Source organism: Oncorhynchus tshawytscha, unplaced genomic scaffold, assembly GCF_018296145.1.
Source record: "Oncorhynchus tshawytscha isolate Ot180627B unplaced genomic scaffold, Otsh_v2.0 Un_contig_5596_pilon_pilon, whole genome shotgun sequence".
Lineage (NCBI taxonomy): Eukaryota > Metazoa > Chordata > Actinopteri > Salmoniformes > Salmonidae > Oncorhynchus > Oncorhynchus tshawytscha.
Genome location: NW_024608933.1, coordinates 30,531 through 91,503, shown reverse-complemented (window position 1 = coordinate 91,503; position 60,973 = coordinate 30,531). Strand labels below are relative to the sequence as shown.

The window sequence follows — 60,973 nt, the reverse complement described above, 5'->3', positions numbered from 1 at the left end:
ACTGATACAGACCACCTAACACTGTCCCACTACATCCACCACTAGACAGACAGTCTACTGATACAGACCACCTAACACTGTCCCACTACTCTGAATTATGTTGTGGTTTTGCCGTACAGGCTATAATAGTGAAATATTGTATTGTCAATGCATGGTAAATAGTAACGACGGCATCTATTGGCTAGGCATACTAAGTATCGTGCTGGTATGGACATTATGGACCAATGAGAGGAGAGACACTCACCCTGAGGCTTTGTGAATGGTGGGTGACGTGGAGGCCGAGCTGGCAGAGTTCCGCTTGGAGAGGTCGAGCACACTGTCCGCTACGGGAGAAGGAATCAGACAACTAGTCAGAGGTCAGACAACTAGTCAGAGGTCAGACAACTAGTCAGACAACTAGTCAGAGGTCAGACAACTAGTCAGAGGTCAGACAACTAGTCAGACAACTAGTCAGGTCCTGTTGGGTTCTCCAGGTCAGTGGTGTGGTTCTAGGTCACCTGTTGTCAGAGGTCAGGCAGGTCCTGTTGGGTTCTCTACGTGGTGTGGTTCTAGGTCTGGGGTCAGAGGGTTCAGGCAACTGGTCAGTGGTGTGGTTCTAGGTCAGGCAGGTCCTGTTGGGTTCTAGTCAAAGGTCAGGCAGGTCCTGTTGGGTTCTCTACTGGTGGGCTCTAGGTCCTGTTGGGTTCTCTATGGTGTGGTTTTAGGTCCTGTTGGGTTCTCGAGGTCCTGTTGGGTTCTCTACCTGTGTGTGGCTCTAGTCCTGTTGGGTTCTCTAGAGGTCACGGCAGGTCCTGTTGGGTTCTCTACTAGGTCCTGTTGGGTTCTCTAAACGTGGTGTGGTTCTAGGTCCTGTTGGGTTCTCTACGGGTGGCTCTAGGTCCTGTTGGGTTCTCTACGTGGTGTGGCTCTAGGTCCTGTTGGGTTCTCTACGTGGTGGGTTCTAGGTCCTGTTGGGTTCTCTACGTGGTGTGGCTCTAGGTCCTGTTGGGTTCTCTGGTGTGGTTCTACCTGTTGGGTGGTGTGGCTCTAGGTCCTGTTGGGTTCTCTACCTGGTGGTCCTGGGGTTCTCTAGGTCCTGTTGGGTTCTCTACGTGGTGTGGTTCTAGGTCCTGTGGTTCTAGGTCCTGTTGGGTTCTCCTACGTGGTGTGGTTCTCCTGTTGGGTTCTCTAGGTCCTGTCCTGGGTTCTCCTACGTGGTGTGGTCCTCTAGGTCCTGTTGGGTTCTCTACCTGTTGGGTTCTGGGTGTGGTTCTAGGTCCTGTTGGGTTCTCTACGTGGTGTGGTTCTAGGTCCTGTTGGGTTCTCTACGTGGTGTGGTTTTAGGTCTGTTGGGTTCTCTAGGTCCTGTCCTGGGTTCTCTACCTGTGGGTTCTCTACGTGGTTCTAGGTCCTGTTGGGTTCTCTACGTGGTGTGGCTCTAGGTCCTGTTGGGTTCTCTACGTGGTGTGGCTCTATGTCCTGTTGGGTTCTCTACGTGGTGTTGGTTCTAGGTCCTGTTGGGTTCTCTACGTGGTGTGGTTCTAGGTCCTGTTGGGTTCTCTACGTGGTGTTGGTTCTAAGTCCTGGTATTGGTTTTAGGTCCTGTTGGGTTCTCTACGTGGTGTGGTTCTAGGTCCTGTTGGGTTCTCTACGTGGTGTGGTTCTAGGTCCTGTTGGGTTCTCTACGTGGTGTGGTTCTAGGTCCTGTTGGGTTTTCTACGTGGTGCATAGGTCCTGTTGGGTTCTCTAGGTGTGGTTCTAGGTCCTGAATTCTAAGTGGTGTGGCTCTAGGTCCTGTTGGGTTCCAGCAATGCTAGTTGTTGCATGAGATATTAGGGTTCTCAATGGTGTGGTTCTAGGTCCTAGCATGAGATATTAGAATCAATGCTAGTTAGCATGAGATATTAGAATCAATGCTAGTTAGCATGAGGGTATTAGTGAATCTGTGTGCCCAAAGCTAGTTATCCTGACCTGGTGTGGTCCTGGTCCCAACCGAGGTGCTGGTTCAACGTCCTGACCTGGGTTCCTCAAAGTTATCCTGACCTGGGTAATCCTCAAAAAGCAACGTTATCCTGACCTGGTGTAATCCTGACCTCCTCAGGTGCTACAACGTTAGGTGCTACAACGTTATCCTGACCTGGGTAATCCTCAACCTAGGTGCTACAACGTTATCCTGACCTGGGTAATCCTCAACCGAGGTGCTACAACGTTATCCTGACCTGGGTAATCCTCAACCTAGGTGCTACAACGTTATCCTGACCTGGGTAATCCTCAACCTAGGTGCTACAACGTTATCCTGACCTGGGTAATCCTCAACCTAGGTGCTACAACGTTATCCTGACCTGGGTAATCCTCAACCGAGGTGCTACGTTATCCTGACCTGGGTAATCCTCAACAACGTTATCCTGACCTGGGTAATCCTCAACCTAGGTGCTACAACGTTATCCTGACCTGGTGCTACAACGTAATCCTCCTGGGTAACCTCAGGTGCTACAACGTTATCCTGACCTGGGTAATCCTCAACCTAGGTGCTACAACGTTATCCTGACCTGGGTAATCCTCAACCTGAGGTGCTACAACGTTATCCTGACCTGGGTAATCCTCAACCTAGGTGCTACAACGTTATCCTGACCTGGGTAATCCTCAAGGTGCCAACGTTATCCTGACCTGCCTCACAACGTTATCCTGACCTGGGTAATCCTCAACCGAGGTGCTACCTCAACCTAGGTGCTATCCTGACCTGGGTAATCCTCAACCTAGGTGCTACAACGTTATCCTGACCTGGGTAATCCTCAACCTAGGTGCTACAACGTTATCCTGACCTGGGTAATCCTCAACCTAGGTGCTACAACGTTACGTTATCCTGACCTGGGTAATCCTCAACCTAGGTGCTACAACGTTATCCTGACCTGAATCCTGGTGCTACAACGTAATCCTCAACCTAGGTGCTACAACGTTATCCTGACCTGGGTAATCCTGACCTGGGTAATCCTCAACCTAGGTGCTACAACGTTATCCTGACCTGGGTAATCCTCAACCTAGGTGCTACAACGTTATCCTGACCTGGGTAATCCTCAACCTAGGTGCTACAACGTTATCCTGACCTGGGTAATCCTCAACCTAGGTGCTACGTTATCCTGACCTGGGTGCTAATCCTGACCTGGGTAACCTCAGGTGCTACAACGTTATCCTGACCTGGGTAATCCTCAACCTAGGTGCTACAACGTTATCCTGACCTGGGTAATCCTCAACCTAGGTGCTAGAACGTTATCCTGACCTGGTAATCCTCAACTGAGGTGCTACAACGTTATCCTGACCTGGGTAATCCTCAACCGTAGGTGCTGGGTAATCCTCAACCTAGGTTATCCTGACCTGGGTAATCCTCCTCAACCTAGGTGCTACCTCAACCTAACAACGTTATCCTGACCTGGACGTTATCCTCAACCTAGGTGCTATCCTCAACCTAGGTGCTCCTCAACCTAGGTGCTACAACGTTATCCTGACCTGGGTAATCCTCAACCTAGGTGCTACAACGTTATCCTGACCTGGGTAATCCTCAACCTAGGTGCTACAACATTATCCTGACCTGGGTATCCTCAACCTAGGTGCTACAACGTTATCCTGACCTGGGTATCCTCAACCTAGGTGTGGGTTCTCTCCCAGAGCAGCCTACTACAAAGCAGGATCAAATAGTTAGCCAGGTATCGTTGATAAGCACGGATGATACTTATAGATATGATACTTATAGATACTTATAGATATGATACTTATAGATACTTATAGATACTTATAGATATGATACTTATAGATATTATAGATATGATACTCTTATAGATACTTATAGATATGATAGATATGATACTTATAGATATGATACTTATAGATACTTATAGATATGATACTTATAGATATGATACTTATAGATACTTATAGATATGATACTTATAGATACTTATAGATATGATACTTATAGATACTTATAGATATGATACTTATAGATACTTATAGATATGCGTTTTCGGGTGTTGAATCCATCGACCCTTCGCTAAAACCCTCTGGCTCCCTTGGATACTGATGCAACCTCCCTTGGATACTGATGCAACCTCTGGCTCCCTTGGATACTGATGCAACCTCTGGTTCCCTTGGATACTGATGCAACCTCTGGCTCCCTTGGATACTGATGCAACCTCTGGCTCCCTTGGATACTGATGCAACCTCTGGTTCCCTTGGATACTGATGCAACCTCTGGTTCCCTTGGATACTGATGCAACCTCTGGTTTGGATACCCTTGGATACTGATGCAACCTCTGGCTCCCTTGGATACTGATGCAACCTCTGGCTCTGGCCTTGGATACTGATGCAACCTCTGGCTGATGCAACCTCTGGATACTGATGCAACCTCTGGCTCCCTTGGATACTGATGCAACCTCTGGTTCCCTTGGATACTGATGCAACCTCTGGCTCCCTTGGATACTGATGCAACCTCTGGCTCCCTTGGATACTGATGCAACCTCTGGCTCCCTTGGATACTGATGCAACCTCTGGCTCCCTTGGATACTGATGCAACCTCTGGCTCCCTTGGATACTGATGCAACCTCTGGTTCCCTTGGATACTGATGCAACCTCTGGTTCCCTTGGATACTGATGCAACCTCTGGTTCCCTTGGATACTGATGCAACCTCTGGCTCCCTTGGATACTGATGCAACCTCTGGCTCCCTTGGATACTGATGCAACCTCTGGTTCCCTTGGATACTGATGCAACCTCTGGCTCCCTTGGATACTGATGCAACCTCTGATGCTCTGGCTCCTTGGATACTGATGCATGCAACTGATGCAACCTCTGGCTCCCTTGGATACTGATGCAACCTCTGGCTCCCTTGGATACTGATGCAACCTCTGGCTCCCTTGGATACTGATGCAACCTCTGGCTCCCTTGGATACTGATGCAACCTCTGGCTCCCTTGGATGCTGATGCAACCTCTGGCTCCCTTGGATACTGATGCAACCCCTGGCTCCCTTGGATGCTGATGCAACCTCTGGCTCCCTTGGATACTGATGCAACCTCTGGCTCCCTTGGATACTGATGCAACCTCTGGCTCCCTTGGATACTGATGCAACCCTGGCTCCCTTGGATACTGATGCAACCTCTGGTTCCCTTGGATACTGATGCAACCTCCGACAGCGTTTTCCCCCGGAAGCCCATTTTCCCCCTTCTAACCATTGGAGAAATCTCCTCACAATGATCACAAACTATGTTTTTAATAAACGCAATGAAAATAAACACTGCTAAATCAGGAAACTCTTGGGTATGTTGTGGTGGATTGTCGCTACAATGTCTTCACGGGAAACCTGGTCAAGTTGTTTCGTAGTGTGGCTAGCCACTGAATACACCCTGTATAGTACGAGTTGCTAACCCATTTGGGGATTATAAAAGTGCTTTCAGATCGTTTGCTGATGTCGACAGCAAGGTGAGTTAAAATTCCTAATATAGCCAACTTCGCTAGCTAGCATCCATTTAGAGAAAACAAGTTCTAGCAAGTGGCTAGCTAGCGTTAACAACGTTTGGTGGTCAATAAGAAAGAGCTGAGCTAAGCTAACCAGCTGAGCTAAGCTAACCAGCTGAGCTAGCTAACCAGTTGAGCTAAGCTAACCAGCTGAGCTAGCAAACACTAACAAAAATATAGTTTTGGGATTCTAATAATACTCCCAACAGGCTCTGCATTTCAGGAATCAGTACCTGGTTCGCTGTTTAATTATTTAACCATTTAAACTCCGATTTTTCCCACTGCCCTTCATGCATTTTGGGCTCGACTACAGTTGCTATCACTTGGAGCGTTGCAATTGGTTGCCCAAAATTCCAGGGCGGGGCTTAGCGAAAGAGCCAATTAGACCTTGCCCATTTTAAGCTCATCTTTAAAAAAAACAATGTAAAGATAGTTAGGCAAGTTAGCTGGCTAACTCATTGTTCCCGCTTTGTAGTATACCCCACCTGGTGTGGGTTCTAAACCCTGGTGCGCTCTCTACCCGGTGTGGGTTCTAAGCCCTGGTGCGCTCTCTACCCGGTGTGGGTTCTAAACCCTGGTGCGCTCTCTACCCGGTGTGGGTTCTAAGCCCTGGTGCGCTCTCTACCCAATGTGGGTTCTAAGCCCTGGTGCGCTCTCTACCCAATGTGGGTTCTAAGCCCTGTTGGGCTCTCTGCCCGGTGTGGGTTCTAAGCCCCAGTGTGGGTTCTAAGCCCTGGTGCGCTCTCTACCCGGTGTGGGTTCTAAGCACTGGTGCGCTCTCTACCCAGTGTGGGTTCTAAGCTCTGTTGCGCTCTCTACCCGGTGTGGGTTCTATGTTCTGTTGGGTTCTCTACCCGGTGTGGGTTCTAAGCCCTGTTGGGCTCTCTGCCCGGTGTGGGTTTTAAGCCCTCTTGGGCTCTTTGCCCGGTGTGGGTTCTATGCCATGTTGGACTCTCTACCCGGTGTGGGTTCTAAGCCCTGGTGCGCTCTCTACCCGGTGTGGGTTCTAAGCCCTGGTGCGCTCTCTACCCGGTGTGGGTTCTAAGCCCTGTTGGGCTCTCTGCCCGGTGTGGGTTCTAAGCCCTGGTGCGCTCTCTACCCGGTGTGGGTTCTAAGCCCTGGTGCGCTCTCTACCCGGTGTGGGTTCTAAGCCCTGGTGCACTCTCTACCCAGTGTGGGTTCTAAGCTCTGTTGCGCTCTCTACCCGGTGTGGGTTCTATGTTCTGTTGGGTTCTCTACCCGGTGTGGGTTCTAAGCCCTGTTGGGCTCTCTGCCCGGTGTGGGTTTTAAGCCCTCTTGGGCTCTTTGCCCGGTGTGGGTTCTAAGCCATGTTGGGCTCTCTACCCGGTGTGGGTTCTAAGCCCTGTTGGGCTCTCTACCCGGTGTGGGTTCTAAGCCCTGTTGAGCTCTCTACCTGGTGTGGGTTCTAAGCCCTGTTGGTTCTCTTCCTGGTGTGGGTTCCAAGTCCTGTTGGGTCCTCTACCTGGTGTGGGTTCTATGTCCTGTTGGGTTCTCTATCTGGTATTGGTTCTATGTCCTGTTGGGTTCTCTATCTGGTGTTGGTTCTCTACCTGGTATGGATTCTAAGTCCTGTCGGGTTCTCTACCTGGTGTGGGTTCCCCCTCCTGGTTCCGTGTCACAGTGAGGTCTAGAGGTGAGTCGAGGTCAGAACGCTGGGAGCCTGTGGTGGTGGTAAGGCGTGTCTTGGAGGCGTACTCCATGGCAAACTGCCTCACCATCCTCTTCATCAGTTCCTGGGCCACCAGAGGGACGTTAGGGTCTCCACTGGACGCCAGCTCTGGACAGACAGCCAATCACAGGTAAGCACACTGCCTACGTACATGTATCTCAGCCAATCACAGGTAAACACACTGCCTACGTACATGTATCTCAGCCAATCACAGGTAAGCACACTGTCTACGTACATGTATCTCAGCCAATCACAGGTAAGCACACTGTCTACGTACATGTATCTCAGCCAATCACAGGTAAGCACACTGTCTACGTACATGTATCTTAGCGCGTATAAACCAGGTAGCCAACGATGCTACGTAGCGCTGTTAGCATTAAGAGTGTAAACGCTGTCGTCTCTGTTCTAGTCGGACGGGGACTCACCTTTCTTATGGAACACAGCGTTAGCATTAAGAGTGTAAACGCTGTCGTCTCTGTTCTGGTCGGACGGGGACTCACCTTTCTTATGGAACACAGCGTGGAGGAACCTGTGAGCTGATAGACTGCTGTCCGAGAGGGAAGGGGCTTGGGAGGGCGTGTCGTCTGAGGGGGAGGCGGCCACTGGGACATGGTCCTATTAGAGGAGGAAGAGACAATGACATCACCGACGCGACGTAACAACACATACAAAACCGCAACAACGCCGTAGGGGGCGTTCCTCTGCCCAGACGCCTGCCAGATCTTACAACGTCTGGATCCATATTTTATATATCAGCTAACCGCATCATAAGTCCATGACGCAGTCCATGACGTGGCACGCAACCATTGGTTGATTCACCGCAACGTCTGGATCCATATTTTATATATCAGCTAACCGCATCATAAGTCCATGACGCAGTCCATGACGTGGCGCGCAACCATTGGTTGATTCACCGCAACGTCTGGATCCATATTTTATATATCAGCTAACCACATCATAAGTCCATGACGCAGTCCATGACGTGGCGCGCAACCATTGGTTGATTCACCGAACGTTTCTGGATCCATATTTTATATATCAGGAACTAACCACATCATAAGTCCATGACGCAGTCCATGACGTGGCGCGCAACCATTGGTTGATTCACCGCAACGTCTGAGCAGCGGAACACAACCAACGTCACCTGAACGACAACAGAAGATATAGTCGACAACAGCTCCAGTCAGCGACTGACAGAGAAACCCAGTAAATCTGATATAGTTGAACTAAACTGAAGCGTTTCCCTGAGAGAGCTGGAACTAAACTGAAGCGTTTCCCTGAGAGAGCTGGAACTAACTGAAGCGTTTCCGTCAGAGAGCTGGAACTAAACTGAAGCGTTTCCCTGAGAGAGCTGGAACTAACTGAAGCGTTTCTGTCAGAGAGCTGGAACTAAACTGAAGCGTTTCCGTGAGAGAGCTGGAACTAGACTGAAGCGTTTCCGTCAGAGAGCTGGAACTAGACTGAAGTGTTTCCGTCAGAGAGCTGGAACTAGACTGAAGTGTTTCCGTCAGAGAGCTGGAACTAACTGAAGCGTTTCCGTCAGAGAGCTGGAACTAAATCAAGACAGAAAATAGCAGTCCGTTTGTATCACGGAGCTGAACTTACATTGATCAGCAGGCTGCAGAAGGAACAACTGGCCTTCACTGCCCAGTCCTCTAGCTCCTCGGGTTCACAGTCTGGAAACACACACACACACACACACACACACAGACACACAGTCAATAAAGTCTCAGTGGCACCAACTGGGAGCGAACACGTGTACACACACACACACACACACACACACACACACACACACACACACACACACACACACACACACACACACACACACACACACACACACACACACACACACACACACACACACACACACACACACACACACACACACACACACACACACACACACACACAGACAGACAGACAGACAGACAGACAGACAGACAGACAGACAGACAGACACAGACACACACACACACACTGACACTCACCATCAAAAATATTGAGGTCTCTGAGCAGCAACGGGCCATAGATTCCCTCCAGAATGCTCTCGAACCCTGGAATAGACACATACATATCAACTAGTGGTTAGAGTGTAGAGGAGGTAGGTAGCCTAGTGGTTAGAGTGTAGAGGAGGCAGGTAGTCTAGTGGTTAGAGTGGAGAGGAGGCAGGTAGACTAGTGGTTAGAGTGTAGAGGAGGTAGGTAGTCTAGTGGTTAGAGTGTAGAGGAGGTAGGTAGACTAGTGGTTAGAGTAAAGAGGAGGCAGGTAGACTAGTGGTTAGAGTAAAGAGGAGGCAGGTAGTCTAGTGGTTAGAGGAGGTAGAGGAGGCAGGTAGCCTAGTGGTTAGAGTGTAGAGGAGGCAGGTAGTCTAGTGGTTAGAGTGTAGAGGAGGTAGGTAGTCTAGTGGTTAGAGTGTAGAGGAGGTAGGTAGCCTAGTGGTTAGAGTGTAGAGGAGGCAGGTAGACTAGTGGTTAGAGTAAAGAGGAGGCAGGTAGTCTAGTGGTTAGAGGAGGTAGAGGAGGCAGGTAGCCTAGTGGTTAGAGTGTAGAGGAGGCAGGTAGTCTAGTGGTTAGAGTGTAGAGGAGGCAGGTAGTCTAGTGGTTAGAGTGTAGAGGAGGCAGGTAGTCTAGTGGTTAGAGTGTAGAGGAGGCAGGTAGTCTAGTGGTTAGAGTGTAGAGGAGGCAGGTAGCCTAGTGGTTAGAGTGTAGAGGAGGTAGGTAGCCTAGTGGTTAGAGTGTAGAGGAGGTAGGTAGCCTAGTGGTTAGAGTGTAGAGGAGGTAGGTAGACTAGTGGTTAGAGTGTAGAGGAGGCAGGTAGTCTAGTGGTTAGAGGAGGCAGGTAGCCTAGTGGTTAGAGTGTAGAGGAGGCAGGTAGCCTAGTGGTTAGAGTGTAGAGGAGGCAGGTAGCCTAGTGGTTAGAGTGTAGAGGAGGTAGGTAGCCTAGTGGTTAGAGTGTAGAGGAGGTAGGTAGACTAGTGGTTAGAGTGTAGAGGAGGCAGGTAGTCTAGTGGTTAGAGGAGGCAGGTAGCCTAGTGGTTAGAGTGTAGAGGAGGCAGGTAGCCTAGTGGTTAGAGTGTAGAGGAGGCAGGTAGACTAGTGGTTAGAGTGTAGAGGAGGCAGGTAGACTAGTGGTTAGAGGAGGCAGGTAGACTAGTGGTTAGAGTGTGGAGGAGGCAGGTAGTCTAGTGGTTAGAGTGTGGAGGAGGCAGGTAGTCTAGTGGTTAGAGTGTGGAGGAGGTAGGTAGTCTAGTGGTTAGAGTGTGGAGGAGGCAGGTAGTCTAGTGGTTAGAGTGTAGAGGAGGCAGGTAGTCTAGTGGTTAGAGTGTAGAGGAGGCAGGTAGACTAGTGGTTAGAGTGTAGAGGAGGCAGGTAGACTAGTGGTTAGAGGAGGCAGGTAGACTAGTGGTTAGAGTGTGGAGGAGGCAGGTAGTCTAGTGGTTAGAGTGTGGAGGAGGCAGGTAGTCTAGTGGTTAGAGTGTGGAGGAGGCAGGTAGTCTAGTGGTTAGAGTGTAGAGGAGGCAGGTAGACTAGTGGTTAGAGTGTAGAGGAGGCAGGTAGACTAGTGGTTAGAGGAGGCAGGTAGACTAGTGGTTAGAGTGTGGAGGAGGCAGGTAGTCTAGTGGTTAGAGTGTAGAGGAGGCAGGTAGTCTAGTGGTTAGAGTGTAGAGGGGGCAGGGTGGCCTAGTGGTTAGAGTGTAGAGGAGGCAGGTAGTCTAGTGGTTAGAGTGTAGAGGAGGCAGGTAGCCTAGTGGTTAGAGTGTAGAGGAGTAGTAGAATAGCAGTAGAATAGCTATGACAGCAGTCTTCAACTCCAGCCTGGTCTCAGAGCAAAATGTAGTAGAATAGCTATGACAGCAGTCTTCAACTCCAGCCTGGTCTCAGAGCAAAACGTAGTAGAATAGCTATGACAGCAGTCTTCAACTCCAGCCTGGTCTCAGAGCAAAACGTAGTAGAATAGCTATGACAGCAGTCTTCAACTCCAGCCTGGTCTCAGAGCAAAACGTAGTAGAATAGCCATGACAGCAGTATTCAACTCCAGCCTGGTCTCAGAGCAAAACGTAGTAGAATAGCTATGACAGCAGTCTTCAACTCCAGCCTGGTCTCAGAGCAAAACGTAGTAGAATAGCTATGACAGCAGTCTTCAACTCCAGCCTGGTCTCAGAGCAAAACGTAGTAGAATAGCTTTGACAGCAGTCTTCAACTCCAGCCTGGTCTCAGAGCAAAACGTAGTAGACTAGCTATGACAGCAGTCTTCAACTCCAGCCTGGTCTCAGAGCAAAACGTAGTAGAATAGCTATGACAGCGGTCTTCAACTCCGACCTGGTCTCAGAGCAAAACGTTTCTCCTCAGTCTAGACGCAAATCAAGCTCCCGGAAGCGCATACGGTGGACAACGTCATCAGTCTCCAGAAAACTTGTTAGATAGCTAATATTTAGAAAAAAACACTTATAGGGGTAGAATTATGCTAACCCGTTTTGCAATCCCTTTGTCTTTTCTTGCTAGCTTGCTGATTAGCTTCCGAGGTTAGCTGGCTAGTTAGCGACAGGCAGTAGTTATTGGAGACGGAGGCAGCGTTTCTTAGCCAGTCGATATCATGAATCAGCCGGCATCATTTTTATGGATATATATACAAATAAAATGTCAACTGAACAAAAAAAAGTTTAAATTAAGTGCAGCTGTGCATAGATACAGAACAAAAAGACTGAACGACTGGGTCGCGTCCATAGATACAGAACAAAAAGACTGAACGACTGGGTCGCGTCCATAGATACAGAACAAAAAGACTGAACGACTGGGTCGCGTCCATAGATACAGAACAAAAAGACTGAATGACTGGGTCGGGTCCGTAGATACAGAACAAAAAGACTGAACGACTGGGCCGCGTCTCTGGCAACCGAACCAATAGAACGAAGGACCAGCCGGCTTGGGGAGCAACCCAAGATCTGTAGACTACATCCAGTTTGCTGAGTGTTGGGGGCTATTTTGTAAATGACAACGCCGAAGGATCGAGGATCGGTAGGATAGTCCGTTTTACGAGGGTATGTTTGGCAGCATGAGTGAAGGAGGCTTTGTTTGCAAAATAGGAAGCCGAATTTAGATTTGATTTTGGATTGCAGATGCTTAATGTGAGTCTGGAAGGAGAGTTTACAGTCTAACCAGACACCTAGGTATTTGTAGTTGTCCATGTATTCTAAGTCAGAACAGTCCAGAGTAGTGATGCTGGACGGGCAGGCGGGTGCGGGCAGCAATCGGTTGAAGAGCATGCATTTAGTTTTACTGACATTTAAGAGCAGTTGGAGGCCACGGAAGGAGAGTTGTATGGCATTGAAACTCGTCTGGAGGTTTGATAGCACAGTGTCCAAAGAAGGGCCAGATGTATACAGAATGGTGTCGCCTGAGTAGAGGTGGATCAGAGAATCACCAGCAGCAAGAGCGACATCATTGATATATGCAGAGAAAAGAGTCGGCCCGAGAACTGAACCGTGTGGTACCCCCATAGAGACTGCCAGAGGTCCGGACAACATGCCCTCCGATTAGACACACGGAACTCTATCTGACAAGTAGTTGATGAACCAGGTGAGGCAGTCATTTGAGAAACCAAGGCTGTTGAGTCTGCTGATAAGAAATGGTGATTGACAGAGTCGAAAGCCTTGGCCAGGTTGATGAATACGGCTTCACAGTACTGTCTTTTATCGATGGCGGTTATGATATCATTTAGAACCTTGAGCGTGGCTGAGGTGCACCCATGACCAGATCTGAAACTAGATTGCATAGTGGAGAAGGTACGGTGGGATTCGAAATGGTCAGTGATCTGTTTGTTAACTTGGCTTTCGAAGACCTTAGAAAGGCAGGGCAGGATGGATATAGGTCTGTAACAGTTTGGGTCTAGAGGCAGGGCAGGATGGATATAGGTCTGTAACAGTTTGGGTCTAGAGGCAGGGCAGGATGGATATAGGTCTGTAACAGTTTGGGTCTAGAGGCAGGGCAGGATGGGTATAGGTCTGTAACAGTTTGGGTCTAGAGGCAGGGCAGGATGGATATAGGTCTGTAACAGTCTAGAGGCAGGGCAGGATGGGTATAGGTCTGTAACAGTCTAGAGGCAGGGCAGGATGGGTATAGGTCTGTAACAGTCTAGAGGCAGGGCAGGATGGGTATAGGTCTGTAACAGTTTGGGTCTAGAGGCAGGGCAGGATGGGTATAGGTCTGTAACAGTTTGGGTCTAGAGGCAGGGCAGGATGGGTATAGGTCTGTAACAGTTTGGAGTCTAGAGGCAGGGCAGGATGGGTATAGGTCTGTAACAGTTTGGAGTCTAGAGGCAGGGCAGGATGGATATAGGTCTGTAACAGTTTGGGTCTAGAGGCAGGGCAGGATGGATATAGGTCTGTAACAGTTTGGGTCTAGAGGCAGGGCAGGATGGATATAGGTCTGTAACAGTCTAGAGGCAGGGCAGGATGGGTATAGGTCTGTAACAGTCTAGAGGCAGGGCAGGATGGGTATAGGTCTGTAACAGTCTAGAGGCAGGGCAGGATGGGTATAGGTCTGTAACAGTTTGGGTCTAGAGGCAGGGCAGGATGGGTATAGGTCTGTAACAGTTTGGGTCTAGAGGCAGGGCAGGATGGGTATAGGTCTGTAACAGTTTGGAGTCTAGAGGCAGGGCAGGATGGGTATAGGTCTGTAACAGTTTGGAGTCTAGAGGCAGGGCAGGATGGATATAGGTCTGTAACAGTTTGGGTCTAGAGGCAGGGCAGGATGGATATAGGTCTGTAACAGTTTGGGTCTAGAGGCAGGGCAGGATGGGTATAGGTCTGTAACAGTTTGGGTCTAGAGGCAGGGCAGGATGGGTATAGGTCTGTAACAGTTTGGGTCTAGAGGCAGGGCAGGATGGGTATAGGTCTGTAACAGTTTGGGTCTAGAGGCAGGGCAGGATGGGTATAGGTCTGTAACAGTTTGGGTCTAGAGGCAGGGCAGGATGGATATAGGTCTGTAACAGTTTGGGTCTAGAGGCAGGGCAGGATGGGTATAGGTCTGTAACAGTTTGGGTCTAGAGGCAGGGCAGGATGGGTATAGGTCTGTAACAGTTTGGGTCTAGAGGCAGGGCAGGATGGGTATAGGTCTGTAACAGTTTGGGTCTAGAGGCAGGGCAGGATGGGTATGGGTCTGTAACAGTTTGGAGTCTAGAGGCAGGGCAGGATGGGTATAGGTCTGTAACAGTTTGGAGTCTAGAGGCAGGGCAGGATGGGTATAGGTCTGTAACAGTTTGGAGTCTAGAGGCAGGGCAGGATGGGTATAGGTATGTAACAGTTTGGGTCTAGAGGCAGGGCAGGATGGATATAGGTCTGTAACAGTTTGGGTCTAGAGGCAGGGCAGGATGGATATAGGTCTGTAACAGTTTGGAGTCTAGAGGCAGGGCAGGATGGGTATAGGTCTGTAACAGTTTGGGTCTAGAGGCAGGGCAGGATGGGTATAGGTCTGTAACAGTTTGGGTCTAGAGGCAGGGCAGGATGGATATAGGTCTGTAACAGTTTGGAGTCTAGAGGCAGGGCAGGATGGGTATAGGTCTGTAACAGTTTGGGTCTAGAGGCAGGGCAGGATGGATATAGGTCTGTAACAGTTTGGGTCTAGAGGCAGGGCAGGATGGGTATAGGTCTGTAACAGTTTGGGTCTAGAGGCAGGGCAGGATGGATATAGGTCTGTAACAGTTTGGAGTCTAGAGGCAGGGCAGGATGGGTATAGGTCTGTAACAGTTTGGAGTCTAGAGGCAGGGCAGGATGGGTATAGGTCTGTAACAGTTTGGGTCTAGAGGCAGGGCAGGATGGGTATAGGTCTGTAACAGTTTGGAGTCTAGAGGCAGGGCAGGATGGGTATAGGTCTGTAACAGTTTGGAGTCTAGAGGCAGGGCAGGATGGGTATAGGTCTGTAACAGTTTGGAGTCTAGAGGCAGGGCAGGATGGGTATAGGTCTGTAACAGTTTGGAGTCTAGAGGCAGGGCAGGATGGGTATAGGTCTGTAACAGTTTGGAGTCTAGAGGCAGGGCAGGATGGATATAGGTCTGTAAAAGTTTGGAGTCTAGAGGCAGGGCAGGATGGGTATAGGTCTGTAACAGTTTGGAGTCTAGAGGCAGGGCAGGATGGGTATAGGTCTGTAACAGTTTGGAGTCTAGAGGCAGGGCAGGATGGGTATAGGTCTGTAACAGTTTGGAGTCTAGAGGCAGGGCAGGATGGGTATAGGTCTGTAACAGTTTGGAGTCTAGAGGCAGGGCAGGATGGATATAGGTCTGTAACAGTTTGGAGTCTAGAGGCAGGGCAGGATGGGTATAGGTCTGTAACAGTTTGGAGTCTAGAGGCAGGGCAGGATGGGTATAGGTCTGTAACAGTCTAGAGGCAGGGCAGGATGGGTATAGGTCTGTAACAGTTTGGAGTCTAGAGGCAGGGCAGGATGGGTATAGGTCTGTAACAGTTTGGGTCTAGAGGCAGGGCAGGATGGATAGGTCTGTAACAGTTTGGGTCTAGTGGATATAGGTCTGTAACAGTTTGGGTCTAGAGGCAGGGCAGGATGGGTATAGGTCTGTAACAGTTTGGAGTCTAGAGGCAGGGCAGGATGGGTATAGGTCTGTAACAGTTTGGAGTCTAGAGGCAGGGCAGGATGGATATGGGTCTGTAACAGTTTGGAGTCTAGAGGCAGGGCAGGATGGGTATAGGTCTGTAACAGTTTGGAGTCTAGAGGCAGGGCAGGATGGGTATAGGTCTGTAACAGTTTGGGTCTAGAGGCAGGGCAGGATGGATATAGGTCTGTAGCAGTTTGGAGTCTAGAGGCAGGGCAGGATGGGTATAGGTCTGTAACAGTTTGGAGTCTAGAGGCAGGGCAGGATGGATATAGGTCTGTAACAGTTTGGGTCTAGAGGCAGGGCAGGATGGGTATAGGTCTGTAACAGTTTGGAGTCTAGAGGCAGGGCAGGATGGGTATAGGTCTGTAACAGTTTGGAGTCTAGAGGCAGGGCAGGATGGGTATAGGTCTGTAACAGTTTGGAGTCTAGAGGCAGGGCAGGATGGATATAGGTCTGTAACAGTTTGGAGTCTAGAGGCAGGGCAGGATGGGTATAGGTCTGTAACAGTTTGGGTCTAGAGGCAGGGCAGGATGGATATAGGTCTGTAACAGTTTGGAGTCTAGAGGCAGGGCAGGATGGGTATAGGTCTGTAACAGTTTGGAGTCTAGAGGCAGGGCAGGATGGGTATAGGTATGTAACAGTTTGGAGTCTAGAGGCAGGGCAGGATGGGTATAGGTCTGTAACAGTTTGGAGTCTAGAGGCAGGGCAGGATGGATATAGGTCTGTAACAGTTTGGAGTCTAGAGGCAGGGCAGGATGGGTATAGGTCTGTAACAGTTTGGAGTCTAGAGGCAGGGCAGGATGGGTATAGGTCTGTAACAGTTTGGAGTCTAGAGGCAGGGCAGGATGGGTATAGGTCTGTAACAGTTTGGGTCTAGAGGCAGGGCAGGATGGATATAGGTCTGTAACAGTTTGGAGTCTAGAGGCAGGGCAGGATGGGTATAGGTCTGTAACAGTTTGGAGTCTAGAGGCAGGGCAGGATGGGTATAGGTCTGTAACAGTTTGGAGTCTAGAGGCAGGATGGGTAGGGCAGGATGGGTATAGGTCTGTAACAGTTTGGAGTCTAGAGGCAGGGCAGGATGGGTATAGGTCTGTAACAGTTTGGAGTCTAGAGGCAGGGCAGGATGGGTATAGGTCTGTAACAGTTTGGAGTCTAGAGGCAGGGCAGGATGGGTATAGGTCTGTAACAGTTTGGAGTCTAGAGGGCAGCAGGGCAGGATGGGTATAGGTCTGTAACAGTTTGGAGTCTAGAAGCAGGGCAGGATGGGTATAGGTCTGTAACAGTTTGGAGTCTAGAAGCAGGGCAGGATGGGTATAGGTCTGTAACAGTTTGGAGTCTAGAAGCAGGGCAGGATGGGTATAGGTCTGTAACAGTTTGGAGTCTAGAGAGGGCAGGATGGGTATAGGTCTGTAACAGTTTGGAGTCTAGAGGCAGGGCAGGATGGGTATAGGTCTGTAACAGTTTGGAGTCTGGAGGCAGGGCAGGATGGGTATAGGTCTGGAACAGTTTGGAGTCTGGAGGCAGGGCAGGATGGGTATAGGTCTGTAACAGTTTGGAGTCTGGAGGCAGGGCAGGATGGGTATAGGTCTGGAACAGTTTGGAGTCTGGAGGCAGGGCAGGATGGGTATAGGTATGTAACAGTTTGGAGTCTAGAGGCAGGGCAGGATGGGTATAGGTCTGTAACAGTTTGGAGTCTGGAGGCAGGGCAGGATGGGTATAGGTAGAGTGTCTCCCCCTTTGAAGAGAACTTCAGTTTGTTGTTGTCACCTTGTGTAATTATGAAATTATTAAATGGACATGTCTAGTTAATTGGCAGTTATCAAAACACATTATATTATTATCAAAACGCATTATATTGACGTGAACAGTTGTGAGATTAGGCTACAGGTTAAACATAAAATAAACAAATAGACAAACAAACAGCGGCTGTTGTTGACAAGCACCCTCAGTTCATATTATTTCCTATTTAATGAAGTGATTGAAATGATCTTCATCCTCAATAGTCTATTCCAGCAGACTACCGGAGGGAAAACAAGCATCTCAACAACACCAACAACAACACCACCTCGCTACTCATGTTCGCTACAACAACAACAACACCACCTCGCTACTCATGTTCGCTACAACAACAACAACACCACCTCGCTACTCATGTTCGCTACAACAACACCAACACCAACACCTCGCTACTCATGTTCGCTACAACAACAACACCAACAACAACACCACCTCGCTACTCATGTTCATGTTCTACAACAACAACAACACCAACACCTTGCTACTCATGTTCGCTACAACAACAACACCAACAACACCAACACCTCGCTACTCATGTTCGCTACAACAACAACAACAACACGAACACCTCACTACTCATGTTCGCTACAACAACAACACCTCGCTACTCATGTTCGCTACAACAACACCAACAACACCAACACCTCACTACTCATGTTTGCTACAACAACAACAACAACACCAACACCTCGCTACTCATGTTCGCTACAACAACACCAACACCAACACCTCGCTACTCATGTTCGCTACAACAACAACACCAACACCACCACCTCGCTACTCATGTTCGCTACAACAACAACAACACCTCGCTACTCATGTTCGCCACAACAACAACAACACCAACACCTCGCTACTCATGTTCGCTACAACAACACCAACAACACCTCGCTACTCATGTTCGCTACAACAACAACAACAACACCTCGCTACTCATGTTCGCTACAACAACAACAACACCAACACCTCACTACTCATGTTCGCTACAACAACACCAACACCAACACCTCGCTACTCATGTTCGCTACAACAACAACAACAACAACACCTCGCTACTCATGTTCGCTACAACAACAACAACACCAACACCTCGCTACTCATGTTCGCTACAACAACACCAACACCTCGCTACTCATGTTCGCTACACCAACACCTCGCTACTCATGTTCGCAACAACACCAACAACACCACCACCACCAAATGGGTGTGTGTGTGTGTGTGTGTTAGCCTGTTGCAAACGTAGCAGCTACTCTTCCTGGTTTTTTTTGTGTAATGTTTACTGTTCATTTCTATGTTTTTGTTCATGTTGTGTCTTTTTTGGTTTATGTCACTTGTTTTTGGCCAATGTAAACATGTTTCCCCATGACAATAAAGACCCTTGACTCGAACAGCAGCTAGTTATAGTAACCATAACAAACACATTATAGCTAGTTATAGTAACCATAACAAACACGTTATAGCTAGTTATAGTAACCATAACAAACACGGTATAGCTAGTTATAGTAACCATAACAAACACGGTATAGCTAGTTATAGTAACCATAACAAACATGTTATAGCTAGTTATAGTAACCATAACAAACATGTTATAGCTAGTTATAGTAACCATAACAAACACGACAGCTAGTTATAGTAACCATAACAAACACGTTATAGCTAGTTATAGTAACCATAACAAACACGTTATAGCTAGTTACAGTAACCATAACAAACACGTTATAGCTAGTTATAGTAACCATAACAAACACGTTATAGCTAGTTATAGTAACCATAACAAACACGTTATAGCTAGTTATAGTAACCATAACAAACACGGTATAGCTAGTTATAGTAACCATAACAAACACGACAGCTAGTTATAGTAACCATAACAAACACGTTATAGCTAGTTATAGTAACCATAACAAACACGTTATAGCTAGTTATAGTAACCATAACAAACACGTTATAGCTAATTATAGTAACCATAACAAACACGACAGCTAGTTATAGTAACCATAACAAACATGTTATAGCTAGTTATAGTAACCATAACAAACACGACAGCTAGTTATAGTAACCATAACAAACACGTTATAGCTAGTTATAGTAACCATAACAAACACGTTATAGCTAGTTATAGTAACCATATCAAACATGACAGCTAGTTATAGTAACCATATCAAACACGGTAGCTAGTTATAGTAACCATAACAAACACGTTATAGCTAGTTATAGTAACCATATCAAACATGACAGCTAGTTATAGTAACCATAACAAACACGTTATAGCTAGTTATAGTAACCATAACAAACACGTTATAGCTAGTTATAGTAACCATAACAAACATGTTATAGCTAGTTATAGTAACCATAACAAACACGTTATAGCTAGTTATAGTAACCATAACAAACACGTTATAGCTAGTTATAGTAACCATAACAAACATGTTATAGCTAGTTATAGTAACCATAACAAACACGTTATAGCTAGTTATAGTAACCATAACAAACACGGTATAGCTAGTTATAGTAACCATAACAAACACGTTATAGCTAGTTATAGTAACCATAACAAACACGTTATAGCTAGTTATAGTAACCATAACAAACACGTTATAGCTAGTTATAGTAACCATAGCAAACACGACAGCTAGTTATAGTAACCATAACAAACACGTTATAGCTAGTTACAGTAACCATAACAAACACGTTATAGCTAGTTATAGTAACCATAACAAACACGTTATAGCTAGTTATAGTAACCATAACAAACACGTTATAGCTAGTTATAGTAACCATAACAAACACGGTATAGCTAGTTATAGTAACCATAACAAACACGACAGCTAGTTATAGTAACCATAACAAACACGGTATAGCTAGTTATAGTAACCATAACAAACACGGTATAGCTAGTTATAGTAACCATAACAAACACGTTATAGCTAGTTATAGTAACCATAACAAACACGTTATAGCTAGTTATAGTAACCATAACAAACACGACAGCTAGTTATAGTAACCATAACAAACACGGTATAGCTAGTTATAGTAACCATAACAAACACGTTATAGCTAGTTATAGTAACCATAACAAACATGTTATAGCTAGTTATAGTAACCATAACAAACACATTATAGCTAGTTATAGTAACCATAACAAACACGTTATAGCTAGTTATAGTAACCATAACAAACACGGTATAGCTAGTTATAGTAACCATAACAAACATGTTATAGCTAGTTATAGTAACCATAACAAACACATTATAGCTAGTTATAGTAACCATAACAAACACATTATAGCTAGTTATAGTAACCATAACAAACACGTTATAGCTAGTTATAGTAACCATAACAAACACGTTATAGCTAGTTATAGTAACCATAACAAACACGACAGCTAGTTATAGTAACCATAACAAACACGGTAGCTAGTTATAGTAACCATAACAAACACGGTAGCTAGTTATAGTAACCATAACAAACACGACAGCTAGTTATAGTAACCATAACAAACACGACAGCTAGTTATAGTAACCATAACAAACACGTTATAGTTAGTTATAGTAACCATATCAAACACGACAGCTAGTTATAGTAACCATAACAAACATGTTATAGCTAGTTATAGTAACCATAACAAACACGTTATAGCTAGTTATAGTAACCATAACAAACACGTTATAGCTAGTTACAGTAACCATAACAAACACGTTATAGCTAGTTATAGTAACCATAACAAACACGTTATAGCTAGTTATAGTAACCATAACAAACACGGTAGCTAGTTATAGTAACCATAACAAACATGTTATAGCTAGTTATAGTAACCATAACAAACACGGTATAGCTAGTTATAGTAACCATAACAAACATGTTATAGCTAGTTATAGTAACCATAACAAACACATTATAGCTAGTTATAGTAACCATAACAAACACATTATAGCTAGTTATAGTAACCATAACAAACACGTTATAGCTAGTTATAGTAACCATAACAAACATGTTATAGCTAGTTATAGTAACCATAACAAACACATTATAGCTAGTTATAGTAACCATAACAAACACGTTATAGCTAGTTATAGTAACCATAACAAACACGGTATAGCTAGTTATAGTAACCATAACAAACATGTTATAGCTAGTTATAGTAACCATAACAAACACATTATAGCTAGTTATAGTAACCATAACAAACACATTATAGCTAGTTATAGTAACCATAACAAACACGTTATAGCTAGTTATAGTAACCATAACAAACACGTTATAGCTAGTTATAGTAACCATAACAAACATGACAGCTAGTTATAGTAACCATAACAAACACGGTAGCTAGTTATAGTAACCATAACAAACACGGTAGCTAGTTATAGTAACCATAACAAACACGACAGCTAGTTATAGTAACCATAACAAACACGACAGCTAGTTATAGTAACCATAACAAACACGTTATAGTTAGTTATAGTAACCATATCAAACACGACAGCTAGTTATAGTAACCATAACAAACATGTTATAGCTAGTTATAGTAACCATAACAAACACGTTATAGCTAGTTATAGTAACCATAACAAACACGTTATAGCTAGTTACAGTAACCATAACAAACACGTTATAGCTAGTTATAGTAACCATAACAAACACGTTATAGCTAGTTATAGTAACCATAACAAACACGGTAGCTAGTTATAGTAACCATAACAAACATGTTATAGCTAGTTATAGTAACCATAACAAACATGTTATAGCTAGTTATAGTAACCATAACAAACACGTTATAGCTAGTTATAGTAACCATAACAAACACGTTATAGCTAGTTATAGTAACCATAACAAACACGTTTTAGCTAGTTATAGTAACCATAACAAACACGACAGCTAGTTATAGTAACCATAACAAACATGTTATAGCTAGTTACAGTAACCATAACAAACACGTTTTAGCTAGTTATAGTAACCATAACAAACACGACAGCTAGTTATAGTAACCATAACAAACACGTTATAGCTAGTTATAGTAACCATAACAAACACGTTATAGCTAGTTATAGTAACCATAACAAACACGTTATAGCTAGTTATAGTAACCATAACAAACACGTTACAGCTAGTTATAGTAACCATAACAAACACATTATAGCTAGTTATAGTAACCATAACAAACATGTTATAGCTAGTTATAGTAACCATAACAAACACGTTATAGCTAGTTATAGTAACCATAACAAACATGTTATAGCTAGTTATAGTAACCATAACAAACACGTTATAGCTAGTTATAGTAACCATAACAAACACGGTAGCTAGTTACAGTAACCATAACAAACACGTTATAGCTAGTTACAGTAACCATAACAAACACGTTATAGCTAGTTATAGTAACCATAACAAACACGTTATAGCTAGTTATAGTAACCATAACAAACACGTTATAGCTAGTTATAGTAACCATAACAAACACGTTTTAGCTAGTTATAGTAACCATAACAAACACGACAGCTAGTTATAGTAACCATAACAAACACGTTATAGCTAGTTATAGTAACCATAACAAACACGGTAGCTAGTTATAGTAACCATAACAAACACGACAGCTAGTGATAGTAACATAACAAACACGTTATAGCTAGTTATAGTAACCATAACAAACACGACAGCTAGTGATAGTAACATAACAAACACGTTATAGCTAGTTATAGTAACATAACAAACACGTTATAGCTAGTTATAGTAACCATAACAAACACATTATAGCTAGTTATAGTAACCATAACAAACACGGTTTAGTTAGTTAAGCTAATCCAACTAGCTTGTTAGCTGCTAGAAATCATGGACTTCTACGAGGTGTTTTTACAGGGACATACATTGGAAACAGCCAAGACAGGACAAAGAGAAACGGAGTCAACAGAAAACGGACATGTTAAACTACCTGCAGTTATTAAAGACAGCTTGCAAAGGCATTTAGCATTAGCGGCTAACGTCAGTTACCTGCTGTTATTAAAGGCATTTAGCATTAGCGGCTAACGTCAGTTACCTGCTGTTATTAAAGGCATTTAGCATTAGCGGCTAACGTCAGTTACCTGCTGTTATTAAAGGCATTTAGCATTAGCGGCTAACGTCAGTTACCTGCTGTTATTAAAGGCATTTAGCATTAGCGTAACGTCAGTACCTGCTGTTATTAAAGGCATTTAGCATTAGCGGCTAACGTCAGTTACCTGCTGTTATTAAAGGCATTTAGCATTAGCGGCTAACGTCAGTTACCTGCTGTTATTAAAGGCATTTAGCATTAGCGGCTAACGTCAGTTACCTGCTGTTATCAAAGGCATTTAGCATTAGCGGCTAACGTCAGTTACCTGCTGTTATTAAAGGCATTTAGCATTAGCGGCTAACGTCAGTTACCTGCTGTTATTAAAGGCATTTAGCATTAGCGGCTAACGTCAGTTACCTGCTGTTATTAAAGGCATTTAGCATTAGCGGCTAACGTCAGTTACCTGCTGTTATTAAAGGCATTTAGCATTAGCGGCTAACGTCAGTTACCTGCTGTTATTAAAGGCATTTAGCATTAGCGGCTAACGTCAGTTACCTGCTGTTATTAAAGGCATTTAGCATTAGCGGCTAACGTCAGTTACCTGCTGTTATTAAAGGCATTTAGCATTAGCGGCTAACGTCAGTTACCTGCTGTTATTAAAGGCATTTAGCATTAGCGGCTAACGTCAGTTACCTGCTGTTATTAAAGGCATTTAGCATTAGCGGCTAACGTCAGTTACCTGCTGTTATTAAAGGCATTTAGCATTAGCGGCTAACGTCAGTTACCTGCTGTTATTAAAGGCATTTAGCATTAGCGGCTAACGTCAGTTACCTGCTGTTATTAAAGGCATTTAGCATTAGCGGCTAACGTCAGTTACCTGCTGTTATTAAAGGCATTTAGCATTAGCGGCTAACGTCAGTTACCTGCTGTTATTAAAGGCATTTAGCATTAGCGGCTAACGTCAGTTACCTGCTGTTATTAAAGGCATTTAGCATTAGCGGCTAACGTTACAGCTAAACCGGGTTTAACTCATGTTGTGGATCTTTCCCTTTTTGTACTTTGGGGATGTAAAATCGCTTCCAAGTTCAAAAGGCCATTTACAAAAAGATGCCAAGGTTTCTTCTTACCGACGCAGTTGATCAGTTTGTGCCGCCAGGTATCGAGTTCCCGCTTGAATCCGTTCCTTTCTACGGTGCATTTGGAGCTGCGGCACCGGGCAGCCATTCTGTCTGCCTCCTCCTTTCACCCTGCTCGGTCTCTCTTTGCGTCACCAGGAGTCAACCTCCGCTCATCACGACTGACCTCTCTCTCTCTCTCTCCCTGTCTCTCTGTCTCTCTCTCTCTCTCTCTCTCTCTGTCTCTCTCTCTCTCTCTCTCTCTCTCTCTCTCTCTCCTCTGTCTCCTCTCTCTCTCTCTCTCTCTCTCTCTGTCTCTCAATTCTTCAAGTCTCTCTGTCTCTGTCTCTCTCTCTCTCTCTCCCTCTCTCTCTCTCTCTCTCTCTCTCTCTCCCTCTCTCTCTCCCTCTGTCTCTCTCTCTCTCTCTCTCTCTCCTCTCTCTGTCTCTCTCTCTCTCTCTCTCTCTCTCTCTCTCTCTCTCTCTCTCTCCCTCTCTCTCTCTGTCTCTCTCTCTCTCTCCTCTCTCTCTCTCTCTGTCTCTCTACCTCTCTCTCTCTCTCTCTCTCTCTCTCTCTCTCTCTCTCTCTCCCTCTCTCTCTCTCTCTCTCTCTCTCTCTCTCTCTCTCTCTCTCTCCCTCTCTCTCTCTCTCTCTCTCTCTCTCTCTCTCTCTCTCTCCCCTGTCTCTCTCTGTCTCTCTCTCTGTCTCTCTCCCTGTCTCTCTCTCTCTCTCAATTCAAGTTTAATAATGTATGGGGCTTTACTGGCATGGGAAACATATGTTTACATTGCCGATGCAATAAACAAAAGTTAAATAAACAAATGAACAGTAAACATTACACTCACAAAAGTTCCAAAAGAATAAAGACATTTCAAATGTCATATTATGTGCAAATAGTTGATATACAAAGGGGAAAATAAATTAACATAAATATGGGTTTTTATTTACAATGGTGTGTGTTCTTCACTGGTTGCCCTTTTCTTGTGGCAACATGTCACACATCTTGCTGCTGTGATGGCACTCTCATTTAGAATTGCGACCTGGCCAAGATAATGCGAAGCAGTTTCGACACATACAACCACACAGAGTTAAACATGGAGTAAAACAAACATACAGTCAATAATACAGTATAAACAAGTCTATATACGATGTGAGCAAATGAGGTGAGAGATAAGGGAGGTAAAGGTAAAAAAAAAAAGCTGTAACGATATTCTTCGTCCTCCTCTGTCGAGGAGTAAGAAATGTCGGACCAATGCGCAGGGTCGTATGTGTTCATGATGTTTATTGACTGAACACTGAAAAATACAAAATAACAACGTGAACTAAACGAAAACCGAAACAGTTCTGTAAAGGTACAGAAAACACTAGACAGAAAAAAAATCACCCACAACCTACAGGTGGGAAAAGGCTACCTAAATATGATTCTCAATCAGAGACAACGAACGACAGCTGCCTCTGATTGAGAACCATACCAGGCCAAACACACAAACACAACATAGAAAAAAGAACATAGACTACCCACCCCCACCCCTGACCTAAGGTCAGAACGTGACAGTACCCCCCCCCCAAGGTGCGGACTCCGGCCGCAAAACCTGAACCTATAGGGGAGGGTCTGGGTGGGGTTCTGCGGTGGCGGCTCAGGACAGACCATAGTCTTTACCCGCCTCCTTGGCGCTGGCAGCTCAGGACTGGAGACCCTAGGCGGGCCCTGGGCAGCTCAGGACAGACGGGCGGCTCTGGCAGCTCAGGACAGACGGGCGACTCTGGCAGCTCAGGACAGACGGGCGGCTCTGGCAGCTCAGGACAGACCGGACAGGCTCTGGCAGCACCGGACAGGCGGGGGCTCTGAGCTCCGGCAGCACTGGCAGCTCCTGGCAGGCGGGGCGAGGCAGCTCCGGCAGCACTCGGACAGGCGGGAGACTCTGGCAGCACCGGACAGGCGGGAGGCTCTGGCAGCTCCGGACAGGCGGGCGCTCTGGCAGCTCAGGACAGACGGGCGGCTCTGGCAGCTCAGGACAGACGGGCGGCTCTGGCAGCTCAGGACAGACGGGCGGCTCTGGCAGCTCAGGACAGACGGGCGGCTCTGGCAGCTCCTGACAGACGGGCGGCTCTGGCAGCTCCTGACTGACGGGCTCCTGACTCTGGCAGCTCCTGACTGACGGGCGGCTCTGGCAGCTCAGGACAGACGGGCGGTTCTGGCAGCTCCCGACAGACGGGCGTCTCTGGCAGCTCAGGACAGACGGGCGGCTCTGGCAGCTCAGGACAGACGGGCGGCTCTGGCAGCTCAGGACAGACGGGCGGCTCTGGCAGCTCCTGACAGACGGGCGGCTCTGGCAGCTCAGGACAGACGGGCGGCTCTGGCAGCTCAGGACAGACGGGAGGCTCTGGCAGCTCAGGACAGACGGGAGCTCTGGCAGCTCAGGACAGACGGGCGGCTCTGGCAGCTCAGGACAGACCGCCGGCTCTGGCAGCTCCTGACTGACGGGCGGCTCTGGCAGCTCCTGACAGACGGGCGGCTCTGGCAGCTCCTGACTGACGGGGCGGCTCTGGCAGCTCCTGACTGACGGGCGGCTCTGGCAGCTCCTGACTGACGGGCGGCTCTGGCAGCTCCTGACTGATGGGCGGCTCTGGTAGCTCAGGACAGACGGGCGGCTCTGGAGGGAGGAGACAGAGAGACAGCCTGGTGCGTGGGGCTGCCACAGGACCCACCAGGCTGGGGAGACCTACAGGAGGCCTGGTGCTTGGAGGAGGCACAGGTTGAACCGGGCTGTGGTTGAGCACTGGAGATCTGGTGCCTACCACACGCAACTCTCCCTTAGGCTCAATACCCACATTCTCTCGGCACGGGCGGAGCGCAGGCATAGAACGCACTGCACCCTCCCAGCGCCCCGGAGACACAGCACGCAAAGCCGGCGCAGGATACCCTGGACCGAAACGGCGTACCGGAGACCAAACACGCTGGGCTGGCACAACACGCCCTGGCTGGATGCCCAGCTCGCTGACTTGCGGGGGGCTGGCCTAGCCCACCGGGCTGTGCCACCCTGACTGGGCTGTGGCGCGCTCTGGCAGCACCGGGCTGTGAGCGCGTACTGGCGACACCGGGCTGTGAGCGGCTGTGAGCGCGTACTGGCGACACCGTGCGCTTGACCACATAACACGGTGCCTGACCAGCACTGCGCTTCTTCCAGTAAGCACCAGGAGCGGGCCCAGGTCTCCAACCTGACCAGTACTACGCTTCCTCCGGTAAGCACCAGGAGCGGGCCCAGGTCTCCAACCTGACTCTGCCACACTCCCCGTGTGCCCCCCCCTCAAAAAAATGAAATAAAATAAATACCTATTTTCCACCATAATTTGCAAATAAATAAATTAAAAATCCTACAATGTGATTTTCTGGATTTTTTTCGCTCTCATTTTGTCTGTCATAGTTGAGGTGTACCTATGATGAAAATTACAGAATCAAATCAAATCAAATGTATTTATATAGCCCTTCTTTCATCAGCTGATATCTCAAAGTGCTGTACAGAAACCCAGCCTAAAACCCCAAACAGCAAGCAATGCAGGTGTAGAAGCACGGTGGCTATGAAAAACTCCCTAGAAAGGCCAAAACCTAGGAAGAAACCTAGAGAGGAACCAGGCTATGTGGGGTGGCCAGTCCTCTTCTGGCTGTGCCGGGTGGAGATTATAACAGAACATGGCCAAGATGTTCAAATGTTCATAAATGACCAGCATGGTCGAATAATAATAAGGCAGAACAGTTGAAACTGGAGCAGCAGCACAGCCAGGTGGACTGGGGACAGCAAGGAGTCATCATGCCAGGTAGTCCTGGGGCATGGTCCAAGGGCTCAGGTCCTCCGAGAGAGAGAAAGAAAGAGAGAAGGAGAGAATTAGAGAACGCACACTTAGATTCACACAGGACACCGAATAGGACAGGAGAAGTACTCAAGATATAACAAACTGACCCTAGCCCCCCGACACATAAACTACTGCAGCATAAATACTGGAGGCTGAGACAGGAGGGGTCAGGAGACACTGTGGCCCCATCCGAGGACACCCCCGGACAGGGCCAAACAGGAAGGATATAACCCCACCCACTTTGCCAAAGCACAGCCCCCACACCACACTACAGGCCTCTCTCATCTTTTTAAGTGGGAGAACTTGCACAATTGGTGGTTGACTAAATACTTTTTTTGCCCCACTGTAGTCTGTACCATCTACTGCATCTTGTATATAGTATATACCATCTACTGCATCTTGTATATAGTCTATACCATCTACTGCATCTTGTATATAGTCTATAGTATCTACTGCATCTTGTATATAGTCTATAGTATCTACTGCATATTGTATATAGTCTATAGTATCTACTGCATATTGTATATAGTCTATAGTATCTACTGCATATTGTATATAGTCTATAGTATCTACTGCATATTGTATATAGTCTATAGTATCTACTGCATCTTGTATATAGTCTATACCAGCTACTGCATCTTGTATATAGTCTATACCATCTACTGCATCTTGTATATAGTCTATACCAGCTACTGCATCTTGTATATAGTCTATACCATCTACTGCATCTTGTATATAGTCTGTACCATCTACTGCATCTTGTTTATAGTCTATACCATCTACTGCATCTTGCCTATGCCGTTCGGCAATCACTCATCCATATATTTATATGTACATATTCTTGAAATTGAAATGGTTAGATTACTTGCTAGATATTACTGCACGGTGGGGAACTAGAAGCACAAGCATTTCTCTACACTCAGCATTAACGTCTGCTAACCATGTGAGTATTAACGTCTGCTAACCATGTGTATGTGACCAATACAATGTGATTTGATTTGAGTACTGCATGGTTAACCATGTGTATGGTGAAAACAGAGAACTACAAGACTGATGATTTGTGGTGATACTTGAGTACTGCATGGGGTTATTATAGACTGATGTCACGTCCTCCCTCTAGTGGTGAAAACAGAGAACTGCTTATCATAGACTGAGTGTGGTGAAAACAGAGAACTGCAGGGTTATCATAGACTGATGACACGTCCTCCCTCTAGTGGTGAAAACAGAGAACTGCAGGGTTATTATAGACTGATGACACGTCCTCCCTCTAGTGGTGAAAACAGAGAACTGCAGGGTTATCATAGACTGATATAGTGGTGAAAACAGAGAACTGCAGGGTTATCATAGACTGATGACACGTCCTCCCTCTAGTGGTGAAAACAGAGAACTGCATGGTTATTATAGACTGATGACACGTCCTCCCTCTAGTGGTGAAAACAGAGAACTGCATGGTTATTATAGACTGATGACACGTCCTCCTTCTAGTGGTGAAAACAGAGAACTGCATGGTTATTATAGACTGATGACACGTCCTCCCCCTAGTGGTGACAACAGAGTATATATAACAGTGTATGTGACCAATACAATGTGATTTGATTTGAGGAATGCTCACTCCAAGCCTCTAGCGACAGACCCTGAGATAGGGGGAAAGGGGGGGGCTGTAGGTTTTCATCTACTGGGCCTGTGGTATAGTTGGAGCAACATTTAAATGGATGTTTTGAAGCAAAATTTGTAAACATTTATTTCACCTTTATTTAACCACGTAGGCTAGTTGAGAACAAGTTCTCATTTACAACTGTGACCTGGCCAAGATAAAGCAAAGCAGTGCGACGCATACAACACATGGAATAAAACAAACATACAGTCAATAACACAATAGAGAAATAAGAAAACAAAAAGTCCAAATACAGATGACATGAGAGGCTCATTTATAGTAGAGGAGAAGAAGGTGTGTTTTTATAAATAATTCACTTGTAATCATAACATGATGTAATGTGTGTCGGAGCCATTTTGGGTTTATGAGTTGTGTGTAAATGTCCAAGGTTATTTAAAAAAAAAACTTGTTTTGTACACTAGAGGGCACTATATGTTGGGGTCAATGATCGTGTGTGTGTGTGTGTGTGTGCGTGTGCGTGCGTGTGTGTGCGTGTATATACATGTATACCAGAAAGGGTTAGAAACAGACGAGAGGAGAGCACGTTCAGGTGTTACAGATGATATAGCTTATAGAATGAATCTCTGTACCTTATAGGAACATGATGATATAGCTTATAGAATGAATCTCTGTACCTTATAGGAACATGATGATATAGCTTATAGAATGAATCTCTCTGTACCTTATAGGAACATGTATGTCTGTCTGTCTGTCTGTCTGTCTGTCTGTCTGTCTGTCTGTCTGTCTGTCTGTCTGTCTGTCTGTCTGTCTGTCTGTCTGTCTGTCTGTCTGTCTGTCTCTCTGTCTGTCTCTCTGTCTGTCTCTCTCTCTACCTCTCTACCTCTCTACCTCTCTACCTCTCTACCTCACTTTCTCTCTCTCTGTCTCTCTGTCTCTCTCTCTACCTCTCTACCTCACTTTCTGTCTCTCTGTCTCTCTCTCTCGATTACATTATGAGCCTCCTGTCATCTCTAGTCGTTAATCTGATCTCAGTGTGTGTGTCATTACAGTTCAGCAAAACAGAGAACAGAAAACACACACCAGTTGGTGTGAACAGCTTGTAAAGCAATCAGCTACACACTATTAGTGTTATACTCTCTCCACCACATGTCTTGCCATAGACCTTAGTGTTATACCAGACTAAATAACATCTCTTTTAGTGTTATACCATTCCATGAGACAATACAGTGTTATACCACATCTCTCCATAGACCCTAGTGTTAACCACATCTCTCCATAGACCTTAGTGTTATACTCCTCTCTCCATAGACAGCCTTAGTGTTATACCACATTTCCATAGACCCTAGTGTTAACCACTCGCAAGGCTGCACATCTCTCCATAGACCTTAGTGTTATACCACATCTTTCCATAGACCTTAGTGTTATACCACTATACCACATCTCCTTAGATACCAGCCATAGACCTTAGTGTTATACCACATCAATCTCCACTATACCAGTCTAGCTGTTCCCACATGCTTCAAGACCTTAGTGTTATACCACATTGTTCCTGTTCCCAAGAAAGCTCCACTAGTGTTAACGACTACCACATCTCTCCATAGACCTCTCCACATCTCTCCATGAAGTGTTTGACCACATCTATCCATAGACCAGTGTTATACACATCTCTCCATAGACCTTAGTGTTATACCACCCATCTCTCCATAGACCTTTGTTATACCACATCTCATAGACCTTAGTGTTATACCACATCTATCCATAGACCTTAGTGTTATACCAACCACATCTGCCATAGACCTTAGTGTTATCCATAACCACATCTGACAAGAGGAATACCTACCACATCTTCCATAGACCTTAGTGTTATACCACTATAGCCACATCTCTCCATAGACCTTAGTGTTATACACACTATACCCATCTTTCCATAGACCTTAGTGTTATACCACATCTTCCATAGACCTTAGTGTTATACCACTCTACCACATCTTTCCATAGACCTTAGTGTTATACCACATATGTTATACTTCCATAGACCTTAGTGTTATACCACTGTTCACCCACATCTTTCCATAGACCTTAGTGTTATACCACATCTTTCCATAGACCTTAGTGTTATACCACATACCACATCTCTCCATAGACCTTAGTGTTATACCACATCTTTCCACCTTAGTGTTATACCACATCTCTCCATAGACCTTAGTGTGTTATACCACATCTCTCCATAGACCTTAGTGTTATACCACATATACCTTTATACACATCTTCCATAGACCAGTAGACCACATCTCTCCATAGACCTTAGTGTTATACCACATCTTTCCATGGAACCGTAGTGTGTTATACCACATCTTCCATAGACCTTAGTGTTATACCACATCTCTCCATAGACAAACTGATAGACCTTAGTGTTATACCACATCCACATCTCTCCATAGACCTTAGTGTTATACCACTATAGCCACATCTTCCATAGACCTCAGGTTAGGCTGAAGTGTTATACTCCATAGACTTGTCACCACATCTTTCCATAGACCTTAGTGTTATACCAATCTTCTACCACATCTCTCCAGACCTCCTAGTGTTATACCACCACCTGGTATACCACATCTCTCATAACCTTAGTGTTATACCACATCTTTCCATCAGACCTTAGTGTTATACCACATCTCCCATAGACCTTAGTGACACCACTATACCACATCTCTCCATAGACCTTAGTGTTATACCACATCTCTCCATAAAGATCATCTCCATAGACCTTAGTGTTATACCACACATCTTTCCATAGACCTGTTCACCCCACTAGACCTGTGTTATACCACATCTCTCCATAGACCATCATGTTATACCACATCTTTCCATAGACCTTAGTGTTATACCAGAGACTATACCACATCTTCCATCTCTAGGCCATCAGACCTTAGTGTTAACCACATCTCACCATAGACCTTAGTGTTATACCACATCTTTCCATAGACCTTAGTGTTATACCACATCTTTCCATAATGGGAATTGACTTATACCACATCTATCCATAGACCTTAGTGTTATACCACATCTACCATAGACCTCTAGTGTTTATACCACATCTTTCCATAGACCTTAGTGTTACCACTACCACATCTTTCCATAGACCTTAGTGTTATACCACATAGCCACTTTCCATAGACCTTAGTGTTATACCACATCTCTCCATAGACCTTAGTGTTATACCACATACTTTCCATAGACCTTAGTGTTATACCATCACATCTTTCCATATACCTTAGTGTTACATATTCTTTACCCCTTACATCTTTCCATAGACCTTAGTGTTATACCACATCTTTCCATAGACCTTGTCGTTATTACCACATCTTTCCATAGACCTCTTTCCAGTGTTACACCACATCATCTGCCATAGACCTTGTGTATGTGACAAATAAAATTTGATTTGATTTGATTTGATAGAACATGTCTGTAGTGTTATACCACATCTGTCTCCATAGACCTTAGTGTTATACCACATCTTCTCCATAGACCTCTAGTGTTATACCTCTCTACCTCATCTCTTCCATAGACCTTAGTGTTATACCACTATACCACATCTTTCCATAGACCTTAGTGTTATACCACATCTTTCCATAGACCTTAGTGTTATACCACATCTTTCCATAGACTCTGTTATACTGTCTCTCTCTAGACCTCGATTACATTATGACCTCCTGTCATCTCTAGTCCTTAGTGTTAATCTGATCTTTCCATAGACTACTCAGTGTGTATTACAGTTCACATCTTTCCATAGACAAAACAGAGTGTTATACAGAAAACACCAGACCTTGGTGTGAACAGACCTTTGTTATACCAGACAATCAGCTACACCTTTCCATAGACCTACCACATCTCTCCATAGACCTTAGTGTTATACCACATCTTTCCATAGACCTTAGTGTTATACCACATCTCTTCCATAGACCTTAGTGTTATACCACATCTTTCCATAGACCTTAGTGTTATACCACATCTCTTCCATAGACCTTAGTGTTATACCACATCTTTCCATAGACCTTAGTGTTATACCACATCTTTCCATAGACCTTAGTGTTATACCACATCTTTCCATAGACCTTAGTGTTATACCACATCTTTCCATAGACCTTAGTGTTATACCACATACTCTCCATAGACCTTAGTGTTATACCACATCTTCCATAGACCTTAGTGTTATACCACATCTCTCCATAGACCTCTCTCCATAGACCTGTTTATACCACATCTCTTCCATAGACCTTAGTGTTATACCACATAGACCTTACATCTCCCATAGACCTTAGTGTTATACCACATCTTTCCATAGACCTTAGTGTTATACCACATCTCTCCATAGACCTTAGTGTTATACCACATCTCTCCATAGACCTTAGTGTTATACCACTATACCACATCTATCCATAGACCTTAGTGTTATACCACATCTCTCCATAGACCTTAGTGTTATACCACATCTCTCCATAGACCTTAGTGTTATACCACATCTCTCCATAGACCTTAGTGTTATACCACATCTCTCCATAGACCTTAGTGTTATACCACTATACCACATCTCTCCATAGACCTTAGTGTTATACCACATCTCTCCATAGACCTTAGTGTTATACCACATCTTTCCATAGACCTTAGTGTTATACCACTATACCACATCTTTCCATAGACCTTAGTGTTATACCACATCTTTCCATAGACCTTAGTGTTATACCACATCCACATCTCCATAGACCTTAGTGTTATACCACATCTTTCCATAGACCACATCTTTCCATAGACCTTAGTGTTATACCACATCTTTCCATAGACCTTAGTGTTATACCACATAGACTTTTTCCATAGACCTTAGTGTTATACCACATCTTTCCATAGACCTTAGTGTTATACCACATCTTTCCATAGACCTTAGTGTTATACCACATCTCTCCATAGACCTTAGTGTTATACCACTATACCACATCTTTCCATAGACCTTAGTGTTATACCACATCTCTCCATAGACCTTAGTGTTATACCACATCTTTCCATAGACCTTAGTGTTATACCACATCTCTCCATAGACCTTAGTGTTATACCACATCTCTCCATAGACCTTAGTGTTATACCACATCTTTCCATAGACCTTAGTGTTATACCACATCTTTCCATAGACCTTAGTGTTATACCACATCTTTCCATAGACCTTAGTGTTATACCACATCTTTCCATAGACCTTAGTGTTATACCACATCTTTCCATAGACCTTAGTGTTATACCACATCTCTCCATAGACCTTAGTGTTATACCACATCTTTCCATAGACCTTAGTGTTATACCACATCTCTCCATAGACCTTAGTGTTATACCACATCTTTCCATAGACCTTAGTGTTATACCACATCTTTCCATAGACCTTAGTGTTATACCACATCTCTCCATAGACCTTAGTGTTATACCACATCTTTCCATAGACCTTAGTGTTATACCACTATACCACATCTTTCCATAGACCTTAGTGTTATACCACATCTTTCCATAGACCTTAGTGTTATACCACATCTTTCCATAGACCTTAGTGTTATACCACATCTTTCCATAGACCTTAGTGTTATACCACTATACCACATCTCTCCATAGACCTCAGTGTTATACCACATCATCTCCATAGACCTTAGTGTTATCTTTCCATAGACCTTAGTGTTATACCACATCTTTCCATAGACCACATACTTTCCATAGACCTTAGTGTTATACCACATCTCTCCATAGACCTTAGTGTTATACCACATCTCTCCATAGACCCTAGTGTTATACCACATCTTTCCATAGACCTTAGTGTTATACCACTATACCACATCTTTCCATAGACCTTAGTGTTATACCACTATACCACATCTCTCCATAGACCTTAGTGTTATACCACATCTTTCCATAGACCTTAGTGTTATACCACATCTTTCCATAGACCTTAGTGTTATACCACATCTCTCCATAGACCTTAGTGTTATACCACATCTTTCCATAGACCTTAGTGTTATACCACATCTTTCCATAGACCTTAGTGTTATACCACATCTCTCCATAGACCTTCGTGTTATACCACATCTTTCCATAGACCTTAGTGTTATACCAATATACCACATCTTTCCATAGACCTTAGTGTTATACCACATCTTTCCATAGACCTTAGTGTTATACCACATCTTTCCATAGACCTTAGTGTTATACCACATCTTTCCATAGACCTTAGTGTTATACCACATCTTTCCATAGACCTTAGTGTTATACCACACATCTTTCCATAGACCTTAGTGTTATACCACATCTTTCCATAGACCTTAGTGTTATACCACTATACCACATCTTTCCTTAGACCTTAGTGTTATACCACATCTTTCCATAGACCTTAGTGTTATACCACTCCATAGACCAGTGTTATACACATCTTTCCATAGACCTTAGTGTTATACCACATCTCTTCCATAGACCTTAGTGTTATACCACATCTATTCCATAGACTTTCCATATCTTTCCATAGACCTTAGTGTTATACCACATCTTTCCATAGACCTTAGTGTTATACCACATCTTTCCATAGACCTTAGTGTTATACCACATCTTTCCATAGACCTTAGTGTTATACCACATCTTTCCATAGACCTTAGTGTTATACCACATCTTTCCATAGACCTTAGTGTTATACCACATCTTTCCATAGACCTTAGTGTTATACCACATCTTTCCATAGACCTTAGTGTTATACCACATCTTTCCATAGTCCTTAGTGTTATACCACATCTTGTTATAGACCTTAGTGTTATACCACATCTCTCCATAGACCTTAGTGTTATACCACATCTTTCCATAGACCTTAGTGTTATACCACATCTCTCCATAGACCTTAGTGTTATACCACATCTTTCCATAGACCTTAGTGTTATACCACATCTTTCCATAGACCTTAGTGTTATAACACATCTCTCCATAGACCCTAGTGTTATACCACTATACCACATCTTTCCATAGACCTTAGTGTTACACCACTATACCACATCTCTCCATAGACCTTAGTGTTATACCACATCTCTCCATAGACCTTAGTGTTATACCACATCTTTCCATAGACCTTAGTGTTATACCACATCTCTTTCCATAGACCTTAGTGTTATACCACATCCACATCTTTCCATAGACCTTAGTGTTATACCACTACCACATCTTTCCATAGACCTTAGTGTTATACCACATCTCTCCCATAGACCTTAGTGTTATACCACATCTTTCCATAGACCTTAGTGTTATACCACATCTCTTCCATAGACCTTAGTGTTATACCACATCTTTCCATAGACCTTAGTGTTATACCACATCTGTTCCATCTTTCCAGACCTTGTTATGTTATAGACCTTACATGTTATACCACATCTTTCCATAGACCTTAGTGTTATACCACATCTTTCCATAGACCTTAGTGTTATACCACATCTCTCCATAGACCTTAGTGTTATACCACATCTTTCCATAGACCTTAGTGTTATACCACATCTTTCCATAGACCTTAGTGTTATACCACATCTTTCCATAGACCTTAGTGTTATACCACTATACCACATCTTTCCATAGACCTTAGTGTTATACCACATCTTTCCATAGACCTTAGTGTTATACCACATCTTTCCATAGACCTTAGTGTTATACCACATCTTTCCATAGACCTTAGTGTTATACCACATCTTTCCATAGACCTTAGTGTTATACCACTATACCACATCTCTCCATAGACCTTAGTGTTATACCACTATACCACATCTTTCCATAGACCTTAGTGTTATACCACATCTTTCCATAGACCTTAGTGTTATACCACATCCACATCTTCCATAGACCTTAGTGTTATACCACATCTTTCCATAGACCTTAGTGTTATACCACATCTTTCCATAGACCTTAGTGTTCTCCTACATTCAAGTCTTCTATCACAACATAGTTTGTCGTAGGCCTTAATGCTGACTTCTCTTACTGCTCTGTGTGGGTGATGTCTCAGCCTGTGTTGTTTATATCTGCAGTTCTCAATTGAACCACTAGATGGCAGAAGAGACCTGTGTGTTTTCATAAAGACTTGTGACTGAAAGAGAGCTTGGTATGAGTGGATTGAGAATAGATATGTACACTAAAACTTCAACATGTAGGATATCTATGATTTAACATTATATAATTCTCAGTTAATGGCTAACATATCAGTCCTTGGGTTGAGAGAGAAGATGGACATATAGAGTAATCCCAGCAAACCAAAAATGAGTCCTTGTGGAAGTTCCCAGAACATTCGCTCGGTCGCGGCAAACGTTCTCAAAAACACAAAAAATCTGTCCAGTCGTATTGATGATTCTAGAATGTTTTTAAAAAACATTCGCCTGACGTTACAAGAACCTTCCTTAAAACACATTTAATATGTTATTTAAAGGTTCCCAGAATGTTTCTTTAGGTTGTGGGAACAGTCGGGTGGGAACATTGTGGGGACATCACAAAAGATATGTTCCCAAAACAAACAAACTGTCCGCTTGTGCGGATTATTGTACTTTGTTCATTTTAAGGTACAACAAAACATTTACCAGATGTTTGCAAGAACGCTCCTTAAAACGCATTTCGTATGTTCTTTAAAGGTTCCCAGAACGTTTATATTAGGTTGTGAACATTTCGTCTGTTCTTTAAAGGTTCCCAGAACGTTTATATTAGGTTGTGAACATTTCGTCTGTTCTTTAAAGGTTCCCAGAACGTTTATATTAGGTTGTGAACATTTCGTCTGTTCTTTAAAGGTTCCCAGAATATTTCATTAGATTAGAAGTTCACAAAACACAAAACCTGTCCAGTTATGCAGATGATTCTACAATGTTTATTTTAGAGTACAACTAAACATTCACCTGATGTTTACAATAACGTTCCTAGATCAACATTTTGTCTGTTCTTTAAAAGGTACCAGAACGTTTATATTAGGTTGTGGGAACATTGTAGGGGATATGACAAGAAATAGGTTCCGAACAGACAACCACTGTCCACTTCTGCTGACATTCAGATAATGTTTATATCTGGGGATATGACAAGAAATACCATGTTTATATCAGGGTGCACAAAACTTCTCTTTGATATTGCAAGAATGTAAGATCTTTACAAGAGATAAGTTCCCAAAACACCACAGAACAGCCTTTCTAAGATCATTACAAGAGATAAGTTAGCCCACACCAATGGAGACAGCTAGTCTTACTGGGATCCCCATTAGCCCACACCAATGGCGACAGCTAGTCTTTCTGGGGATCCTCATTAGCCCACACCAATGGAGACAGCTAGTCTTACTGGGATCCCCATTAGCCCACACCAATGGCGACAGCTAGTCTTTCTGGGGATACTCATTAGCCCACACCAATGGAGACAGCTAGTCTTTCTGGGGATCCTCATTAGCCCACACCAATGGAGACAGCTAGTATTTCTGGGGATCCCCTTTAGCCCACACCAATGGAGACAGCTAGTCTTCCTGAGGATCCCCATTAGCCAACACCAATGGAGACAGCTAGTCTTCCTGTGGATCCCCATTAGCCCACACCAATGGAGACAGGTAGTCTTTCTGGGGATCCCCATTAGCCCACACCAATGGAGACAGCTAGTCTTCCTGGGGATCCCCATTAGCCCACACCAATGGAGACAGCTAGTCTTCCTGGGGATCCCCATTAGCCCACACCAATGGAGACAGCTAGTCTTTAGCCCACACCAATGGAGACAGCTAGTCTTTCTGGGGATCCCCATTAGCCACACCAATGGAGACAGCTAGTCTTTCTGGGGATCCCCATTAGCCCACACCAATGGAGACAGCTAGTCTTTCTGGGGATCCCCATTAGCCCACACCAATGGAGACAGCAATGGAGTCTTTCTGGGGATCCCCATTAGCCCACACCAATGGAGACAGCTAGTCTTCCTGGGGATCCCCATTAGCCCACACCAATGGAGACAGCTAGTCTTCCTGGGGATCCCCATTAGCCCACACCAATGGAGACAGCTAGTCTTTCTGGGGATCCCCATTAGCCCACACCAATGGAGACAGCTAGTCTTTCTGGGGATCCCCAGCCCACACCAATGGAGACAGCTAGTCTTCCTGGGGATCCCCATTAGCCCACACCAATGGAGACAGCTAGTCTTCCTGGGGATCCCCATTAGCCCACACCAATGGAGACAGCTAGTCTTTCTGGGGATCCCCATTAGCCCACACCAATGGAGACAGCTAGTCTTCCAGGGGATCCCCATTAGCCCACACCAATGGAGACAGCTAGTCTTCCAGGGGATCCCCATTAGCCCACACCAATGGAGACAGCTAGTCTTTCTGGGGATCCCCCCACACCAATGGAGACAGCCCTTCCACACCAATGGAGACAGCTAGTCTTTCTGGGGATACCCATTAGCCCACACCAATGGAGACAGCTAGCCTTCCAGGGGATCCCCATTAGCCAACACCAATGGAGACAGCTAGTCTTCCAGGGGATCCCCATTAGCCAACACCAATGGAGACAGCTAGTCTTTCTGGGGATCCCCATTAGCCCACACCAATGGAGACAGCTAGTCTTTCTGGGGATCCCCATTAGCCCACACCAATGGAGACAGCTAGTCTTTCTGGGGATCCCCATTAGCCCACACCAATGGAGACAGCTAGTCTTCCTGGGGATCCCCATTAGCCCACACCAATGGAGACAGCTAGTCTTCCTGGGGATCCCCATTAGCCCACACCAATGGAGACAGCTAGTATTTCTGGGGATCCCCTTTAGCCCACACCAATGGAGACAGCTAGTCTTCCTGAGGATCCCCATTAGCCAACACCAATGGAGACAGCTAGTCTTCCTGTGGATCCCCATTAGCCCACACCAATGGAGACAGCTAGTCTTTCTGGGGATCCCCATTAGCCCACACCAATGGAGACAGCTAGTCTTCCAGGGGATCCCCATTAGCCAACACCAATGGAGACAGCTAGTCTTTCTGGGGATACCCATTAGCCCACAGCAATGGAGACAGCTAGCCTTCCAGGGGATCCCCATTAGCCAACACACCAATGGAGACAGCTAGTCTTTCTGGGGATCCCATTAGCCCACACCAATGGAGACAGCTAGCCTTCCAGGGGGATCCCCATTAGCCAACACCAATGGAGACAGCTAGTCTTCCAGGGGATCCCCATTAGCCAACACCAATGGAGACAGCTAGTCTTTCTGGGGATCCCCATTAGCCCACACCAATGGAGACAGCTAGTCTTTCTGGGGATCCCCATTAGCCCACACCAATGGAGACAGCTAGTCTTTCTGGGATCCCCATTAGCCCACACCAATGGAGACAGCTAGTCTTTCTGGGGATCCCCATTAGCCCACACCAATGGCGACAGCTAGTCTTTCTGGGGATACTCATTAGCCCACACCAATGGAGACAGCTAGTCTTCCAGGGGATCCCCATTAGCCAACACCAATGGAGACAGCTAGTCTTTCTGGGGATCCCCATTAGCCCACACCAATGGAGACAGCTAGTCTTTCTGGGGATCCCCATTAGCCCACACCAATGGAGACAGCTAGTCTTTCTGGGGATCCCCATTAGCCCACACCAATGGAGACAGCTAGTCTTTCTGGGGATCCCCATTAGCCCACACCAATGGAGACAGCTAGTCTTTCTGGGGATCCCCATTAGCCCACACCAATGGAGACAGCTAGTCTTTCTGGGGATACCCATTAGCCCACACCAATGGAGACAGCTAGTCTTCCTGGGGATCCCCATTAGCCCACACCAATGGAGACAGCTAGTCTTCCTGGGGATCCCCATTAGCCCACACCAATGGAGACAGGTAGTCTTTCTGGGGATCCTCATTAGCCCACACCAATGGAGACAGCTAGTCTTCCTGGGGATCCCCATTAGCCCACACCAATGGAGACAGCTAGTCTTTCTGGGGATCCCCATTAGCCAACACCAATGGAGACAGCTAGTCTTTCTGGGGATACCCATTAGCCCACACCAATGGAGACAGCTAGCCTTCCAGGGGATCCCCATTAGCCAACACCAATGGAGACAGCTAGTCTTCCAGGGGATCCCCATTAGCCCACACCAATGGAGACAGCTAGTCTTTCTGGGGATCCCCATTAGCCCACACCAATGGAGACAGCTAGTCTTCCTGGGGATCCCCATTAGCCCACACCAATGGAGACAGCTAGTCTTCCAGGGGATCCCCATTAGCCCACACCAATGGAGACAGCTAGTCTTCCAGGGGATCCCCATTAGCCCACACCAATGGAGACAGCTAGTCTTTCTGGGGATCCCCATTAGCCCACACCAATGGAGACAGCTAGTCTTTCTGGGGATCCCCATTAGCCCACACCAATGGAGACAGCTAGTCTTTCTGGGGATCCCCATTAGCCCACACCAATGGAGACAGCTAGTCTTCCTGAGGATCCCCATTAGCCAACACCAATGGAGACAGCTAGTCTTCCTGTGGATCCCCATTAGCCAACACCAATGGAGACAGCTAGTCTTACTGGGATCCCCATTAGCCCACACCAATGGCGACAGCTAGTCTTTCTGGGGATCCTCATTAGCCCACACCAATGGAGACAGCTAGTCTTTCTGGGGATCCCCATTAGCCCACACCAATGGAGACAGCTAGTCTTTCTGGGGATCCCCATTAGCCCAACCAATGGAGACAGCTAGTCTTTCCAGGGGATCCCCATTAGCCCACACCAATGGAGACAGCTAGTCTTTCTGGGGATCCCCATTAGCCCACACCAATGGAGACAGCTAGTCTTTCTGGGGATCCCCATTAGCCCACACCAATGGAGACAGCTAGTCTTCCTGGGGGATCCCCATTAGCCCACACCAATGGAGACAGCTAGTCTTTCTGGGGATCCCCATTAGCCCACACCAATGGAGACAGCTAGTCTTCCAATCCCCATTAGGGAGACAGCTAGTCTTCCAGGGGATCCCCATTAGCCAACACCAATGGAGACAGCTAGTCTTTCTGGGGATCCCCATTAGCCCACACCAATGGAGACAGCTAGTCTTTCTGGGGATCCCCATTAGCCCCATTACACCAATGGAGACAGCTAGTCTTTCTGGGGATCCCCATTAGCCCACACCAATGGAGACAGCTAGTCTTTCTGGGGATCCCCATTAGCCCACACCAATGGAGACAGCTAGTCTTCCAGGGGATCCCCATTAGCCAACACCAATGGAGACAGCTAGTCTTTCTGGGGATCCCCATTAGCCCACACCAATGGAGACAGCCACCCCATTAGCCCACACCAATGGAGACAGCTAGTCTTTCTGGGGATCCCCATTAGCCCACACCAATGGAGACAGCTAGTCTTTCTGGGGATCCCATTAGCCCACACCAATGGAGACAGCTAGTCTTTCTGGGGATCCTCATTAGCCCACACCAATGGAGACAGCTAGTATTTCTGGGGATCCCCTTTAGCCCACACCAATGGAGACAGCTAGTCTTCCTGAGGATCCCCATTAGCCAACACCAATGGAGACAGCTAGTCTTCCTGAGGATCCCCATTAGCCAACACCAATGGAGACAGCTAGTCTTCCTGGGGATCCCCATTAGCCCACACCAATGGAGACAGCTAGTCTTTCTGGGGATCCTCATTAGCCCACACCAATGGAGACAGCTAGTATTTCTGGGGATCCCCTTTAGCCCACACCAATGGAGACAGCTAGTCTTCCTGAGGATCCCCATTAGCCAACACCAATGGAGACAGCTAGTCTTCCTGTGGATCCCCATTAGCCCACACCAATGGAGACAGCTAGTCTTCCAGGGGATCCCCATTAGCCCACACCAATGGAGACAGCTAGTCTTTCTGGGGATCCTCATTAGCCCACACCAATGGAGACAGCTAGTATTTCTGGGGATCCCCATTAGCCCACACCAATGGAGACAGCTAGTCTTCCTGGGGATCCCCATTAGCCCACACCAATGGAGACAGCTAGTCTTCCTGGGGATCCCCATTAGCCCACACCAATGGAGACAGCTAGTCTTTCTGGGGATCCCCATTAGCCCACACCAATGGAGACAGCTAGTCTTCCAGGGGATCCCCATTAGCCCACACCAATGGAGACAGCTAGTCTTCCAGGGGATCCCCATTAGCCCACACCAATGGAGACAGCTAGTCTTCCAGGGGATCCCCATTAGCCCACACCAATGGAGACAGGTAGTCTTTCTGGGGATCCCCATTAGCCCACACCAATGGAGACAGCTAGTCTTCCTGGGGATCCCCATTAGCCCACACCAATGGAGACAGCTAGTCTTTCTGGGGATACCCATTAGCCCACACCAATGGAGACAGCTAGTCTTCCAGGGATCCCCATTAGCCCACACCAATGGAGACAGCTAGTCTTCCAGGGGATCCCCATTAGCCCACACCAATGGAGACAGCTAGTCTTCCAGGGGATCCCCATTAGCCCACCCACACCAATGGAGACAGCTAGTCTTTCTGGGGATCCCCATTAGCCCACACCAATGGAGACAGCTAGTCTTCCAGGGGATCCCCATTAGCCCACACCAATGGAGACAGCTAGTCTTTCTGGGGATCCCCATTAGCCCACACCAATGGAGACAGCTAGTCTTTCTGGGGATCCCCATTAGCCCACACCAATGGAGACAGCTAGTCTTCCTGGGGATCCCCATTAGCCCACACCAATGGGAGACAGCTAGTCTTCCTGGGGATCCCCATTAGCCCACACCAATGGAGACAGCTAGTCTTCCTGGGGATCCCCATTAGCCCACACCAATGGAGACAGCTAGTCTTTCTGGGGATCCCCATTAGCCCACACCAATGGAGACAGCTAGTCTTCCCCATTAGCCCACACCAATGGGGATCCCCATTAGCCCACACCAATGGAGACAGCTAGTCTTCCAGGGGATCCCCATTAGCCCACACCAATGGAGACAGCTAGTCCCCATTAGCCAACACCAATGGGGCTATTTCCCCATTAGCCCACACCAATGGAGACAGCTAGTCTTCCAGGGGATCCCCATTAGCCAACACCAATGGAGACAGCTAGTCTTCCAGGGGATCCCCATTAGCCCACACCAATGGAGACAGCTAGTCTTCCAGGGGATCCCCATTAGCCAACACCAATGGAGACAGCTAGTCTTCCAGGGGATCCCCATTAGCCCACACCAATGGAGACAGCTAGTCTTCCTGGGGATCCCCATTAGCCCACACCAATGGAGACAGCTAGTCTTCCTGGGGATCCCCATTAGCCCACACCAATGGAGACAGCTAGTCTTTCTGGGGATACCCATTAGCCCACACCAATGGAGACAGCTAGTCTTTCTGGGGATACCCATTAGCCCACACCAATGGAGACAGCTAGTCTTTCTGGGGATCCCCATTAGCCCACACCAATGGAGAGTCTTCCTGGGGATCCCCAGCCCACACCAATGGAGACTTCTTTCTGGGGATCCCCATTAGCCCACACCAATGGAGACAGCTAGTCTTTCTGGGGATCCCCATTAGCCCACACCAATGGAGACAGCTAGTCTTCCTGGGGATCCCCATTAGCCCAACAATGGAGACAGCTAGTCTTCCAGGGGATCCCCATTAGCCACACCAATGGAGACAGCTAGTCTTTCTGAGACAGCTAGTCTTTCTGGGGATCCCCATTAGCCCACACCAATGGAGACAGCTAGTCTTCTTCCCCATTAGCCCACACCAATGGACAGCTATCCCCATTAGCCCACACCAATGGAGACAGCTAGTCTTCCAGGGGATCCCCATTAGCCCACACCAATGGAGACAGCTAGTCTTCCAGGGGATCCCCATTAGCCCACCAATGGAGACAGCTAGTCTTCCACCAATGGAGACAGCTAGTCTTTCTGGGGATCCCCATTAGCCCACACCAATGGAGACAGCTAGTCTTCCTGTGGATCCCCATTAGCCCACACCAATGGAGACAGGTAGTCTTTCTGGGGATCCCCATTAGCCCACACCAATGGAGACAGCTAGTCTTCCAGGGGATCCCCTTTAGCCCACACCAATGGAGACAGCTAGCCTTCCAGGGAATCCCCATTAGCCCACACCAATGGAGACAGCTAGTCTTCCAGGGGATCCCCATTAGCCAACACCAATGGAGACAGCTAGTCTTTCTGGGGATACCCATTAGCCCACACCAATGGAGACAGCTAGCCTTCCAGGGGATCCCCATTAGCCAACACCAATGGAGACAGCTAGTCTTTCTGGGGATACCCATTAGCCCACACCAATGGAGACAGCTAGCCTTCCAGGGGATCCCCATTAGCCAACACCAATGGAGACAGCTAGTCTTTCTTTAGCCCACACCAATGGAGACAGCTATCCCCATAGCCCAACACCAATGGAGACAGCTAGTCTTTCTGGGGATCCCCATTAGCCCACACCAATGGAGACAGCTAGTCTTTCTGGGGATCCCCATTAGCCCACACCAATGGAGACAGCTAGTCTTCCTGGGGATCCCCATTAGCCCACACACCAATGGAGACAGCTAGTCTTTCCCCATTAGCCCACACCAATGGAGATCCCCATTAGCCCACACCAATGGAGACAGCTAGTCTTTCTGGGGATCCCCATTAGCCCACACCAATGGAGACAGCTAGTCTTCCAGGGGATCCCCATTAGCCCATTAGCACCAATGGAGACAGCTAGTCTTCCAGGGGATCCCCATTAGCCCACACCAATGGAGACAGCTAGTCTTTCTGGGGATCCCCATTAGCCCACACCAATGGAGACAGCTAGTCTAGCCTTCCAATGGGGATCCCCATTAGCCCACACCAATGGAGACAGCTAGTCTTCCTGGGGATCCCCATTAGCCCACACCAATGGAGACAGCTAGTCTTCCAGGGGATCCCCATTAGCCCACACCAATGGAATGGAGACAGCTAGACAGCTAGTCTTCCAGGGGATCCCCATTAGCCCACACCAATGGAGACAGCTAGTCTTCCAGGGGATCCCCATTAGCCCACACCAATGGAGACAGCTAGTCTTTCTGGGGATCCCCATTAGCCCACACCAATGGAGACAGCTAGTCTTCCAGGGGATCCCCATTAGCCCACACCAATGGAGACAGCTAGTCTTTCTGGGGATACCCATTAGCCCACACCAATGGAGACAGCTAGTCTTCCAGGGGATCCCCATTAGCCAACACCAATGGAGACAGCTAGTCTTCCAGGGGATCCCCATTAGCCCACACCAATGGAGACAGCTAGTCTTTCTGGGGATCCCCATTAGCCCCAATGGAGACACCAATGGAGACAGCTAGTCTTTCTGGGGATCCCCATTAGCCCACACCAATGGAGACAGCTAGTCTTCCAGGGGATCCCCATTAGCCCACACCAATGGAGACAGCTAGTCTTTCTGGGGATCCCCATTAGCCCACACCAATGGAGACAGCTAGTCTTTCTGGGGATCCCCATTAGCCCACACCAATGGAGACAGCTAGTCTTTTCCAGGGGATCCCCATTAGCCCACACCAATGGAGACAGCTAGTCTTCCAGGGGATCCCCATTAGCCCTTTCTGGGGATCACCAATGGAGACAGCTAGTCTTTCTGGGGATCCCCATTAGCCCACACCAATGGAGACAGCTAGTCTTTCTGGGGATCCCCATTAGCCCACACCAATGGAGACAGCTAGTCTTCCAGGGGATCCCCATTAGCCCACACCAATGGAGACAGCTAGTCTTTCTGGGGATACCCATTAGCCCACACCAATGGAGACAGCTAGTCTTTCTGGGGATCCCCATTAGCCCACACCAATGGAGACAGCTAGTCTTTCTGGGGATCCCCATTAGCCCACACCAATGGAGACAGCTAGTCTTCCTGGGGATCCCCATTAGCCAACACCAATGGAGACAGCTAGTCTTCCTGTGGATCCCCATTAGCCCACACCAATGGAGACAGCTAGTCTTTCTGGGGATCCCCATTAGCCCACACCAATGGAGATCCCTGGGGATCCCCATTAGCCCACACCAATGGAGACAGCTAGTCTTCCAGGGGATCCCCATTAGCCCACACCAATGGAGACAGCTAGTCTTCCAGGGGATCCCCATTAGCCCACACCAATGGAGACAGCTAGTCTTCCAGGGGATCCCCATTAGCCCACACCAATGGAGACAGCTAGTCTTTCTGGGGATCCCCATTAGCCCACACCAATGGAGACAGCTAGTCTTCCTGGGGATCCCCATTAGCCCACACCAATGGAGACAGCTAGTCTTCCAGGGGATCCCCATTAGCCCACACCAATGGAGACAGCTAGTCTTTCTGGGGATCCCCATTAGCCCACACCAATGGAGACAGCTAGTCTTCCAGGGGATCCCCATTAGCCAACACCAATGGAGACAGCTAGTCTTCCAGGGGATCCCCATTAGCCCACACCAATGGAGACAGCTAGTCTTCCAGGGGATCCCCATTAGCCCACACCAATGGAGACAGCTAGTCTTCCAGGGGATCCCCATTAGCCCACACCAATGGAGACAGCTAGTCTTCCAGGGGATCCCCATTAGCCCACACCAATGGAGACAGCTAGTCTTTCTGGGGATCCCCATTAGCCCACACCAATGGAGACAGCTAGTCTTCCAGGGGATCCCCATTAGCCCACACCAATGGAGACAGCTAGTCTTTCTGGGGATCCCCATTAGCCCACACCAATGGAGACAGCTAGTCTTCCAGGGGATCCCCATTAGCCCACACCAATGGAGACAGCTAGTCTTCCTGGGGATCCCCATTAGCCCACACCAATGGAGACACACCAATGGAGACAGCTAGTCTTCCAGGGGATCCCCATTAGCCCACACCAATGGAGACAGCTAGTCTTCCCCATTAGGGATCCCTTCCAGGGATCCCCATTAGCCAACACCAATGGAGACAGCTAGTCTTCCAGGGGATCCCCATTAGCCCACACCAATGGAGACAGCTAGTCTTCCAGGGGATCCCCATTAGCCCACACCAATGGAGACAGCTAGTCTTTCTGGGGATCCCCATTAGCCCACACCAATGGAGACAGCTAGTCTTCCAGGGGATCCCCATTAGCCCACACCAATGGAGACAGCTAGTCTTCCAGGGAATCCCCATTAGCCCACACCAATGGAGACAGCTAGTCTTCCAGGGGATCCCCATTAGCCCACACCAATGGAGACAGCTAGTCTTTCTGGGGATCCCCATTAGCCCACACCAATGGAGACAGCTAGTCTTCCAGGGGATCCCCATTAGCCAACACCAATGGAGACAGCTAGTCTTTCTGGGGATACCCATTAGCCCACACCAATGGAGACAGCTAGCCTTCCAGGGGATCCCCATTAGCCAACACCAATGGAGACAGCTAGTCTTCCAGGGGATCCCCATTAGCCAACACCAATGGAGACAGCTAGTCTTTCTGGGGATCCCCATTAGCCAACACCAATGGAGACAGCTAGTCTTCCAGGGATCCCCATTAGGATCACCCATTAGCCCACACCAATGGAGACAGCTAGTCTTCCAGGGGATCCCCATTAGCCCACACCAATGGAGACAGCTAGTCTTCCAGGGGATCCCCATTAGCCCACACCAATGGAGACAGCTAGTCTTCCTGAGGATCCCCATTAGCCCACACCAATGGAGACAGCTAGTCTTCCAGGGGATCCCCATTAGCCCACACCAATGGAGACAGCTAGTCTTTCTGGGGATCCCCATTAGCCCACACCAATGGAGACAGCTAGTCTTTCTGGGGATACCCATTATCCCACACCAATGGAGACAGCTAGTCTTTCTGGGGATACCCATTAGCCCACACCAATGGAGACAGCTAGTCTTTCTGGGGATACCCATTAGCCCACACCAATGGAGACAGCTAGTCTTTCTGGGGATACCCATTAGCCCACACCAATGGAGACAGCTAGTCTTTCTGGGGATACCCATTAGCCCACACCAATGGAGACAGCTAGTCTTTCTGGGGATACCCATTAGCCCACACCAATGGAGACAGCTAGTCTTTCTGGGGATACCCATTAGCCCACACCAATGGAGACAGCTAGTATTTCTCGGGATCCCCATTAGCCCACACCAATGGAGACAGCTAGTCTTCCAGTTGAAATAAAACCTGCATATCAGACTTGGCCATTTACAGTTAATTTAAAACCTGCATATCTGACTGGGCCTTTTACAGTTAATTTAATACCTGCATATCTGACTGGGCCTTTTACAGTTAATCTAAAACCTGCATATCTGACTGGGCCTTTTACAGTTAATTTAAAACCTGCACATCAGACTGGGCCTTTTACAGTTAATTTAAAACTTGCACATCAGACTGGGCCTTTTACAGTTAATTTAAAACCTGCATATCTGACTGGGCCTTTTACAGTTAAACTAAAACCTGCATATCAGACTGGGCCTTTTACAGTTCATCTAAAACCTGCAAATCCTCTCTTTCTGTAGATTTCTGTAGATTATATCTGTATATCTGTATATCTGTAGATTATAGCCTCAATTCCGAATTTTTTCCCCCTTTTTCATAGTTAAAGAATATGTGGGCTTGAACATATATGATGTAGATTATCAACCCTCTGCAGCACCACGGGACAGCTGTGGAATTGTGGGGTTTTTTTTCAACACAATTCCTCAAAAAAAATGTTACCACAACCTAATGAAACATTCTGTCAACCTTTTTTAAAAAACAGACAAAAATTTTGCAACATGAGGCAAGTGTTTTATACAAACATTGTTTAATCATCAATGCGACCGGACAGTTTTTTTTTTTGTGTTCATGAGAAAATTTTGCCGCAACCTAACGAATGTTCTGGGAACTTTCACGGAACCAATTTTTGGTTTGCTGGGAAAACCTTACTGGTACGTTGTGCTTATTACATTACCTGGAAACGGAATGAGAACGTTTGGGGAATGTTCTGTGGTGGCTGTTACAGATGTGGTGCATTTTAGAACAACATTGCAAGGATATTTAATGTAAAACATAAAAATAAAACCCTTACTAGAAGTTAATGGGAATCTAATGTTCTGGGAATGTTGCTGGGTTTGATGGGATGCAACATGGATATTATGGTTTAGTTAGAGACAGACAGACAGACAGACAGACAGACAGACAGACAGACAGACAGACAGACAGACAGACAGACAGACAGACAGACAGACAGACAGACAGGACAGGCAGGCAGACAGATAGACAGACAGCACAGACAGACAGATAGACCATGGAGAAGACAGACAGACAGACAGACAGACAGGCAGACAGGCAGACAGACAGACAGACAGACAGACAGACAGACAGACAGACAGACAGACAGACAGACAGACAGACAGACAGACAGACAGACAGACAGACAGGGAGAGAGAGAGACAGATGGACATGTAGAGAGATAGACAGATGGACATGTAGAGAGATAGACAGATAGAGATGTAGAGAGATAGACAGATAGACATGGAGAGAGATAGACAGTGTTTATGGGAGAGAGATAGACAGTGTTTATGGGAGAGAGATAGACAGATAGACATGGAGAGAGATAGACAGATAGACATGGAGAGAGATAGACAGTGTTTATGGGAGAGAGATAGACAGTGTTTATGGGAGAGAGATAGACAGTGTTTAGGGAGAGAGATAGACAGATAGACATGGAGAGAGATAGACAGATGACATGGAGAGAGATAGACAGATAGACATGGAGAGAGATAGACAGATATGGAGAGAGATAGACAGATAGACATGGAGAGAGATAGACAGTGTTTACATGGGAGAGAGATAGACAGTGTTTATGGGAGAGAGATAGACAGTGTTTATAGGAGAGAGATAGACAGATAGACATGGAGAGAGATAGACAGTGTTTATGGGAGAGAGATAGACAGCGTTTATAGGAGAGAGATAGACAGATAGACATGGAGAGAGATAGACAGTGTTTATGGGAGAGAGATAGACAGCGTTTATAGGAGAGAGATAGACAGATAGACATGGAGAGAGATAGACAGTGTTTATGGGAGAGAGATAGACAGATAGACATGGAGACAGACAGATGGACATGTAGAGAGACAGACAGATAGACATGGAGACAGACAGATGGACATGTAGAGAGACAGACAGATAGACATGGAGACAGACAGATAGACATGTAGAGAGACAGACAGATGGACATGTAGAGAGACAGACAGATAGACATGGAGACAGACAGATGGACATGTAGAAAGACAGACAGATAGACATGGAGACAGACAGATAGACATGTAGAGAGATAGACAGATAGACATGTAGAGAGATAGACAGTGTTTATGGGAGAGAGATAGACAGATAGACATGGAGAGAGATAGACAGATAGACATGGAGAGAGATAGACAGATAGACATGGAGAGAGATAGACAGTGTTTATGGGAGAGAGATAGACAGTGTTTATGGGAGAGAGATAGACAGTGTTTATAGGAGAGAGATAGACAGACAGACATGTTGAGAGATAGACAGATAGACATGGAGAGAGATAGACAGATAGACATGGAGAGAGATAGACAGATAGACATGGAGAGAGATAGACAGATAGACATGGAGAGAGATAGACAGATAGACATGGAGAGAGATAGACAGTGTTTATGGGAGAGAGATAGACAGATAGACATGGAGAGAGATAGACAGATAGACATGTAGAGAGATAGACAGTGGAGAGAGATAGACAGTGACATGGAGAGAGATAGACAGTGTTTATAGGAGAGAGATAGACAGTGTTTATGGGAGAGAGATAGACAGTGTTTATGGGAGAGAGATAGACAGATGACATGGAGAGAGATAGACAGATAGACATGGAGAGAGATAGACAGATAGACATGGAGAGAGACAGATAGACAGATAGACAGATAGACATGGAGAGAGATAGACAGTGTTTATGGGAGAGAGATAGACAGTGTTTATGGGAGAGATAGATATGAGAGACAGATAGACAGTGTTTATGGGAGAGATAGACAGATAGACATGGAGAGAGATAGACATGGAGAGAGATGTTTATGGGAGAGAGATAGACAGTGTTTATGGGAGAGAGATAGACAGATAGACATGGAGAGAGATAGACAGATAGACATGGAGAGAGATAGACAGTGTTTATGGGAGAGAGATAGACAGTGTTTATGGGAGAGAGATAGACAGTGTTTATGGGAGAGAGATAGACAGATAGACATGGAGAGAGACAGACAGATAGACATGGAGAGAGATAGACAGTGTTTATGGGAGAGAGATAGACAGATAGACATGGAGAGAGATAGACAGATAGACATGGAGAGAGATAGACAGTGTTTATGGGAGAGAGATAGACAGATAGACATGGAGAGAGATAGACAGTGTTTATGGGAGAGAGATAGACAGTGTTTATGGGAGAGAGATAGACAGTGTTTATGAGAGAGATAGACAGATAGACATGGGAGAGAGATAGACAGATAGACATGGAGAGAGATAGACAGTGTTTATGGGAGAGAGATAGACAGATAGACATGGAGAGAGATAGACAGATAGACATGGAGAGAGATAGACAGTGTTTATGGGAGAGAGATAGACAGATAGACATGGAGAGAGATAGACAGTGTTTAGGGGAGAGAGATAGACAGTGTTTATGGGAGAGAGATAGACAGTGTTTATGGGATGAGAGAGATAGACAGTGTTTATGGGAGAGAGATAGACAGATAGACATGGGAGAGAGATAGACAGATAGACATGGAGAGAGACAGTGTTTATGACAGACAGATGTTTATGGGAGAGAGATAGACAGATAGACAGTGGAGGAGAGAGAGATAGACAGTGTTTATGGGAGAGAGATAGACAGATAGACATGGAGAGAGATAGACAGTGTTTATGGGAGAGAGATAGACAGATAGACATGGAGAGAGACAGATAGACAGGAGAGAGATAGACAGATGTTTATAGACAGATAGACATGGAGAGAGATAGACAGTGTTTATAGGAGAGAGATAGACAGATAGACATGGAGAGAGATAGACAGATAGACATGGAGAGAGATAGACAGTGTTTATGGGAGAGAGATAGACAGTGTTTATAGGAGAGAGATAGACAGTGTTTATAGGAGAGAGATAGACAGTGTTTATGGGAGAGAGATAGACAGATAGACATGGAGAGAGATAGACAGATAGACATGGAGAGAGATAGACAGTGTTTATAGGAGAGAGATAGACAGTGTTTATGGGAGAGAGATAGACAGTGTTTATGGGAGAGAGATAGACAGTGTTTATGGGAGAGAGATAGACAGTGTTTATGGGAGAGAGATAGACAGTGTTTATGGGAGAGAGATAGACAGTGTTTATGGGAGAGAGATAGACAGTGTTTATGGAGAGAGATAGACAGTGTTTATGGGAGAGAGATAGACAGATAGACATGTAGAGAGATAGACAGATAGACATGGAGAGAGATAGACAGTTTATGGGAGAGAGATAGACAGTGTTTATGGGAGAGAGATAGACAGTGTTTATGGAGAGAGATAGACAGATAGACATGGAGAGAGATAGACAGATAGACATGGAGAGAGATAGACAGTGTTTATGGGATGGAGAGAGATAGACAGATAGACATGGAGAGAGATAGACAGTGTTTATGGAGAGAGATAGACAGTGTTGGAGAGAGATAGACAGATGACATGGGAGAGAGATAGACAGATGACATGGAGAGAGATAGACAGATAGATGGAGAGAGATAGACAGATAGACATGGAGAGAGATAGACAGTGTTTATGGGAGAGATAGACAGTGTTTATGGGAGAGAGATAGACAGATAGACATGGGAGAGAGATAGACAGATAGACATGGAGAGAGATAGACAGATAGACATGGAGAGAGACAGATATGACAGTGTTTATGGGAGAGAGATAGACAGTGTTTATGGGAGAGAGATAGACAGTGTTTATGGGAGAGAGATAGACAGATAGACATGGAGAGAGATAGACAGTGTTTATGGGAGAGAGATAGACAGATAGACATGGAGAGAGATAGACAGATAGACATGGAGAGAGATAGACAGATAGACATGGAGAGAGATAGACAGTGTTTATAGGAGAGAGATAGACAGTGTTTATGGGAGAGAGATAGACAGTGTTTATGGGAGAGAGATAGACAGTGTTTATGGGAGAGAGATAGACAGTGTTTATAGGAGAGAGATAGACAGACAGTGTTTATGGAGAGAGATAGACAGATAGACATGGAGAGAGATAGACAGTGTTTATGGGAGAGAGATAGACAGTGTTTATGGGAGAGAGATAGACAGTGTTTATGGGAGAGAGATAGACAGTGTTTATGGGAGAGAGATAGACAGTGTTTATTGGAGAGAGATAGACAGATAGACATGGAGAGAGATAGACAGTGTTTATGGGAGAGAGATAGACAGTGTTTATGGGAGAGAGATAGACAGATAGACATGGAGAGAGATAGACAGTGTTTATGGGAGAGAGATAGACAGTGTTTATGGGAGAGAGATAGACAGATAGACATGGAGAGAGATAGACAGATAGACATGGAGAGAGATAGACAGTGTTTATGGGAGAGAGATAGACAGATAGACATGGAGAGAGATAGACAGATAGACATGGAGAGAGATAGACAGATAGACATGGAGAGAGATAGACAGTGTTTATGGGAGAGAGATAGACAGTGTTTATGGGGAGAGAGATAGACAGATAGACATGGAGAGAGATAGACAGATAGACATGAGAGAGAGATAGACAGATAGACATGGAGAGAGAGATAGACAGTGTTTATGGGAGAGAGATAGACAGTGTTTATGGGAGAGAGATAGACAGATTATGGGAGAGAGATAGACAGTGAGAGAGATAGACAGTGTTTATGGGAGAGAGATAGACAGATAGACATGGAGAGAGATAGACAGATAGACATGGAGAGAGATAGACAGATAGACATGGAGAGAGATAGACAGTGTTTATGGGAGAGAGATAGACAGTGTTTATGGGAGAGAGATAGACAGTGTTTATGGGAGAGAGATAGACAGATAGACATGGAGAGAGATAGACAGTGTTTATGGGAGAGAGATAGACAGATAGACATGGAGAGAGATAGACAGATAGACATGGAGAGAGATAGACAGATAGACATGGAGAGAGATAGACAGTGTTTATGGGAGAGAGATAGACAGATAGACATGGAGAGAGATAGACAGTGTTTATGGGAGAGAGATAGACAGATAGACATGGAGAGAGATAGACAGTGTTTATGGGAGAGAGATAGACAGTGTTTATGGGAGAGAGATAGACAGATAGACATGGAGAGAGATAGACAGATAGACATGGAGAGAGATAGACAGTGTTTATGGGAGAGAGATAGACAGATAGACAGTGTTTATGGGAGAGAGATAGGAGACAGTGTTTATGGGAGAGAGATAGACAGATAGACATGGAGAGAGATAGACAGATAGACATGGAGAGAGATAGACAGTGTTTATGGGAGAGAGATAGACAGATAGACATGGAGAGAGATAGACAGATAGACATGGAGAGAGATAGACAGTGTTTATGGGAGAGAGATAGACAGATAGACATGGAGAGAGATAGACAGTGTTTATGGGAGAGAGATAGACAGATAGACATGGAGAGAGATAGACAGATAGACATGGAGAGAGATAGACAGTGTTTATGGGAGAGAGATAGACAGATAGACATGGAGAGAGATAGACAGATAGACATGGAGAGAGATAGACAGTGTTTATGGGAGAGAGATAGACAGATAGACATGGAGAGAGATAGACAGATAGACATGGAGAGAGATAGACAGTGTTTATGGGAGAGAGATAGACAGTGTTTATGGGAGAGAGATAGACAGTGTTTATGGGAGAGAGATAGACAGTGTTTAGGGAGAGAGATAGACAGTGTTTATGGGAGAGAGATAGACAGATAGACATGGAGAGAGATAGACAGATAGACATGGAGAGAGATAGACAGTGTTTATGGGAGAGAGATAGACAGATAGACATGGAGAGAGATAGACAGTGTTTATGGGAGAGAGATAGACAGATAGACATGGAGAGAGATAGACAGATAGACATGTAGAGAGATAGACAGATAGACATGTAGAGAGATAGACAGATAGACATGGAGAGAGATAGACAGTGTTTATGGGAGAGAGATAGACAGATAGACATGGAGAGAGATAGACAGTGTTTATGGGAGAGAGATAGACAGATAGACATGGAGAGAGATAGACAGATAGACATGGAGAGAGATAGACAGATAGGAGAGAGATAGACAGTGTTTATGGAGAGAGATAGACAGATAGACATGGAGAGAGATAGACAGTGTTTATGGGAGAGAGATAGACAGTGTTTATAGGAGAGAGATAGACAGTGTTTATGGGAGAGAGATAGACAGATAGACATGGAGAGAGATAGACAGTGTTTATAGGGAGAGAGATAGACAGATAGACATGGAGAGAGATAGACAGTGTTTATGGGAGAGAGATAGACAGATAGACATGTAGAGAGATAGACAGTGTTTATGGGAGAGAGATAGACAGTGTTTATGGGAGAGAGATAGACAGTGTTTATAGGAGAGAGATAGACAGATAGACATGGAGAGAGATAGACAGTGTTTATGGGAGAGAGATAGACAGTGTTTATGGGAGAGAGATAGACAGATAGACATGGAGAGAGATAGACAGTGTTTATGGGAGAGAGATAGACAGTGTTTATAGGAGAGAGATAGACAGTGTTTATGGGAGAGAGATAGACAGTGTTTATGGGAGAGAGATAGACAGTGTTTATGGGAGAGATAGACAGATGACATGGAGAGAGATAGACAGTGTTTATGGGAGAGATAGATAGGACAGAGATGACAGATGGGAGAGAGATAGACAGATAGACATGGAGAGAGATAGACAGTGTTTATGGGAGAGATAGAGAGTGTTTATAGATAGACAGATAGACATGGAGAGAGATAGACAGTGTTTATGGGAGAGAGATAGACAGTGTTTATGGGAGAGAGATAGACAGTGTTTATGGGAGAGAGATAGACAGTGTTTATAGGAGAGATAGACAGATAGACATGGAGAGAGATAGACAGATAGACATGGAGAGAGATAGACAGATAGACATGGAGAGATAGAGATAGAGAGATAGACATGGGAGAGAGATAGACAGTGTTTATGGGAGAGATAGACAGTGTTTATGGGAGAGATAGACAGTGTTTATGGAGAGAGATAGACAGTGTTTATGGGAGAGAGATAGACAGATAGACATGGAGAGAGAGAGACAGATAGACATGGAGAGAGATAGACAGTGTTTATGGAGAGAGAGACATGTAGAGAGATAGACAGATAGACATGGGAGAGAGATAGACAGATAGACATGGAGAGAGATAGACAGATAGACATGGAGAGAGATAGACAGTGTTTATAGGAGAGAGATAGACAGTGTTTATGGGAGAGAGATAGACAGATAGACATGGAGAGAGATAGACAGTGTTTATGGGAGAGAGATAGACAGATAGACATGGAGAGAGATAGACAGATAGACATGGAGAGAGATAGACAGATAGACATGGAGAGAGATAGACAGATAGAGATGGAGAGAGATAGACAGTGTTTATGGGAGAGAGATAGACAGATGACATGGAGAGAGATAGACAGTATGACAGAGTAGACATGGAGAGATAGACAGTGTTTATGGAGAGAGATAGACAGTGTTTATGGAGAGATAGACAGATAGACATGGAGAGAGATAGACAGTGTTTATGGGAGAGAGATAGACAGTGTTTTATGGGAGAGAGATAGACAGACATGGAGAGAGATAGACAGTGTTTATGGGAGAGAGATAGACAGTGTTTATGGGAGAGAGATAGACAGATAGACATGGGAGAGAGATAGACAGTGTTTATGGGAGAGAGATAGACAGATAGACATGGAGAGAGATAGACAGTGTTTATAGGAGAGAGATAGACAGTGTTTATGGGAGAGAGATAGACAGATAGACATGGAGAGAGATAGACAGTGTTTATGGGAGAGAGATAGACAGTCTTTATGGGAGAGAGATAGACAGTCTTTATGGGAGAGAGGGCTGGAGAGAGAAAGAGAGGGAAAAGGACAGGGAGAAAGAGAGAGGCAGAGCTTGAAAGAGACAGCAACTGTCAGGTCTCCAGCTGGAATGCGTTGTCACGGTGACTTAGAGCGCCGTCGTCGTGGAGATGGTGATGAAAGACGGCGGCCTGGTGAAGGGCATTCTGGGCCGGAGCGTGACCAACTGCGCACAGACACACACACACACACACACAAAGCCCCCTTCCTTGCCCTAGGGACAGAGTTGTTTATATACAGGGTCAGAGCTGTGTGTGTGTGTGTGTGTGTGTGTGTGTGTGTGTGTGTGTGTGTGTGTGTGTGTGTGTCTGTGTGTGTGTGTGGACAGTAGCCTCCACTGATATGAGCAGCGTGTTTGTGGTAAAGCAGGATATTTTCAGGGACTTAACACCAAGGTGGTGATACCTCTGTGGCCTGCTGCAGCCCACAGCAACTCATAACACCTCATACACCAGCAGATCACTACTACTGAACTGGGAAGGAGGGAGGGAGGGAGGGAGGGAGGGAGGGAGGAGGGGAGGGAGGGAGGGAGGGAGGGAGGGAGGGAGGGAGGGAGGGAGGGAGGGGGAGGGAGGGAAGAAACAGGGTAGACTCCTAACACCTCGTCTCTCGTCCACCAGCAGATCACATTACTACTACTAAACTGTGAGGGAGAGAGGGAGAGAGAGAGAGAGAGAGGGGAGGGAGGGAGAGAGAGAGAGAGAGAGAGAGAGAGAGAAAGAGGGTAGACTCCTAACACCTCATCTCTTGTCCACCAGCAGATCACATTACTACTACTAAACTGGGAGGGAGGGAGGGAGGGAGGGAGAGAGAGAGAGAGAGAAACAGGGTAGACTCCTAACACCTCGTCTCTCTTCCACCAGCAGATCACATTACTCCTACTAAAATGTGAGGGAGAGAGGGAGAGAGGGAGAGAGAGAGGGAGGGAGCGAGGGAGTGAGAAAGAGGGAGGGAGGGAGAAGAGGGAGAAGAAGGGAGGGAGGGAGGGAGGGAGGGGGAGGGAGGGAGGGAGGGAGGGAGGGAGGGAGGGAGGGAGGGAGGAGGGAGGGAGGGAGGGAGGGAGGGAGGGAGAGAGAGAGAGGACAGAGAGAGAGGAGGGAGGGGGAGGGAGGGAGGGAGGGAGGGAGGGAGGGAGGGAGGGAGGGAGGGAGGGAGGGAGGGAGGGAGGAGGGAGGGAGGGAGGGAGGGAGGGAGGGAGAGAGGGAGGGAGGGAGGGAGGAGGGAGAGAAGGAGGGAGGGAGGGAGGGGGGAGGGAGAGGGAGAGGGAGAGGGAGGGAGAGGGAGAGAGGGAGGGAGGGAAGGAGGGAGAGAAGGAGGGAGGGAGGGAGAGAAACAGGGTGGACTTGTGAATGGTAGGGCACTACAGCATAGCCCTGGTAGCCCCACTATGATCAGACGGTACCCAAACCCACTGGGTTGAGCCCCAATCCCTCCACTATGATCAGACGGTTCCCAAACCCACTGGGCTGAGCCCCGAGCCCTCCACTATGATCAGACGGTTCCCAAACATACTGGGCTGAGCCCCGGTCCCTCCAATATGATCAGACGGTTCCCAAACATACTGGGCTGAGCCCCGGTCCCTCCAATATGATCAGACGGTTCCCAAACATACTGTGCTAACCCCAATCCCTCCAATATGATCAGACGGTTCCCAAACCCACTGGGGTGAGCCCCGGTCCCTCCAATATGATCAGACGGTTC

At 46.1% G+C, this 60,973-nt stretch overlaps 1 protein-coding gene across 1 annotated transcript; it reads right to left on the bottom strand.

The window, feature by feature from the left end:
- Positions 1 to 244: 244 nt before the first annotated feature.
- On the bottom strand, positions 245 to 24,963 carry LOC121844004 (ligand-dependent nuclear receptor corepressor-like protein; the record flags this gene model as incomplete). Its single annotated transcript, XM_042313862.1, is given in 6 exon segments — positions 245 to 323; positions 7,091 to 7,282; positions 7,675 to 7,789; positions 8,780 to 8,850; positions 9,169 to 9,234; positions 24,734 to 24,963. Coding segments are annotated over 6 exon segments (620 nt in total), but the record flags the coding sequence as incomplete, so codon positions are not given.
- Between the last annotated feature and the right edge of the window lie 36,010 nt (positions 24,964 to 60,973).